The sequence below is a fragment of the Oryctolagus cuniculus genome, chromosome 7 (assembly GCF_051225735.1).
Source record: "Oryctolagus cuniculus isolate XC-2025 breed Fujian yellow rabbit chromosome 7, ASM5122573v1, whole genome shotgun sequence".
NCBI lineage: Eukaryota > Metazoa > Chordata > Mammalia > Lagomorpha > Leporidae > Oryctolagus > Oryctolagus cuniculus.
This window is the reverse complement of record NC_142873.1, coordinates 57,671,865-57,742,801: the sequence shown is the minus strand read 5'-3', so window position 1 is coordinate 57,742,801 and position 70,937 is coordinate 57,671,865. Positions and strand designations below refer to the sequence as shown.

The 70,937-nt window shown below is 50.3% G+C and overlaps 2 long non-coding RNA genes across 10 annotated transcripts in view; both read right to left on the bottom strand.

Annotated features, from left to right (window-relative positions):
* Window positions 1-12,609: 12,609 nt before the first annotated feature.
* Window positions 12,610-30,282, bottom strand: LOC149125582 (uncharacterized). Its single transcript, XR_016210744.1, has 2 exons — window positions 30,103-30,282; window positions 12,610-12,854 (listed from the first exon to the last, which is right to left on the bottom strand). It is a non-coding gene; the product is annotated as an uncharacterized LOC149125582 (long non-coding RNA).
* A 35,361-nt stretch (window positions 30,283-65,643) lies between these two features.
* The window catches only part of LOC103350093 (uncharacterized), a 12,318-nt gene continuing 7,024 nt past the window's right edge, over window positions 65,644-70,937 (bottom strand). For 6 of the 9 annotated variants that reach the window (XR_016210730.1, XR_016210731.1, XR_016210735.1 and 3 more), the window contains 2 exons: window positions 66,400-66,515; window positions 65,644-65,814 (listed from right to left, as the gene is read on the bottom strand). This is a non-coding gene — a long non-coding RNA (uncharacterized LOC103350093). Of the gene's footprint in view, window positions 65,815-66,399; window positions 66,516-66,973; window positions 67,143-70,937 lie in introns of those variants that run through there. The other 3 variants (XR_016210737.1, XR_016210736.1, XR_518147.5) reach the window with 2 other exon arrangements.

Genomic DNA, 70,937 nt, shown 5'->3' with positions numbered 1-70,937 from the left:
TGTCCTTCTACCATGTGAGGCTGAAGAAAAAAAAAAAAAAAAAGGACCAGAAAGTGAGCCCTCATCAGGCACCACATCTGCTATCTTCGGAATTCCTAGCTTCCAGAACTGTGCAGAGAGAGAGAGAGAGAGAGAGAGAGAGAGAGAGGTCTTCCATCTGATGGTTCACTCCCCAGTTGGCTGCAATGGCTGGAGCTGCACCAATCCAAAGCCAGGAGCTTCTTCCTGGTCTCCCACTCAGGTGCAGGGGTCCAAGGACTTGGGCCATCTTCTACTGCTTTCCCAGTCCTTAGCAGAGAGCAGGATTGGAAGTGGAGCAGCCAGGACTCGAACCAGCACCCATATATGATGCTGGCATTTCAGGCCAGGACATTAACCTACTGTGCCACAGCACCAGCCCCTGGAAGCCTCTTGAGTCCACAAACTCTGACCTTACTTATTTATTTGACAGGCAGAGTGGACAGTGAGAGAGAGAGACAGAGAGAAAGGTCTTCCTTTGCCATTAGTTCACCCTCCAATGGCCGCCGCGGCCAGCGCGCTGCGGCCAGCGACCGCGCTGATCTGATGGCAGGAGCCAGGTACTTATCCTGGTCTCCCATGGGGTGCAGGGCCCAAGTACTTGGGCCATCCTCCACTGCACTCCCTGGCCACAGCAGAGAGCTGGCCTGGAAGAGGGGCAACCGGGACAGAATCCGGCGCCCCGACCAGGACTAGAACCCGGTGTGCCAGTGCCACAAGGCGGAGGATTAGCCTAGTGAGCCGCGGCGCCAGCCTCTGACCTTATTTAGACAAGGCCATAATCAAAGTGGAAGTTCTCTCCTCCCTTCAGAGAAAGGTACTACCTTCTTTGATGACCCCTTCTTTTCACCTGGATCTCACTCACAGAGATCTTTCATTTAGGTCATTTTTTTGCCACAGTGTCTCGGCTTTCCATGCCTGAGATACTCTTATGGCTTTTTAGCCAAATCTGAATGCCTTATGGACTGATTCCAATGCCAGAGTATTGTTTAGGACATTTATCATTGCTGTGTATCTTGCTTCCCATGTTGGGTGGTTCTCTCCTTTTTAATTCTATCAATTATTATCAGCAGACACTTGTCTTATTTATGTGATCCCTTTGACACTTAATCCTATCTTTATGATCAGTTATGAACTTAAACTGATCACTTTAACTAGTAAGATAGCATTGGTACCAGCCAACTTAATGGGATTTGGACTCCTATGGCAAGTTTTTAGCTTTCCCCTTAAGGTTAAGTCTGAAGGAACATGTGCCATACTGCACATCTCCTCCCTCTCTTATTCCCAGTTTTATTTTAACAGGGATCAATTTTCATTTGGATTTAAACACCTAAGAATAATTCCGTGTTAAGTAAAGAGTTCAACCAGTGGTATTAATTAGAAAAAGAAAATACGAAAAAGAATAAAATAGTAAGCTGTTTCTCGACAGTCAGGATAAGGGCTGATCAATTCATTGCTTCTCAGTGTCAGTTTCACTTCTACAGTTTCCTTTTAGGTGCTCAGTTAGTTGTCACAGATCAGAGAGAGCATATCATATTTGTCCCTTTGGGACTGGCTTATTTCACTCAGCACGATGTTTTCCAGAGTCCTCCATCTTGTTGCAAATGTCCAGATTTCATTTTTTTTTTACTGCTGTGTAGTATTCCATGGAGTACATATCCCATAATTTCTTTATTCAGTCTTCTATTGATGGGATTTGTGTTGATTCCATGTCTTAGCTATTGTGAATTGAGCTGCAATAAACATTGAGGTGCAGATAGCTCTTTTATTTGCCAATTTAATTTCCCTTGGGTAAATTCCAAGGAGTGGGATGACTGGGTAGTGTGGTAGGGCTATATTAAGTTTTCTGAGGTATCTCCAAACTGTCTTCCATAGTGGCTTTACTGGTTTGCATTCCCATCAACAGTGGATTAGTGTCCCTTTTCCCCCACATCCTCACCAGCATCTGTTGTTTGTTGATTTCTGTATGTAGTGGCTCTAACTTTTAATATTTCTTTCCTTCCACTTCCTTTGGACTTATTTTGCTCTTCTTTCTCTAATTTCCTAAGATAGAAATTTAGATCATCATTTTTCATATTACTTCTTGTCTAATACATGCATTCAATGCTGTAAGTTTCCCATAAGTAGTGCTTTTGCTGTATTCCACAAATTTTGATAAGTTGTGTTTTCATTTAGTTTGAAAAATTTTTTAAATTTCTTTTAAAAAATTATTTTCAGATTTATTCTCTGGATTATATGTTATTTTGAAATGTGTTGTTTAATTTCCCAGTATTCTGGTATTTTCTAGCTTTGTTTCTGTAATTGATTTCTAGTTTAATTTCATTGTGATCCAAGAGTAGAAATCATATGATTCATGTTCTTTTAAATGTGTTAAATTGTATTTTATGGTCAATCTTGTTGAATGTTCTTTGTGAGCTTGAGAAGAATGTGTAATCTGCTGTTGATGGATGAAGTAGTTTATAGATGTCAATTACATCCATTTGGCTGATAGTGCTGTTGAGTTAACAGTGTCCTTACTGGTTTTTCTACCTGCTGAATCTGTCCATCTTGATAGAGGAGTAGTGAAATCTCCCACTATACTGGTGAATTCTATTTCTTCTTGCAGTCCTGTCAATTTTTGCCTCACATATTTTGACCCCTCATTTGTAGACAAATACACATTAAGGATCATTGTGTCTCCTTAAGGATTGGCCCCTTTATCTTTATGGAATGTCCTTCCTGATGCCTGATGCCTTCCTTGTTCTGAGTCGACTCTGTCTGAGCCATAGCCAGCACCAGCCCCTCGAGTACACTTTTAAATAACACTATACTACTTCATGGGCAGGGAAACTACCTTGTAATAAGGAAATGTTCACAAATCCTCCCTCCTGTCCTTGATACCATTGCTACCATTCAATTCCTTTATTCACAGGCATATATATCAAGTATATATGCCTTTATACATGCTATATATGAATCTTTATACAGGTATAGGTCATCAAATATATTATTGTTTCAAACAAACTTAAATCTGTTAGATCTACTAAAAATATTAAAAATGCAAGTTTTTATTTTTCACTTGTTCTCTGATGCTCTTTATGTATATTTCAGTTTGTCACTCATGTAATTTTCTCTCTGAACAACTCATTTTATTTTTTTTAAAGATTTTATTTATTTATTTGAGAAGTAGAGTTACAGACAGTGAGAGGGAGAGACAGAGAGAAAGGTCTTCCTTCCGTTGGTTCACTCCCCAAATGGCCGTAGTGGCCAGAGCTGTGCCAATCTGAAGCCAGGAGCCAGGTACTTCTTCCTGGTCTCCCATGCGGGTGCAGGGGCCCAAGCACTTGGGCCATCCTCCACTGCCTTCCCAGGCCACAGCAGAGAGCTGGACTGGAAGAGGAGCAGCTGTGACTAGAACTGTCACCCGTTTGGGATGCTGGTGCCGCAGGCGGAGGATTAACCTACTGTGCCACAGCACCGGCCCCTTCTTTTAATATTTCTTGCAAGGCAGGCCAACAGTCAAAAATTTTCTCAATTTTTGTTTCTCTGAAAAAGCTATTTCTCCTTCACTTCTGAAAAGCAATTTTCCAAAATACAGAATTCTAGGTTGGAGAGTTTCTTTCTCTCAGCCATAAATATTTCATTCTCCTTTCTTCACACTTGCATGATTTCTGAGAAGTTGGATATAATTCTTATCTTTGCTCCTCTGTGTGTAAGATATCTTTTCCCCTCTAGCTTCTTCAATTTTCTCTTTATCATAATTTTTTGAATTTTATTTTTTAATATATATGTTTATTTGAGAGGTAGAGTTATAGACAAAGAGAGGGAGAGACAGGTGTTCCATCCACTGGTTCACTCCCCAAATGGCAGCAATGGCAAGAGCTGTGCTGATCTGAAGCCAGGAGCCAGGAGTTTCTTCCTGGTCTCTCACATGGGTGCACGGGCCCAAGGAGTTGGGCCATCTTCTACTACTTTCTCAGTCATAGCAGAAAGCTGGATCAGAAGAGGAGCAGCTGGACTAGAACCGGCACCACAGGTGGAGGCTTAGTCCACCATGCCACAACACCAGCCCCAATTTTTTGAATTTTAAATATGATATTCTTAGGTATATACATTTTTGTCATTTATCGGGTTTGACATACTCTAGCTTCTTAGATATGTGATCTGGAGTCTGGCATTAATTTTGGGAAATACTGTTTATTATTGCTCCAAATATTGCTTCTGTTCCCTTTTCTTTTTCTTTTCCTTCTGGTATCCTCATTATACATATGCTATCCCTTTTATCGTTGTTCGAGGGGTCCTGTTGCCTTTTATTCCCCACTTTTTTTTTTTTTTTTTGCCATTGTTTTTCAGGCTAGGATGTTTCTTTTATCATATCCTCAAGCTCAGAAATTCTTTTCTCAACCACGTCCCATCCAGACATTTCAGTTTTGTTGCAGTGTTTTTGATCTCTAGCATGTTTTTCATTCTTCCTTAGAATTTTCATCTTTCTGTTTACATAACCCATCTGTTCTTTCACGTTGTCTACTTTTTCCATCAAAGTCTTTATCGTGTTAATCATAGTTCAAAAAAATTTCTTGGCCTAGTAATACCAGAATTCCTGCCATATGTGACTCTGGTTCTGATGTGTACTCTGTCTCTCCAAGCTGTGATTTTTTACCTTGTAGTGGGATTCGTCACTTTCTGCCGAAAGCTGGTCGTGGGGCAGTAGTTGAGAGGAGTTTCAAGGTCAGTGGACCTTTGGTAACGTGGTCACAGGGAGTGGGGAAGTGTTCTGTCGACACAGGGCTGCGTCTCTGTCTTTCAGTGAGACCCTGCCCCTGGACTGTGAACTGCATCAGCGGTTCTGGGGGTTTTCTGTCCCCTTAGGTGGGACACGAGGTCTACGGGGTGCTAGACGTGGGTGCGTGCCTCCTCCCGCGTGCGTAATTGGAGTTATAGGGAGTTGGCTATTTCCCTTCCCCCAGCATGGTCAGGTTTGATAAAATCCCAGCAGGGTAGGCTCTGGCAGATTAGTTTCTCCTGCAGACAGGCCTTGAGAAGTGGGTCGCACTGCTCTGACTCCCTCAGACATGGTGACCTCCCCTGCCCCTGCCAGAATCCCGAGGGGTGTGTGAGTACCCGTCAGAGGTTCTGAGGCCAGCCCTCTCTGACCCCTGGGGGCCGCCTCTCCCTGGGCCCCTGATGCGCGCTGGACCTCTAACATTTTGTCAAGCACAGCTCAGTCTTTCCTGTCCCAGGACGTTTCCCTCACGGCTCTGCCCCGGTGAGCTGCCCTCGGCCTGTCTCTCCACCTCTGGGGCAGGGACTCAGCCCGTCTTACAGACCCACGAAGGCTTGTTCAGCATCATACTTACCGCAGCAATGCAGGGAGACTCCATGCTCCTTACCCGCCACACTGGAAACTGCAGCCTTCCTTTTTTTGTTGTTTTTGGTCTTAATTTTTAAATTTTATTTATTGCAGAGAGAGAGAGAGGTGGAGGAAGGCAGTACTCCCATCCTCTGATCCACTGGTTCCCTCCCCCAATGTCTGCAGCAGCCCAGAGACCAACACCAGGAGTTGAGCGCCAAATCCTCCCTTGTGGGTGGCAGGGGCTCAGCTACTTGAGCCCTCACTGCTGCCTCCCAGAGTCTGCATTAGGAGGAAGCTGGATTCAGGAGCCGGAGCTGGGCGGCAAACTCAGCTCCTTCTTCTGTGGGATGCAGGCATCCTAGCCATCAGGCCAAATGCCCGTCCTGGCCTTCCTTTTTAAACATTGCACTATGGGCGTGTATTGCCTATTCAAAAAGTAAAATGAATGATGTTTTGGGATCATGTCTTGGGTCTGTTGCTTCCATAAGGGTCCGGAAGTAGTCATTTTTTTTTAATGTTTCCTTGTTTGGACAATGAACATAAAAAATGGGCCTCTCAAGACTGCTCAGAACATTAGATCATATGACACACACGCAAGTGTCGTCGGCATCAGATCATATAACACACACGCAAGTGTCGGCGCTTGTAAATGTTCAGTACATGGCAGCCAATTGGCTACGCTAAGAAGCTCTAGTCATGGGAACTACAGTGGATCAGCCGCTGTGTTTGTGCTGCAGGAAATCTATATGGATCATTTTATAATGTTTTGATTTTCAGCCTGAAGCAAGCATGGTGAGTCCACCATGAGAACAAACCACACATGAGGGGGTGGGGTGCGGATTCAGGCAGATCTGCCCACAGGACCTAAGGCTGAGCAGCCCTGAGGAGGGCATTCAGCTTCCCTGCCCGCAGCCCCAGGACGGCTGGACCCCCGCTGCCACCTCCGTTCCCTGTCAGAGGCCCACCTCCCAGCCAGCTCCAGCTCCACCCGCTGGGAATCAGCAAGCAGGAAGAAGAGCGGCACCACACAGCAGACGCCAGACCAAACCCCCAGCGCAGGCTTCTCCGTCTCCTGCCGCACGCTCCTCTTCCCTGCCAGCCACTTCTTTCCTCCTGGTTGCCTCTTCTTAAAGCCCCTCCGTTGTCGGGAGCAGTCCTCTGTGCCCTCAGCTCCCAGGCCCCAGCAGAGGGCCCCTCCCTGCGTCCTCACAGGCTGTGTCGGCGGCGGCATGGCCACGGGCAGCCTCCATCTTGTTTGGGTAAATCGGGTCATTCTCCTTATTTCACAAAGATGTATGTGTGTGGTCAGAGCTGGAAGTTAGGCTCAAGGCTTCTGACCTCGTTTAGTGCCTCCTCCCGCGGCTAACTCAAGACCATACAGTATCATAGAATCTTGCTTCCCATAAACCTGCTCAGCTCGAAACCTCCACTTGACTGCATGTTCTCTAATGGTGAACTTTATTTTTTTAAAAAAGAGAGGAATTCTTTTTTTTTTAATTTTTTACTTATTTACTTGAGAGGTAGAGTTGCAGCGAGAGAGGGAGAGAGAGAGAGAGGTCTTCCATCTGCTGGTTCACTCCTCAAATGGTAACAGCTGGTGCTGGACCGATCTGAAGCCAGGAGGCAGGAGCATCTTCCGGGTCTCCCACACAGGTGCAGGGGCCCAGGGACTTGGGCCATCTTCTACTGCTTTCCCAGGCCACAACAGAGAGTTGCCTACTATGCCGCAGCACCTAACAATGAAACTTCAGAGGTGACAAAGTATTAGTGGGGGATGTGACAATAAAAATCCAATTGCTAGAAGTTCTGGGAGTCAGTTCAAATTCATTCCAACATCTTCTTCTTGGTGTATCTGTGATGTTTCTCTGCAAGACTGAATTTAGAGCAATGACCCCTGAAGCAGGGTGACATTCTCCATCAGCTGAGAGAGATCTTATTATGTTCACTGACCTCTGCGAAGGCAACGGTGCACATTGAAGGAATCAGAAATCACTGGCAAGACTTGAGATGTGATGAGGTCTTCCACTTCCTCAGCCTAAGCTGGGATTTCATTGTCTTTGACCTTCCAGGGGCTCAGGGTGACTGAGCGTATCAAGAGGGTCTGCAGAGGGGGCAGGTGGCTGGGGCAGCCGGCGGGCGGCCAGGAGTAGAGGGTTCATTTGGGGCTGTGAAGGGACACAACCTTGGCTGGCAGTCTGAGACAGGTGTCAGCAGGCTCCCGCTCTTTCTGAAGTCTCTCAGGAGCCTCCCCCATTTCCTTGTCTCTTCCCAGCTTCCGGTGGCTGCTGACATTGGCATTCCCTGCTTGTGCATGCACTCCACCAACCTTGGCCTCCACTGCCGCCTGGTCATCTCCCCGTGAGTCTCTGCTGTCTCTTCTTTTGTTTTTGTTTTTTAAAGATTATGTATTTGGGCTGGCTCCACGGCTCACTAAGCTAATGCTCCGCTTTGCGGCGCCGGCACACCGGGTTCTAGTCCCGGTCGGGGCGCCGGATTCTGTCCTGGTTGTCCCTCTTCCAGGCCAGCTCTCTGCTATGTCCAGGGAGTTCAGTGGAGGATGGCCCAAGTGTTTGGGCCCTGCACCCGCATGGGAGACCAGGATAAGCACCTGGCTCCTGCCATCAGATCAGCACGGTGCGCTGGCCGCAGCGTGCTGGCCGCGGCGTCCATTGGAGGGTGAACCAACGGCAAAAGGAAGACCTTTCTCTCTGTCTCTCCCTCTCACTGCCCACTCTGCCTGTCAAAAAATAAATAAATAAATAAATAAATAAATAAATAAATAAATAAAGATTATGTATTTGAAATGCAGTGAGAGAGAGAAATCTTCCATCTGCTGGTTCATTCCCCAGAGGGCTGCAACAACAGGGCTAGTTGAAGCCAGGAGCCCAGAGCTCCATCTGGGGGCAGAGGCCAAGCACTTAGGCTGTCTTCCCCTGATTTCCCAGGTGCGTTAGCAGGAAGCTGGATTAGAAACAGAAAGCTGGGACTCTAACCAGTGCTCACATGGGTGCTGGCATCGCAGGAGGCAGCTTAACCACTGTGTCACAACACTGGTCCCCTGTCGTCTCCTTGTAAAGACCTGTCATTGGATCGGGGCCCCACCCACCTTAGCTACTTACATCTGCAAAGATCCTATTTCCCAGTAAACTCACATTCTTGGGTACTGGGGGTTAGGACTTCAAGGCGTCTTTCTGGGAGACGCAGACGAGCCCACTGCAGCATACTCTTCCTGTCTCCAGAGCTCGTTAGCAGAAGGTGCCTGCTGGAATGCTGTGACAGCGGGGACAGAATTGGCAGTGACTGCAGGCCGGGAGGTGAACTTGTCAGGTCAGCAACTTCCACACCTCTGGGAAAGGGGCAGTGGGAGCTTTGGGGACCAACTCAACTTGTCTCCCTCCCCCCATCCCTGGCAGAGGCCACTTTCCAAAGCCAGCCCCTGAAGGGCAGGGTACCTCTCTAGTCTTCATGTAACCCATCACTTCAAAATAAATGCTGCAAGTCGGCCCCGTGATCTTTTATAAGGGAGATTCAAAAAGTACATGGAAAAATGGAGCAAAAAGATAATGCAATCATAAAAAATAAATGTAAAACAAAAAATTGAGGTTTTTTTTAAATATTTATTTATTTGAAAGGCAGAGTTACAGAGAGAAGGAGAGGTCTGCCAACCACTGGTTCACTACCCAGATGGCCACAATGACCAGGGTGGGGCCAGGCTGAAGCCAGGAGCCAGGAGCTTCTCTCTGCTGCTTTTTCAGGCACTTTAGCAGGAAGCTAGATAGGAAGTGGAGCAGCTGGGACTTGAACCTGCACCCATGTAGGATGCTGGCGCTGCAGGCGGAGGCTTAACCCGCTATGCCACACTGCCAACCCAATACTTTTTCCATAAACTTTTCAAGTCCCTTCGTACGGTTTTACATGGAGGTTAACATCCCTTCCAAGGTAGGTACGTGTATAATTCATCCCAGTGTTTAAGAGCAACCCCCTGGAAATCTGCTCGGGTTTGTTACCCAATAGTAGTTTGGAAACATTGCGTCTGATGCTGACTCAGGCCTGGCGGGGAGAAGTCGCCACAGGCTCTGAGTTCTGGCATCGATTCCTGACTTCCCAGCGGGAGAAGCTCAGGGGTGGAAGCCCACAGGCCTGATTGCCTTTTTAGATTAATATTTAAAAGGATGGCCGCCTCCATCCAGCCTGCCAGCCCAGATCCGTGCCACAAGCCAAGGCTCAGCCTTGCTGTGCGCAAAGGCCGTGAGGAAGACTTGGTGAAATGTTAATTAACTGAAGATAAACATCCAGAGGGAGGCTGAGTCCATTAGCCGGCCCCACCACCCAGAGAGAAGGCCTCACTAATCACGCCCCGCAGCAGGCGGAGTGACCCACAGGCTGGCGGTGTCCACGTGCTTGCAAATTAGAAAGCATATTTTCAAAACAAATACGCGTGGGGTCCCTGTTCGTCATGTTGCTCCTCCTGAAAAGCAGGCGAGCTGGGATGTTAATGAGCAACTGTTTGCAATATTTCAGCTTGGGAAGGCTGAAAACACAAGTGCAGCAAAAACAAGGCTGGATTTGTCCTTCCCTTGGGAGAGGGAGGGGAGCTGGAAGGGAAGCCAAGCAAAAGCGATGAGACACCAAGGACCCCTCCCGCAGGAGGAATACACAGAACACAGCCGGCCTGGGGCTGACCGAATCCAGAAGGGGCTGGGAAAGCAGGTGTGGCCTCACAGTCAGAGTCAGCAGGGCTGGATCTTGGAAGAGGTGTCCAATTCGGCAACCTCTGGGTTGTAAGACGGCCGAGCAGCAGGGCTGCAGCTTGAGTTGACGCTGTTCCAGAAGGAAGGTTTTATGCAATTTGGTCAGCAAATAGCCACTTCGTTCAGCCGTTAGCCTGCGTGTTCATTGCTTCCGATGTAAGACGTTTGACTCCAGGTCTGGGCATACAGCAGAGAAGGAGATTTGACAAAACCTCGTCCTCATTCAGCTCACATTCTAGCTGCAGGGGGAGACAGACAACAAATACCCAGGAGAGCATCAGGTAGCCATGAGGATGGAAACCTGACTGGCGAGAAAGAGCCGGCCACATCGAGGTCTGCGGAGGGCGCTGCAGGGTTCAGCAGGTGCTAAGGCCCTGGCAGGCGGGAGCTGGGTGTACTGCAGGAATGGAGAAAAGCAGCAAGAAAAGGAGATGAGCCATGGAAAAAACGGCCAGGCAGGGGCAAGGTTAGGGAGACCGAATTTTATTCCAGGTGCAGCTATTTGTGACTTCGTGTGAAACCCAGCATTTCCCCTGGGTTACAAGCCTCCAAAGGGCAGAGACTACAGTGATCATGCTCACTCCGTACCCAGCTTGCATTCCCGGGCAGGTACTGAATGCTGTTTCTTTGTCTTTGAGTTCCATCTTCTGACTCTTTGTAGTGTGGTGGGCCGGCCTTCAAGCTGACCGCCACTGGCCCGTTCTTCTGTAGGTTGGCCCCGGGGCTGGCCTTTTGCAACCAGTGAACTCAGGCAGGAGTGATTGTGCGTGGCATTCGCGCCCAGGCCCTAAGAGTCCTTTCAGCATGCATCCTGTCCTCTGGGACTTCTTGCTCTGGAGGAGGCTGGCTGCCGTGTCACGAGGGTATGCAAGCAGCCATGTGCAAAGGCCCATGTGGAGAGGAACCGAGACCCTGGACAAGAACCAGCAACCAACCTTGTCGTGTGAACCGGTCACCTTGGAAGTGCATCTGCTTTCCTCCTTCAGACTCTTGGAGTCCGAGCTGACACATTGCAGCCACATGAGAGGCCCTGAGCCACAGCTGCCTGATGAGACCTTCCCAAACTCCTACCCAGCAGAAACCATGGAAGGGGACAGGTGTGTGGCATGGTTACACCGTAAGCCATGTTGGAGTGCTGGACCCAGCTCCTGGCTATTGCACCTGGGAAGGCAGCAGATGACGGCTTGAGTACTTGGATCCCTGCCACCACCCCTGGGGGAAACCCAGATGGAGTTCCCAGCCCCCAGCTTCAGTCTGACCCGGCCCCGGGATGAAGGCAGCATGCGGAGGGTGAACCAGTGGATGGCGATCTTCCTCTCTGTTTCTCTGCCTGTCAAAAAAATAATAGAAGTTGGATTTCATGCTTGTCTCTCAGCCTTGAGCTGAGAGTCTGCTCTCCAGACAGTCAACCCCTCTCCCGTCAGCCCCCACGGGTCCCCCTCCCCTCCACAGACACACTCGTTAAGGCCCTGCCTGGAGGACTCTGTCCTTGTGGCGCTCCCTCCCTAGCCTCAGGGACTTCTCGTCATCAGCATCCATTAGCAGACAGCATGTGCACCAGGTGTTGACCTTGAAAATGACCGTGGGTCAAAAGTCACAGACTCCTGAGGCTGGAGGGGGCCTAAGGTCTGGTCCAGACCACGCTCTTCTTAGGGGATGAGGAAACTGAAGCTCAGGAGTCCTTGTAACTCGCCCAAGATCACACAGTAACTTGCCCAAGGTCACACAGTAACTCGCTCAAGGTCACACAATAACTCACTCAAGGTCACACAGTCCATTAGTGCTGAAGTCAAGCCAAGTTCAGTTCTTTCAGCTGAGTTAACTATTCTAGGAGCTTCTAGAAGATAGACTGTGTTTGGACTTTCTTTGAGCTCCCTGTGCATAGTAGGTGTTCATTTAGTATTTGTGGAGTTGGTGATTGACTGCAGCAAAACACTCCCTCTCATATAAAAAGAATAATTATTTATTTGAGAGGCACAAATGCTCATGATGGTTCCTGGCTGGGACTGAAGCCCTGAGTTGGGAACTCAAACTGGGTCTCCCATGTGGGTGGCAGGAATTAGGGCTGCCTCCCAGCGTGTGCATGGATGAGGAAGCTGGAATCAGGAGCCAGAGTCAGACTTCTGTAACCTTCTGAGCTGTAAAACCAGCGTAACAGGAGGATTGGGAAAATGCAGGCAGAGCTAGGTACATCTTGACACCCAACAAATGCTATTTTTTTTTTAAATCAGCACTCTATTTTTTTCTGTTTTATTGTAAAAATTTTCAAACACAAGGTAGAAGAGAAAAATTTATGGGGGCTAGCTGTACACTAACTACCCAGGTTCTACCATTAATATTTTATTAAAATTTGTTTTTACTTTCCTCTCCATCTCTCCACCCCCCATCCTTTCAGAATCGATATGTAGTGATGCATTTCAAAGTGTCCTGTAAATTACAGACACAGCAATCTACATGATGCGTTCCTCTAAATACTTCAGTACATGTATTATTAACTAGAGTTCACGATTTATTTATTTTTATTTTTAAAGATTTATTTATTTATTTGAAAGTCAGAGTTACATAGAGAAGGAGAGGCAGGGTGGGGGGGAGAGGTCTTCCATCCACTGGTTCACTCCTCAATTGGCCACAATTGCTGAAGCCTCACCAATTCGAAGCCAGGAGCCAGGAGAGTCTTCCGGGTCTCCCATGTGGGTTCAGGGGCCCGAGGACTTGGGCCATCTTCTACTGCTTTCCCAGGCCACAGCAGAGAGCTGGATTGGAAACAGAGCAGCCAGGACTAGAACCAGCACCTATATAGGATGCCAGCATTGCAGGCGGCAGCTTTACCTGCTATGTCACAGTGTCAGCTCCAAGTTCACGATTTATTTAGATATTTCATTGCATATGGAATCTAGATACAATGAAATGTACAAATATTAAGTGTATATTTGCTGGGCTTAGGCAAATTCACCCATGTAATCTTTTTTTTTTAAGATGTCTTTATTTATTTGAAAGGCAGGATGACAGAGAGAGAGGGAGACACACATACACACAGAGAGAGAGAGAGAGATAGAGAGGGATCTTCCATTCACTGGTTCACTCCATAAATGGTTACAATGGCTGGGACTGGGTCAGGCTGAAGCCAGAGCCAGGAACTCCAACCAGGTCTCCTACATGGGTGGCAGGAGTGCTGGCACTTAGATCATCATCCAGTGCTCTCCCAGGTGCATTAGCAAGGAGCTGGATTGGGAGCGGAGCAGACGAGACTTGAACTGGTGCTCTGTCCAATATGGGCTGAAGGCAGTGCAGGTGGTGGTATACCCCACTGCACACAATGCTGGTCCCTAACCGTGTCATCTAATCCTCCATCAAGATGTGTAGAACTTTCCCATCACCTCATTCTTCTTCCTTGTCTGTCCCTGCCCCACCCCTAGAGTTGTCCCCAAGCACCATATGAGGGTTTTTTTCCCCATCGGTTACCTATTCTAGAACACAATATAAGTGGAATCATATGTAGCATAGTTTGATAGGTGGCCTTGGGCCCCCACAATTCTCCCCTCTTTCCCATTTGTAGTTCTCAAAAATAACCAGACTGTGCTGGGAATGAATGCAACTTCTTGAGATAAGAAGGAGCCGGCTGGACACGGGAGGGCCCTCCACACTTTGGCCCAGCAGGTCATACAACCCTGGAAGGCTTCTTCCAGGGGTTCTTCAGCTGCAAGTAGCGCATGCACTGTGGAGACCCCGTCCACTCCTGAGCTGTGGGACTGGCACGCCACGAATCCTAGCCTTTCTGGTCCTTTGCTGCCTATCGGTAGTAAACCTGCTTCGTGTAACGTGAGTATGCGGATGGCCTATCTTGCTGGACTTGGATAAGTTGGCAAGCAGTGCAGCCTGTGTGACAACACACAGTGCACACCTGTTCTGTAAGGCTGCGTCCGCTGGGCACCGCATCGTGAAGGTCATCGATGGTGTTGTGTGACCAGTGCTCCATCTTTTTTACTGCTTGATAGTTTTCCATTACATGAGTACACCACCATTTCTAACCTGTTATCTCGCTACCCATTTTTTTTTTTTTTTTGACAGGCAGAGTGGACAGTGAGAGAGAGAGACAGAGAGAGAAAGGTCTTCCTTTGCCGTTGGTTCACCCTCCAATGGCCGCCGCTGCAGCCGGCACACCGCGCTGATCCGATGGCAGGAGCCAGGATCCAGGTGCTTTTTCCTGGTCTCCCATGGGGTGCAGGGCCCAAGCACCTGGGCCATCCTCCACTGCACTCCCTGGCCATCTCGCTACCCATTTTAAAAAATTTTTTTTATTTTTTTATTTTTGACAGGCAGAGTGGACAGTGAGAGAGAGAGACAGAGAGAAAGGTCTTCCTTTTGCTGTTGGTTCACCCTCCAATGGCCACCGCGGCCGGCGTGCTGCGGCCAGCACACCGCGCTGATCCGATGGCAGGAGCCAGGTGCTTCTCCTGGTCTCCCATGGGGTGCCGGGCCCAAGCACTTGGGCCATCCTCCACTGCACTCCCTGGCCACAGCAGAGGGCTGGCCTGGAAGAGGGGCAACCGGGACAAAATCCGGCGCCCCAACCGGGACTAGAACCCAGTGTGCCGGCGCCGCAAGGCAGAGGATTAGCCTATTGAGCCGCGGTGCCGGCCTCGCTACCAATTTTTAATAAATGCTGATTACCTCTCTTCTTTCCTTACGGTAGATGATCACCAACCACATCAACCACGGCCAACATCAGCCGGAAGGGAATTGCATCTCTGAGACAGAAGAAGTCCCGAGCCCGAGGGAGAAGGGGCTGCTTCTCACAAGTGAGTTCTTCCTGGTCTTACATCAGTGCGTGGACACAGCAGCATCGTGGACAGAAGATGAGATTGAATTTCCTCCAGGGAGATCCCTCACCCTGTCTTATTCTCATTCCGTACATTTCTTCCAGCTTCCTCCACCATGAAATGACTTGGAGCCAATTAGGAGCCTTCTGCTTCCTCATCAGTGATATTTATGACTATGGAAATATTTATGGTGCATGGCGAGGGCTTGGGTCAGGCAAGAGACAGAGCTTTCGCTGTGCGTGTAAATGAGATTTGTCTCCTGCTTATTTTTTGCCAGGGTTGTAAAAAGGAAGAATGGAACTCCTCCCTGCACCCCCATCTAATCTTTGCATTCAGGCTGCGAATTAATCGGTGGTATGCCTCCCCACCCCTTTTTTATTACTGGCCTCCGTGCTTGGAATGAAGGAGGCATTTTGGCTTTCTGGACAATTTGCTAGTGTCACCTCCAATGCCCTGTCCAGCTAGAGCTATAAAATAATATGAGAAGATATTAAAAAAAACTTGTTAAAAATTTATCTGAGGGGTAGAGGGAGGAGGGGCGTGGAGAGAGTGGGCGAGCTTCTATCCATCCACTGTTTCACTCCCCCGGTGCCCACAATGGCCAGAACTCAATCCACAGCTCTCAAGAGGGGTGACAGGAACCCAGTCACTTGAGCTATCACCCCTGCTTCCCAGAAACCACATTAGCAGGAAGCTGGAGTCAGGAGCTGGACTCGGGTATTGAACTGACTCTGATGTGTGACGTGAGTGTCTTAAACACTGGGCTAAATGCCCAGCCCCAGAAAAGCACTTTTAGTACAATGACAGGAATTTCTTATTTCTATAAGAGTCTTGAGAACTGCTTGTGTTGTGGTGTAGTAGGTCAACCTGTAGTTCAGGCATCCCATATGAACACAGATTTGAGTCCTGGCTGCTCCACTTCGCATGCAGCTCCCTGCTAACGCACCTAGGAAAGCAATGGAAGATGGCCCGAGTCCTTGGGCCCCTGCTGCTTTCACAGGAGACCAAGCTGGATCTCCTGGCTTCAATCTGGCTCTACCCCGGCTGTTGCGGCCATTTGGAAATGAACAAGTGGATGGGAGACTGATCTCTCTCTTTCAAATAAATCTTTAGGGAAAACAAACAAACAAACAAAAAAGAACTGCTGGAGCAGCAGCATAGAGGAGGGACTTGGAGCCGGCACTGTGGCACAGCAGGTTAATGCCCTGGCCTGAAGCACCAGCATCCCATACGGGCGCCAGTTCGAATCCTGGCTGCTCCTCTTCTGATCCAGCTCCCTGCTATGGCCTGGGAAAGCAGCAGCAGATGGCCCAAGTCCTTGGGCCCCTGCATCCATGTGAGAGACCCGGAAGAAGCTCCTGGCTCCTGGCTTCGGATTGGCGCAGCTCCGGCCAATTGGGGAGTGAACCATTGGATGGACGACCTCTCTTTCTCTCTCTCTCTGCCTCTCCTCTCTATGTGTAACTCTGACTTTCAAATAAATAAATACATCATTCAAAAAAAAAAAAAAAAAAAAAAAGAGAGAGAGAAAAACCAGACCCGTCCCTGAGTTTGGTGGAATTCCCAGGGTAGGCAGCTTTTTAGCTCAAATGTCCATTTTCCTTTACCCTCCCTGCACACCCTCACTCCTGGCTCCCAGGAACCTCCTTTCTCCTCACCACATCCGTGGCCCCTGCCTGCACCTGGGATCCCATCCTCTGCCCCCAGACCCGGCACACTGCCATCTTCAGACACTCCCCTTGCAGATTCTGCACCCCCCTTGGCCCACAAACACTGCTTATGGCCCTATCGACTTGGAAGTTGTTTCTCCAAATAGATGCAGGTGTCCACCCGACGTGTGTGACGAATGCCTCCCACGTGCCCAGCTGCCCTCTCCCGCCCCTCCTCTCCTGGATGCTTGAAATCCGCACTGTCTGCCTTGGCGTCCTCCCTCTTATCCCTGTGCAGTCCCGGCCAGCCTCGGTGCTGCCCTGCGAGGGCTCCCAGGGCCCCAGTGCACTTCCCCGTGGCGGAGGCCAGAGCAGTCCTGCCTTCTGCTCCCAATGGCCGGTGCCCTCGGCCAGTGCCCTCCCCATCTGCTTCTGAGACTCATTCTGCCCAGCCCTGGACTGGGCTTGAGTTCCCTCCTGTGTCCTAAAGATGGCCACTCCTCAAAATGGTGTTCTCAGACCCTTGGCATCCCCCACCACAGTCAGCTCTCCCTTCAGGCAGCATCTCCCCCACCCACCTGTGACGCACAGGCCCTTGTTCCAAGGTGCCATGTACCTGAGTCACCCTATACCTACCGCCAGCCTTCCCCCCAAGCCTAGGGGTGGGAGCCAGAGCCTGTGCTCACTGGGAGCTTATCATGGAGGCAGAGACACACATGCAGATTTTGCAGTGCACTGCAGCACACCCTGGGGTAGGCCATGAGACTCATGCCCTCTGGTGGCACAAGAGATGAGCGGGATTAATAACACAGGTGCTAACTCAGAATGCAGAGGAGCTGTGGGCTCTGTCACCCAGGGCAGGGCCTGTACAGGGTGTGTGTGTGTGTGGGGGGGGAATTCAGTAGGGATGGACAGAAAGAGGTGTCTGTTCCAGGCCTCGGAACTGGGGCAGGAAGGACTTTTCAAGGAGCGTTCTTTCTACCATCATCCAGCCGCTCAGGTCATAATGTTTGTCCTGTCTTTTTTTTTTTTTTTAATTTATTTGAAAGGTGGAGTTACAGATTGGGGTGGGGGGGAGAGAAAGAGAAATTGAGATCAAGATCTTCCATCCACTGGGTCACTCCCCAAATGGCCACAACGACAGGGCTGTGCCAGGCTGAAGCCAGGAGCCCAGAGCTTCATCCAGGTCTCCCCTGTGGGTGCAGGGTCCCAAGCACGTAGGCCATGTTCCATTGCTTTCCCAGGCATATTAGCAGGGAGCTGGATCAGAAGTAGAGCAGCTAGGTCTTGGACTGGCACTCATGTGGGATGCTGGCATTACAGGTGGCGGCTTAACCCACTATGCCACAATGCTGGCTCCCTTTTTGTTTTCATTTTCATTTTATTTCAAAGGCAGAGATAGAGAGATCTTCCATCTGCTGTCTCACTCCCCAAATGCCTGCAACAGCCAGGGCTGGGCCAAGCTGAAGCCAGGAACCTGGAACTCAATCTGGGTCTCCCATGGGGGTGACAGGGACCCAAGCACTTGAGCCACCACCTGCTGCCTCCCAGGGTGCGCATCAGCAGGGGGCTGGACCAGATGCAGAATAGCCAGGACCGGAAGCAGGTACTCCAATACGGGACGCAGCCACGGGGCCACAACACCTGCCCTCAGGGTGCTTCCTGCCCTGAGTAGTGCTGCTTCCTGGGGGGCTCCTGGAGCCCGCCCTTGTTTTTCCCCCAATGCTCACAATGACCAGGCGGTGCTAGTAGCTTTCAATGCCTGGGAAGGAGAAACGGCCAAGTCACACTGAGAAGGTTGGTCCCATGTCCTGTAGTGGTTCCTAGGCTGAGAAGCACCATATGCAGGGGTGGGGGGGAATTGACTGTCCCATGCCATTTCCATGCCTCCAAAAAGCCCTACCTTGGTTTGTAAAACCCTGGTCAAATCCAGAGTGAACAGCACTCACTGTGCGCCGTGGGCAGAGCAAACTCCTGGCTGCGCTCGGGACGCAGAAGCGGCCCAGTGACAGGAGGCAGGGCTGGGAGAGGGCGTCATCAGGGAATCCCAGGCCTCAAAGCGGTGTTTGATCTTGTCTGCGGCGAGACGGTGAGGCCAAACCCCTCAATGCAAAGGCAGGACCCGGCCTCGCCTCTGTCTTCCCGACTCCCTGACTCCCCAGCTCCCCAGGCCAAGGCGTCCTTGCCTGTGGCTCAGCAGAAGCACTTCACTGAACTGAGCAGGGACGCAGCTGGCCTGACAGGTTCTAGTCACGGACTCAAGGAGTCCTTTGCTCCTCCGATAGATAGGAGCCTCCATGGCCAGTGCTGTCTGCAGGGGTTTGTTCAGGGGATTCCAGGTCCAGGCAGGGGCATTCCAAGTACAAGGCGGAGGGTAACTACCACTCACAGGTAACCCCCACTCCACCTGAAGCCCACCTGGCCATCATGAGCCTTCCCCACTGAGCAGGGCAAGGCTGACCAAATCAAAGTCAAGTCACGAACACCACTGCCCAACCAGGAGCCTGGACACGCGCTGATCACGCACCTCTCGGCCCCAGTGTCGATCTGTAAGAACCTCCACCCCTAACTCCTCAGGGGAGCCCGGGAATCAAGCAACGGCTGCCCGGCTCCTTGCTATGCACTGTACAGGCAATAAACACTTGTTTTCTTCCGCTACCCCAGTTTTAGTGATCGGCTTTCTGCGTGTCTGGCGAGCAGACCCAGTTTGGGGGCTCTCTACAACACCTCCAATGGTTTGGGTGTTGCTGAGCAACCCCTGCAAGCAGATGGTGCGCGCCAGTCACCAACAAACACCTGCCCACCCGGTGAACACCAGGGTCCCAGCCAACAGGGCAAGTCCCTGCCCTCGAGGTGTTTACCTCCTCGGGGCGGAGAAGGGGGACAGAAAAAACACCACCAACAGAGACCTAGCACCACCACCACCACCACACACACACACACACACACACACACACCAGACTGACCGGTGGGTGATCACAAGTTGCCAAAAGCCTACAGAAAAATGAGTGACAATATTAGCCCGGCAGGTGTACGGAGCCCTGTCAGGGGAGGCGGGGACTCTGGTCACTTGTCCCTGATGACTGGCTCCTCAGGTCTCTGCAATCTTGATGCTACCCACTGCCTGCACCAGGGCCCTGTCTCTGCAGACCCAGTCTTGGCCTGAGGGGCTGAAGCAGTTAGCGACATCCCGGCTGGAGAAGGAGCCAGGGCTGAATGCCAGGAAAAACCCTAGGGTCAGAGCCAGGGACTCTGAGCCAAATTACAGCCTCTCTGGCCAGAGGGAGGCGCTGACCAGGGTTGACGGGTGCAGGAAGTTCCTGATTGGTCATCAAGCAAAGGGCTGGGGGCATGGTCTTTGTCTTATTGGCTGTTGGGCCTTGCGGGGGCGTGGTCTGATTTAAAGGAACATGGTGTTATTTCGGGAGCAATTCAGCTTGGGGTCTGAAGCGGATGTGTAGCTCAGTCAGGGTCCTGGCGGCAAGCAGGTGTCGCAGTCATTAGACTAGTTCAAGGAGGGTGAACTGACGAAGGTGTAAGGAGGTGAGGGGGAACAAGAAAGGGGCCCAGATCCTAAGAGAAGGGAAGGGAAAGGAAGGGGGTGGTGAACCCAGCGAGGAGAAAGGGGCAGGGTGAGCCGGTTGTCTTCAGACAGACAGGGGGCACGGCCAACCCGGGGGGAGCACCTCGGCCCCTACACTCCCTGCTCTGTTCCCCGTTGGCCAAACCAGAGAAGTCCGGGGCCAGAGAGCCAGGTGGGAAGAGGGAAGAGAAGCTAAAGGCCTCCCAGGACGCGGGCAGGGCTGCCCTGTGCTGTGAACCAGGACCCCGGCCCCCATGAAGTTGGCGGGCTTCGGGAAGGACAAGCTCCCCCTCGGAGCCTGGCGCCTCCCCGGCGTGATGCTTTCCACTTGCATCGCGGGCGTGGTGATCCTCCCTGGACCTGTCTGCTGCTTCCAGGCCACCACCCTCTCTTGCTGCGTTTCTCCAACAGCTCCCTAGAGGTCTCTGGCCTTGCCTCTCACCTAGTCCTCTCTTGACTGTGCAACCAGATCTTGCCAATGCCCCCACACTCCCTCCCGCAGCACCTAACATGAAGCTCGGATGTCTTACCCTGGCTGCTGAGCCCTGGCCTGGCCTGGCCCTGGTTTACATTTCCACCCTTATCCTGGCTACTTCTGTCCCAATGCACATCCCTTTCTGTTACCTCCTCCCTCGAGCTGGCTCAGCTTGGTCCAGCCACACAGAACTGCTCGCGCTCTCCCTGACCCCAGGGCCTTTGCCCGGGCTGTTTCTCCTCTTGAAAGTAGGGAAGTCAATGCTAATCTGTTTCTCATTTCTCATTCCTTTGTTGCTAGGTGCTTCAGTGCCTCCTATATTCTCCCAAAGCACCCTGGCCCTGCCCCAATAATATTTATTTTTAAAGCAATTCAATAGATATTTTACTGAGTACTTGTACTGCACCAAGCCCTTCCCAACTCACGCTGTCTCTGCTTAGCCTGTTCTTCCCTTCACTCTCCGTCTGGCTCATTCTTACTTCTCATTTGAGTCTCAGCTTAAGTATTCCTCCTGCAAGAGGTTCTTAGTCTCTCCCAGTGTTCTTGTGATTCCGCTGACTTGCTGACTTCTCCCCCTCTCCACAAGGGAGGGGCTGGTTCTGTTCCATCTGTCGCTGTGTGCCTAGCCCTAGTTCAGAGCCTGGCATGTGGTGGGCCCTGGTCACAGGTGTGTGTGTGTGTGTGTGTGTGGAGGCATAGGGCTCGCTCACGACAGAGGGAGGAGGGCTCTATGTTCCAGGAGTGAACTCAGCTTCTGTAGGGCCTGAAACTCCAACAATTTGGAGAGTTCTTGTTCAGAAAGCCACACTACCAGGAACACAAAAGTAAAATGAGAGTGAGCCTTAGGTTGGGGAATAAAATGACAACAAATTGTAACACGTTCAAAGTGCAGAACTACCACAAATGTCACAAAGTATAGAAAAACAATATGCGTTTTTGTTCATTAACTGCCTTGCTCGTTGCTATAATTCTTTCTTCCTTTCTATTTTTTTGGCTGAGTACTGTTACACACCTCTTCATAGGCAGCAATTTGATAATATTTTCTTGATAGAGAAAGGAAAGAGAATTAAGTCCATCGTCCAGCATCATGAATAATTATATGTATTATTGATGCTTGGGACGCATAAAACACGTGACTTCACAACCAGATGTGCTTGCTGTTTGTAGGACTGCTACACTTTGTCCCCTACAAACACAGGGATTCTAACGAATCCTGTTTGACATAATCCTCATCCAAAGTAAACAAACATAGCATGCAATTGCATTGCTGCATTGCTAGTGCGGGTTGAATGTCCTTACCCAGAGTGCCTGGAACTGGAAGCGTTTTGGACTTTGAATATTTTTAGAATTTGAAATAGTTGCATCTACCTAATGAGATATCTTGGCGATGGATGGGACCCAAGTCCAAACATGAAATTTATTTATTTTTCATAGACACCTTCTACATATAGCCCAGAGGTAGTTTTAAACCATTTTTAAAATAAAATACTTTTTTTAAAGGTTTATTTATTTATTTGAAAGTCAGAGTTACACAGAGAGAGAAAGAGAGGCAGAGAGAGACAGGGGTTTTCCATCCACTGGTTCACTCCCCAAATGGCCATAACAGCCAAAGCTGGGCCGATCCAAAGCCAGGAGCCAGGAGCTTCTTCTGGGTCTCCCACATGGGTGCAGGGGCCCAAGGACTTGGGCCATCTTCTACTGCTTTCACAGGCCATAGCAGAGAGCTGGGTCAGAAGTGGAACTTGAACCGGTGCCCATATGGGATGCCGGCACTGCAGGTGGTGGCTTTACTAGCTATGCCACAGCGCCAACCCCCAAATAAAATACTTTTGTGCATGAAATGAAGTTCAGGTACATTGAACCATCAGACTTGTGGTATCCTGCCAGCACTCAACGAGTTTCAGATTTGGAAGCATTTTGGATTTTTTGGGAGTTTTGAATTAGGGTTGCTCAACCAGTATCAGGGAGAACTGAACACTTAGCTATCTGGTGACTAAGCGGGAGAATTCACCGTGGAGTAACTCTGGGTGCTACACAACTCAAATCTTATTTCTCCTCCTCTGCCTCTCAAATCTGACATGCTCTTTGACCTAGCACCTTAGTGCCACGGTGTGACAGACGCTGGCACCAGGGACAAGAAGTGTTCCCGGAAGCCATGTCTGCTCTGATGTGGCTAAGAAAAACTACCTGTGCACGAAGTGACTGCAAGCCACCTAAATATCATCCACGAGAGCCCAGACCCAGTTGTATCCCCAGTTGAACTTCCCTTTGCCCACATGGCAAAAATGCCCTCAGCCACTTCAGCGCCAGCCAGCGGGAGGACAAGCGTGACCCAGGAAAAGGCTGACTTCAAGGAGAGCGCCGTCCAAGAGCTGATCTCTGTAAATTTTACAAAAACTCGTGACCGCATGGATGCATGGCCAGGGCTTCTTCCAGAACTCGTTCCCTAATGACAAAGCCTCTTTAACTTCCCGGTAAACTTGCACCTGATCTCCCCTCTGTCCTGAGCTGCCCTTGGCGCCGCGCCTGGCACACAGTAGTTGCTTTGCAAACACACGTGGAGTAAGGGAAAGTGCTGGCCGGGCTCCTCACCCAGGGACCATCTCCTCCTCCGGTCGACCTCCTCGTGTGTTTGAAAGCTGGCAATCATGGAAGAGTGGAGTGGAGTTCCTGGGGGCGATCCGGGTGGGGGAGAAGGGGACCCCTGGGGGGGATGAGCTGTCCCATTCCCTTATCACCAGGCAAATAAGCCCAAGCGGGCACCGCGGCTGCCCTCATTAGCAGCGTGACTGTCCTGGCAACCCACTCAGGGTGATTCTAATTGGCCCCAATCAGGGCAAGCCGGGTCTGGTTTTATTAGAGGTGACAGCAGCTCCGCCGGCTGCTCATGGGAAGAGCAGGTGGAAAGGTCGCATGGAAAAGGCCATTTCCAGCGCAGAGCAGTCGCACACGGGGCTCCAGACTCCCCCAGCTCTGCGCAGGATCTTGCTTGATGCAGCCCGGCCCCGGGGGCCCATTCCTATCTTTCTCTCTTTGCTGTGAGAGGGTCGACTGCAGGCCCCAACCCCCAGTTTTCTCTGCGGCCTTGGGTGTAGCAAGCATAAAAAGTCTGGGAGCCCCCAGGGCTGACTCTGGGGGTCTGCAACGCTGAGGAACAGTGTCTCAGAGCAGGCTGCAATTCCAGATGAGAGGGAGGCCTGGGAGGCGCCGCTGTAGGTGCTGGGGGATGAGAACCAAGCACCCTGGGGCTTTCTCTCTCGGCCGCCCACTCTGTGAATCCAGCGCTGATCTCCCGCACACAGCGAGTCCCTGCCCTGCCCGCACTGCCCGGCACCGGGCTCGTGACTCCTCCATCCCAGGACTCAGGGTACTGCCTGTATTTGCTCCGCCATCTGTCTCCCCAGATGTCTGCCCGCCTCTCCGTGGCGCTGACCAAGTCTTCCTGGGGTTCACAGTCTTGATTTGTTCCCCAGCACGGAGTCCGGTGCGGGAGCTGTATTTCCTGACCAACTCTCCGGAGGAGAGGAGAGGAAGACATTGGTCATGAAGAGATGAACCAATGCGGGCGCAGCGTTTTACAGCAGAAGCAGGACAGCAGGGGCAAGTGTTGGGCCAGCAGTGCGGGTGCTGCATCCCACACCGATGTTGCTGGGTTTGATCGCTAAACCTCCTCCCCATTCCAGCTTCAGGACACAGGGCGATAAATCAAGTAATGGGGGCCCTGCACCCACCTGGGAGAACTGGCTCCCAGCTTTGGCCTTGTCCCGTCTCTGGCCATTTTCAGTATTTGGGAATTGAACCAGTGAATGAGAGCTCAGTCTCTCTCTGTCTAGTCTCTCTCTCTCTCTTTGCCTCTCAAACTTTTTTAGAAAATAGCAAAGTGCTTTTAAGTTGGGCCTCTGGAGTCAGACCAGTTCAAATTCCAGCTCTACTCTGTTGTTGGTGGGGGTTAGGTTTGGCTGCAAATGCCAGAGATGCCCCCCCCCCCCCAACAGCGGCTTAGACAAGTGAACCCTCTGTTTCTCTTTCATGTCCAAGTCGAAGGATAAGGTCTCAGGACTGCAAGTCGATTGAGCTCTGTGGTGTCGTCTGGGACCCAGGCTTCTGCTACCTGTGACCCTGCCATTCATGGCCTTGGTCATGTCCTGGCTCTGGCCTGTCTGGCTCCTGCTGTCATGCCCTCATTCCACCAGCAGGGAGGAAAGGCGAGAAGGCTGACAATTCCAGGAAGTCGCCGGTACCACGTTTGCTCCCCTCCAGTTACCCCCAGCTGTGCACACCCAGCTTCAACAGGGTCTTAACACTAGAAGGTCACAGACTCAGCTAACGGTGGGGTCTGTTACTCTACAGGAGATCCGGTTGCAGGGGAGAGTCTCCGCTATCCTCGCTAGAGCTGTGTGACGTTGGGGAGGTGAGTTTGTCTCCTTGATGCCCAGTTTCCTCATCCAAGATAGAGGAATTCAAGGAAACACCTCAGCCAAGGGCCTGCGTCCACTAAGGGCTCCCTTACTGTTTTCCTCGGTTTGTGGCAAGGCTGGCAGGGGGCGGTCTCCTGAGAGGAGCCTGTGGACTCCGTGCAGCCTGGGAGCATCTGCATCTTTTAAAATTTTTTTAAATTAAATTTCCTTTTCTAAAAAATGATTTATTTTATTTGTTTGAAGGGCAGAGTTACAGAGAGGCAGAGGGCGAGGGTGAGGGCAAGGGAGAGGCCGGCACTGTGGCTCAGTGGGTTAATGCCCTGGCCTGAAGTGCCGGCATCCCATATGGGCGCCGGTTCTGGTCCCAGCTGCTCCTCTTCTGATCCAGCTCTCTACTGTGGCCTGGGAAAACAGTGGAGGATGACCCAAGTCCTTGGGCGCCTGCACCCGCATGGGAGACCTGGAGGAAGCTCCTGATTCCTGGTTTCGGATCGGCGCAGCTCTGGCCGTTGTGGCCATCTGGGGAGTGAACCAACGGATGGAAGACCTCTCTCTGTGTCTCTACCTCTCTCTATAACTCTGCCTGTCAAATAAAATAAATCTTTAAAAAAGAGAGAGAGAGGGGTCTTCCATCCACTGGTTCACTCCCCAATTGGCCGGAGCTGAGCTGATCTGAAGCCAAGAGCTGGGAGCCTCTTCCGGGTCTCCCACGTGGGTACAGGGGCCCAAGGACTTGGGGGCCATCTTCTACTGCTTTCCTAGGCCATATCAGAGAGCTGGATTTGAAGTAGAGCAGCCGGGACTCCAACTGGTGCCCTTATGGGATACTGGTACCACAGGCGGCAGCTTTACCCACTAGGCTATAGTGCTTAAGAGTACCACTTACTGGGGCTGGCGCCATAGCTCACTTGGTTAATCCTCCGCCTGCGGCGCCGGCATCCTATGTGGGCGCTGGTTTGAGTCCCAGATGCTCCTCTTCCAGTCCAGCTCTCTGCTATGGCCCAGAAGGGCAGTGGAGCATGGCCCAGGTGGTTGGGCCTCTGCACCGACATGGGAGACCAGGAGGAGGTACAGTGCCAACCGTGACGGCCATTTGGGGAATGAACCAAATGGAGGGAAGAATCATCGGAGGGAAGACCTTTCTCTCTGTCTCTCTCTCTCACTGTCTATAACTCTACCTGTCAAATAAATTAAAAAAAAAAAAAGATTACCACTTACTAGCCCTGTGACTCGATTAGTTACATTTATTTATTTATTTATTTTTGACAGGCAGAGTTAGACAGTGAGAGAAAGAGACAGAGAGAAAGGTCTTCCTTTTCTGTTGGTTCACCCCCGAAATGTCCACCACAGCCGGTGCGCTGCGCCGATCCGAAGCCAGGAGCCAGGTGCGGGTGCAGGGCCCAAGCACTTGGGCCATCCTCCACTGCCTTTCCGGGCCACAGCAGAGAGCTGGACTGGAAGAGGAGCAACTGGGACAGAATCCAGTGCCCCGACCAGGACCAGAACCCCGGGTGCTGGCGCCGCAGGCGGAGGATTAGCCAAGTGAGCCGCCGCTGGCCTCGATTAGTTACTTGACCTTTCTGTGCCTCAGTTTTCTTTTCTGCAGAATGGGGATAACAAGAACCCCTTCTTCCTAGGGCTGTTTGGAGGACTGTTGAGACATTGTTTAAAGAGCTTAGCTTAGGGGACCTGTGTTGTTGTGTAGCAGGTAAAGCCGCTGCCTGCAGTGCCAGCATCCCATATTGGCACCAGTTCCAGTCCCAGCTGCTCCACTTCTGATCCAGCTCTTTGCTGTGGCCTGGGAAAGCAGAAGATGGCCATGTCCTTGGGCCCCTACACCTACATGGGAGACCCGGAAGAAGCTCCTGACTCCTGGCTTTGGATTGGCGCAGCTCTGGCCGCTGTGGCCAATTGGGGAGTGGACCAGTGGATCGAAGACCTCTCTCTCTCTCTCTCTCTCCCCCACCCCCTCTCTCTGCCTCTCAAATAATAAACAAATAAATCTATTTTTTAAAAAAGAAAAACTTAGCTTAGGACCTAACAATACATATTTGATCAGTATGGGCTTCTTTTGTTACCAGTGAGGATAAGTCCTGAGCAACCTTGAGATGAACCATAAAGAGGATGACAGAGAAGTTTCCGTAAGATCCTGCTCAGCAACCAGACTTCAAAATTCAACCCGTTCCAGGGGGCGGGACTGAGGCTGTAACCAGGAGGCAATAAATGAACTTGGCCTACAGTGACTGCATTAGTATGCTTGCATTTTGAATTCTCTCCAAATAGAACTGACCTTAAAAGCAACGGGAACATCCTCTGCCTTCCTGCTTGTGTTTGCTTCTCAAAGCTGTTAGCAATTCTCATCTCCAGGGTGCTCTTCCTGAGGGGATGGGGCAAGAAGCTCCAGGGTGAGGGCTCCCACTTGGCCCCCAGCAGGAGCTGGGCTGGGGGCTCTGCCCAGGCTGTGCCCTGCCTGTCTCCTCAGGCAAAGGTGCAGAGAAGCAGAAGATAAGCCAGGGTCCGGTCTGCCAGACTGCAGCTTGAAGAAACAAGCACGACACATACTTTCTCCTGGGATTGGTGCTTAGGGCTCCAGTGGATCCTGGTTTCTTTCCGAAGACCCAGGCTTCTAGGAGGAGAGCGGGTTGGAGGCGCCGAACCTCCCCAGGTAGCACATTGTTGGTTCTGTTTCTTACAGGAGCCAAACGTGAACCCTCTGCCATTTACCCTTGGTGTTCCCAGGCTACTCCCACTTCGGCACCAGCTGAGCCACTGCCAGGGGTCCTTGAGAGAGGGGAAAGCCAGGGTGGGACAATGGTGGCCCCCAGGGTGCCCTTCCCGCCTAGGCTTTCTACCCTGTTGACCGTCGCCTGCCGTGGGCTGTCTTGGGCAACCCACCCGTAAATGGAACCCCTGTATGATACCAGAAAACCTCCAGCTAAATCAAGAATCTGCTGCACTTCTGCAGTTTGCAAGAGGATGGCTCACTTGAAGCGAGAAATTGGAAGCAACCTAAATGACTAAGGAAAGGAGAATGGATGTGCAAATGATGGTTTCATTGCCCCAAGTGATATTATGCTGCCATTAAAAAATATCATCAGGAAGATTAGGTGGTGACTTGGAAAAATGCTTATATCCTGGTGCTAAATGAAAACATAAAATCTCATCTTTGCCATAACTGCAAGAGTTATATGTGCATGTGGACAAGGACGGAAAGGAACACCACAAAAGGGGGAAAAAAAGAATCCCTGGAATTTGCTAGTCTGCTTTCTTATGTTGATATCAACTTTTCCATCAAAATTCTCAGGAAAAGACAGGACAATTTTAAATTGAAAAGCAAGCCTGGGAGGAACCCTGTTCCTTGGTCAGTTCTCCTCCCAGCAGGCAGAGACAGATGAAAGTGGCCGCTGAGGGATGGACTCACTCCCTCCCCCTGCGGAGAGGCCTGGAAACAACTTAGAATTCTTCAGGAGTGCAGGCTCAATGGAGTGGGCTTTAGAGGTGGGGCCACTTCCTATTCTGTACCAGGAAGGAAGCCGCCAGGAAGGCCTTAACTCTGGGTGTACGAAATCATCAGTTAACAACTACCTGGAATTTCAGGAGCCATTTCAATATCATCCCTCCCCCACTGTGTAAGCCTGGATGTATCAGATTAGGGGACCCCCATCGTAATCTACCTCTAAATGGCTGATGGTAGGTGGGCGTGGCAGCACAGTGGGTTAAACAGCCACCTGGGACCCAGCACCCCACGTTGGAGTCCCTGGGATCAAGTCTCACCTCCACTTTTTTTTTTTTTTTTTTTGACAGGCAGAGTGGACAGTGAGAGAGAGAGACAGAGAGAAAGGTCTTCCTTTGCCGTTGGTTCACCCTCCAATGGCTGCCGCGGCCGGCGCGCTGCGGCTGGCGCACCGCGCTGATCTGATGGCAGGAGCCAGGAGCCAGGTGCTTTTCCTGGTCTCCCATGGGGTGCAGGGCCCAAGCACCTGGGCCATCCTCCACTGCACTCCCTGGCCACAGCAGAGGGCTGGCCTGGAAGAGGGGCAACCGGGACAGAATCCGGCGCCCCAACTGGGACTAGAACCCGGTGTGCCGGCGCCGCTAGGCGGAGGATTAGCCTAGTGAGCCGCGGCGCCGGCCTCACCTCCACTTCTATCCAGCTTCCTGCCAATGTGCACTCAGGGAGGTGGCAGGTGATAGCTCAAGTACTTGGGTCCCTGCCACCCATGTGGGTGATGGGCAAGGAGTTCCTGGCTCCTGGCTTCAGCCTGGGAGAGCCCCAACTGATGTGGGCATCTGGGGAGTGAACCAGCAGATCAAAGAGCTCTCACTCTCTATCTTTCTCTCTTTGTTGCTCTGCCTTTCAAATACATTTAAAAAAATAAAATATAGGGGCCAGCACTGTGGCATAGTGGGTTAAAGCCCTGGCCTGCAATGCCGGCATCCCATATGGGCACTGGTTTGAATCCTGGTTACTCCACTTCCAATCCAGCTCTCTTCTGATGCACCTGGGAAAGCCCTAGAAGATGGCCCGAGCACTTGGGCCCCTGCACCCGTGTGGGAGACCTGGAAGAAGCTCCTGGCTCCTGGCTTCAGATCGGCCCATCTCTGGCTGTTGCAGTTATTTGGGGGAGTGAACCAGCAGATAGAGGACCTCTCTTTCTGTCTCTCCTTCTGTCTATAACTCTGCCTCTCAAGTAAATAAATAGATCTTTAAAAAGGAAAGAGAGAAAGAGAGAGAGAGAAGGAAGGAAGGAAGGAAGGAAGGAAGGAAGGAAGGAAGGAAGGAAGATAAATGGCTGATGGACAGCCAGACATGAAAACAATGGTGCTGGGCAGTTTGCAAATAGGAATGAGGGTCCGTGGGAAAGAAGGTGGGAGGTAGGATTGGGAAGTATGGTTCAAGCCAAGGCTCTGCCCCTCGGGAGCAGCATGACTTTAGGCTACAGAGCTTCTTCGTCTCCGTTTTCTTATCGGTAAAACAGGGACCACCTGCTACTGGATTGTTGTGGACACTGTTTATGTGAGAGCATGAGAGAAAGCTCTGTGATCTGTCAAGCACCTGTATTTGTCTGCTGGGCCATCATCACCAAAGTCCCCAGATGGGCCGACTAGAACAGCGGGAGTTCATTTTCTCACAACTCCAGAAGCCGGAAGTCTGGGACTAAGGTGTCAGTGGGGCTGGCGGCTTCTGAGTCCACCCTGCCTGAGTCTTCACACGGTTTCTCCTCCATGTCTGTGTCTTCGAAAAAAAAAAGACTGATTAATTTATTTGAATGGCAGAGAGAGAGAGAGAAAGGAAGAGAGAGGAAGAGAGGGAGGGAGAGCGGTCCTCCATCTATTGTTTCACACCCCAAAGGGCTGCCATGGCCAGGGCTGGGGCAGGCTGAAGCCAGGAGCTTGGAATTGTATTCTGGTCTCCCACGTGAGTGGCGGTGGGTCCAGCACTGTGTCCATCTTCCACTGCCTCCTTGGTACATTAGCAGGGAGCAGGATGGAAAGGAGGCTAGCCAGGACCCCAAAAGCATTCCCGTGTGGCTGCCGGCAGCACAAGCCACGGCTTAACCTGCTGTGCTACAACGCTGGCCCCTGTGTCTGCGTCCATGTCCATCTTTAGGGGACACTAATTAGTGTGCTGGACTTGGGCCCACTCTGCTGACCTCACTTAACTTTGTTGCCTGTCTTCGAGACCCTGTCTCCACATATGGTCCGTCACATTCTGCAGGAGCAGGGTGCGGGACTTCAACACGCGAATCTGCGGGGGACACAACTCAACAGAAGACACTACAGTATAAATATCATCCGGGACTTGGCCAGAGAGGCCCGAGATGGGCGTGTGAACACCGTGGGAAACGCCCTTGCTGCTTCCAGGTCTGCACGGGGACACAGGCGGGAGAGCTCCCCGCCAGCACTGTGGGGTCGCGCTGCCTCCGGCCTCGTTCAGCAGATCCGCGGGCTGCCTCCCCCTGGGGTGTGCTCTGCTTTCTATGGAGGAGACAAGTGTCAGCTCTCAGCAGCTGCTAACTCAGGGAGCGGCAGCGGCGGCTGGTGGGCATTTGTCTTGGTTGAAGTGTGTGAGTGTCTTCAGGAACAGCCATCCGGGTCCTTCAAGCAGCTCTTAACAGATAAGGATAAACTGATAGGGAAGCCAAGACACTTTGCCTCCCAATTGTGCACTCCAGCTCTGCCGAGCACTGATCACGGCCTCCTGGGTGCCTGGGCGCCGGAAGGAACCCACAGCTTCCCTGGTGCGGCTCGGAGCAGCTCAGCTGAAGGAAGCGAGGCTGTCTGGGCTGTGATGTTATCTGGGCTCTTTCCAGCAATAAGGAAGAGACGGGCCCAGCTTACCTGCAGGCTGTCCTCAAGTGGCACAGACACCTGTTGTCTCAATCACGCAGTCACCCTGGGTTCCCAGTGCGTGGTGGGAGTGGGGGGAGGGCTCATTGTTTTTCTTGGAAACTCAGATTCCGGCTTAAGGCCAACAGGTTGATCCACTTTCTGTAATCTCGATCTAGTTTGTGTCAGTGTGCCGCCTTCCACAATGGAGCTCTCCCAGTGACTAGAAGTATTTTCTGGAAATAAAACCCCACTTTCCTTTGGTAAAGCCATTCCATGTGGTTCCCCTGGCTCAAGGCCCACTGAGGGACATGGCTTCTCCTCTACCCTCCGCTTTTGTTCGGACTTGCAAAACGAGAGCCTGTCCCCATGCCAAGGTCTTAATGATGCCTTTCTCACTCCCTCTCCAAGGTAATAACAGAGTCACCTCTGAACATTTGATCCGCGGTATCCTCTGCTTCCTTCTGCACACCGGGCACTTGTCTTGTTTCTCCTCTGTGTGTCGGCCCCGCAGGTTGGGCTTCTCCCCCTGCCACGTGAGGCAGCAGGAGGATTTGGACAGGAGCCCAACCAGTATCCTTTCCTTAATATTTTTGTTTGTGCTACTGTCAAATAGCATTTTCTTAAAGGTTGCTTCCTGTCCTATCTTGGGAGCAGATAAAAAAAAATGACTCTGTGTCTTCTGCCCTATCTGTATAAAATGCCTTTTATAATTGATGAAGATGTACCATGCACCTGCTTATCCAGGTCAAGAGCTGGGAACCTTTCTCCAGGCTGTGTTCAGCCTCTGGCCCCACAGTGATGCGAATACAAAGTAGTCTTCAGTGCAGGTGCTCAGCACACAGGCTGCAACCCCAGTGCCGCGCGTGTCGTGTAGCGAGACTCTTCACTTTGTGCTGCGGCTCCTGGGAGTCCGGCTACCAAGGACAGGACCTGGATGAGGATGCCTGCGCTCTGCCCTTCGGTTTTCCCTAAGAGTTAGCAACACTTACCGCTTGCTAAGGGTCTGTTCATGTGCCAGAGACTGTAAGTGCTTGACACACGTTCCATCTGCCAAAGTTCGGGCGAGTTTTATGGGGTGGAGAATATTATTTCTGTCTATAAGTGAACAAGTTCAGAGATGTTGAGGGAATAACTGAAGAAATTACAAGGCTCGCATGAAGCCAGGCGTGGCTCTGGGCTTTTGAGGGCTGGCAGGGAGCTGCTGCGTGGCTTCAGACCCCTGGAAGTTAGGAAACAGAGACCCTGATTGGGGCTCCAGGAAGGGGGCCGGTGTGAGAGCCTCCTGAAATCCCAGCTGTCCAGAGGGAGGCAGCTCACCTCCCAGGGCAGACACACCCCAGTGTGGTGGCAGGGAAGGGATGCATCACCTTCTTTAACAGCCGCTGTGCTAATCTAATGATTTTGTTGACTCCATTGGTTTATGTAACTTGGTCCCCATGGGTCTTACAAGATGGGGGCCTGGGGTAAAACTATCGTTTTATTCTTTTTTTTCCCCCCAGGCATTAGCTATACTACCCAAAGCAAAGACATCCATAAAACACAGCCCGAGCCCCTGCGGACAGTAAGCAGAGGTTCCAATCCTTCCCCAGTCCCACGGGTGAGTTAAATTCTGGAATGGCTCTGAGTCATCGACATGTCAGTAAAATGTCAGTGGTGGGGTAGACAAGCGTTGCAGTGCAGACACTGAGATCTGAAGCCAAAGCCTGGTTTAATTGTTTTGCTGAGTATAGGGAAGCCAGCAAGCAGATGCCGGGCCCAGGAGGGGTTAGGAACTGTCAACGATCTTGATTTTTCAACTTTGAGAGTCTTGTAGCATTGCAGACTCCATGTCAGAGACGGAAGCAGAAATGTGCCAAGGGGAATATCTAGGGAGCACTGGGGTCCAGGCTTTCCTGGGGGAGGTGAGCTGCAGGGCAGGACCGAGCCCCGCTAGCATCACTGGCCAGTGGAAATTCCTTCTGGTGAATTAGTGCTGATGGCTCTCATCAAGATCCATTTTATTTATTTGAAAGGCAGAGTAACAGAGAGGGGAGACACAGAGAGAGATCTTCCACCTGCTGATTCACTCCCCAGAAGGCCACCATAGCCAAGGTTGGGCCAGGCCACATCGGAGAGCCCAGAACTCCAGCCAGGTCTCCCACACGGGTGCAGAGGACCAAGCAGTTAGGCCATCCTCTGCTGCCTTCCCAGGGAGCTGGGAAGTAGGGAGCTGGATTGAAAATGGAGCAACCAGGACTCAAACAGGTGCCTGCATGGGATGCCAGCATTGCAGGCAGTGGCTTAACTCACTATACCACAGCACAGGCCCTCCACCCCACTTTTAATTCTTATCCTGGCCCGCACACGACTTGATGCAAACTGGAAAAAGAAGTGTCCCTGGGCAGGCGCAGTAGGCGGTAGGCCACATGGCCTGCTGAGCAGGCCCCGGAAAATGCCAGACCCAACCGCCAGAGCCCATGAATCCAGCCCAGCCATGGATGTGAGGATTTCGGAGCAGGGACAGTGATGTGACCTGATGCTGGCAGGGCAGCAGAATAGATGGCAGAAACTGTCAGGAACTCCTAGAGCCGAGGCCTTGGGAATGGCAGGCAGGAGGAAGGGAGGGAGGGGCGGGAGTAGAGGATAATAATGGTGTATGTCCGAGATCTGGGAGATCAGCTTTACCTATGTTCACTCCATGACAGTTCGCTCCGTCCTCCATTCAGAACACATATATCGAGCTGCTTCTGAATGCCAGACACATGGCAGGGCGATGAGAAGACAACATGGAAGCACCGGCTACCACTTGTCGCGCTGGGGTAGACGGGGTCCCGGCTGTGTGCGGGAGGGCTCAGGAGCTAATAGCGGGGAGAAGTGAGGATGGCCCCGCGTTACTGCGTGGGGAGAAGAGGGCTCTCTGCCACGACACGGAACGCAGGTGCCGCAGACTGAGCTGAAGATTACAAAAGAAGCGGGTGTGGCGGAGGGGAGATAGGAATTCAGCACTGGACACGGAAGGCGGGCCTGGAGGACAGGGCTTCCTGCTCACTCTGTCCAGCTCTGCATCCCCAGATTCCACAAGAGCGCTTAGCCCATGTGAGGTGCTCAGTGAAGGTAGCTGGAATGCGCGTGCAGCCAGATGAGGAGGTTCCCCCACGGGAGCCCTGGCGCATTGCTCCACTTCGCGCTGATGCTGCACTTAGTACTTACTGCATCCTGTGCCCTCCACACCCCAACACAGAGCAGAGCGTTCATGAACTGCACCTGTCACATGGCATGTGCCCAGTCAATATTTATTATTGCAGATAGACATATTATATTACTAATAATACTAATCAAGATAGTATCAATAGCATAGATATTAGAGATGGATGGGCCGGTAATAGGTAATACGCCAAAGTTCTCATGGGGAGGTGGGATTAATAATGACATTGCCTATCAGACAGCAGAAATCCACATACTCCTTCACTCCCGCCTGCCACCTCGGCCCTCCTCTCTTTCCCCATGAGACCTGTGATCTCCTGCACTACCCGAACTGCTCACCTGTAGTGCTCAGCCCGCGCACCCTGGAAACAAGACGAAAGCCTGGCAGCTCCCCGGCGGTGGTCTTCGAGCCCCGCCTTTGTGGGACCAGTTAATTCTGCCACAGATGGAGCTGAAGCCCAGGCAGGGTCTGGAACCACAGGTTTGGAGGCCACGGGAGTGCAGTAGGGGGTATAGAGAGAGAGAGGGAGGAGGAGAAAGGTATTTTTGAGAAAGATGGGAACGAACACATCCTGCTTCCAGAGGGCCGTGCATTCCAGTTTCCTGGGCTGTGTGTCCTGCCAGTCATGGCGATGTCGGAGAGAAGTCAGAGCTTCAGGAACAAAGCACGCAACAGAAGAAAGTTCCTGCCATGCCCCTCAAATGGGCCCTCTGCTCTATTGATTATAAAATAATTTCAGTTCCCAGAATGGACCATGTTCCTTATTAACTATTTTCATCCATCTATCCTTCCTTCCTCCCATCCACCCACCCACCCATTCATCCATCCATCTATCCATCCATCCACCCATCCATCTTTCCTTCTGTCCATCCATCCACCAATCCATTAATCCATCCACTCACCCCTCCACCCATTCACCCATCCACCTGTCCTTCCTTCTATCCATCCATGCACCACCCAACAGGCCCAGTTCCATAGCCATGTCCACACTGATGGGTTTTGTTATGGCAGCACCGACTTGCAGACACCAAAACCATTGTTAAGACATCACTTGCCCCCATCAGACTAAGGTCCTTGAAGGCAGGGACAGAGTGTTGGCCTCTGTCTCACCTTGAAGGCCCCAGCGAGACTCGGCTGGGCCTCCTGAGGCTGAGTCGCCGGCCTACACCAGCACTGCAGACACCCCTGACCCTGCACTGTTTGCACACATCGGAGCCACATATGCTGGGGCAGCGCTGCAGGGACACAAGGCTCAGAGACAGGAGAAGCAATGGCTTCACGCAAGCCCAGAGGGAGCCACGAGGAAACAGGGCAAGGCCTCTGGGAAGACCGCTCCAGCGGCCACCAAAGCAAGGCCGGATCCCCGCCCACGTGCTGCCTTTCCTCTGTTGGCGACTGCCCCGCCAAATGCACTTCAAGGTCGTCCTCGCTCGTCCCTCACATTCCCTGACCTGCAGCTCCGGCTATTGCAGCCATCTGGGGAGTGAACCAGTGGATGGAAGACCTCTCTCTCCCTCTCTCTCTCTGTCTCTGTCTGTCTGTCTCTCTCTGAAACTCTGCCTTTCAAATAAATAAATATTAAAAAAAGAAGAAGAACAAATGAGAAAACCTTCATAATATGCCTGATGCAGCATCTGGAAGGCTCTAGGTGCTCAAGTCAGCTGTCCCCCCCCCACCCCTCCCGGCTCTCTGACTTCTTGCATTTCATGGTCAAATCCTTGAGGTTTTCTTCGAACATCCATGGCTGCAAACCATCCACTGCTGAAAGCCCTCAAGGAGGAGTACAATGCATCGTGAGGAATTTCTGGGGACATGAAAGTGCTGTCACTTTTGTATACTCATGTGTAACCATCAATCAGCCTTCGAGAAAAGCGGGCTTGCAGAGCTGAGCAGGCGCCGCCAGCTTCCTTCCGCTTCCCCAGATTGAATTTTATTATATTAAAAGCAGAACAATGAGCCTGATTTTCCTCCTAGGACACTAAAGAAGACAAATTAGCCAAAAGGAAACTCTGTTGAAATGTATTTAGTCCTTGAGATCCTGAACCCCAAGATGGAGCCTGGCGTGTGACCTTGAGACGCCACGGACGTGCTCATGGCTGGATCCCCGCCTGCTGTGGTCACAGCTGGGTCAGCAGCACGGGAGCCCCAGGCCAGTGCGGGCCTGAGCAGCAGAGCAGCACATGTAAAATTAGAGTGACCCTGGACACGCTGCCTCCTGGACCGCACACGCTGCTGCAGGACTCGCTGCCGCCTGGGCTGTGAGGTCTGTCACCCAGTGTGGCCCGGTTCAACTCAACAAACTCAGCTGGACAAGGCCGTGGTGGGGAGGGGGCGCCCCAAGACCACTACAGCATGGTCCCCACCCTCTTGAGTCATGAAGCATGGCCAGATGGGAGGTTCTTTTTCTTTTGTTTTCCTCTTCTTTCTTTTCCTTCTTGGGATTTTTATTTGAAAGATAGAGTGACAGAGAGGGGGGGGGAGCCAGAGAGAGAGAGGTATCGTCCCTCTGCTGATTCACTCCCCAGTGGCCACAATGGATGGTGCTCAGCTGGTCCAAAGCCCGAGCCAGGAGCTCCATCCCAGTCTCTCACATGGGTGGTAGGAGCCCAGGTACTTTCCCCACTGCTTTCTCAGGTGCATTAGTAGGGATCTGGGTCAAAAATGGAGCAACTGGGACTAGAACCAGTACTCATACGGGGTGCTGGTGTCACAGGTGGTAGCTTAACCCCCTGCACCATTGTGCCAGCCCCTAGATGAAAGGGTTAATTTTTTGGTGCCAGTGGAAGTCAGGGAAGTATGGGCCACTGAACAGAAGGTTTCCACACACGAGAAACAAAATAAGGTGACAGAGGAAGCCAGTTCCATCCAGCCGTGTGAGGTCTCACACACTCAGGGATGTGTTCCTGCTCATATGGCGTAGAGCAGATCCTAGTGGTGGTGGCCGGGGGTCTGGAAACTCTATGACATTGCTGATGACTCCCAGGCAGAGCTGGGGGTCAGGCATTCCAGGCGCAGGGTACAGCAGGAGTAAACGCCTGGTGACAGAGTGTGTAGGTGTGCCAGGGAACAGAAGAAGCAAGGAAGGGCAGGGCTTGGTGGCAAGCAGTATGCACTTGTAGCTGGGTCCCTGCTGGCTTGCAGCGGCTTGCCTGTCCTCTCAGACAGGCCCCTGGCACTGGGAAGGGAGCCCTTGGCATTGATGGAGGCCCTTAGCAGCAGCGAAGTGAGTGGGCTGAGGGCAGCAGGAAAGAGCCTGGAAAAGGGGTGCTTGCAGCAGCTCCATTGCGTGTCAAGAGGACAGCGTGGGGGGAGTTCAGGCTGCAGAAAGGAGCCCACCTGTGGCAGCTGGTGCTCCTGGATGAGGCCACTTCACCTGCCAGCCACTCCGTTACTCTGATGGAACAAGTTTCTGGCACAATTGTCAGCAAGAAAAAATTAATGCTCAGAGATGCCCTAAGGGCTCATGGATATGTTCCAGACATACTCTTCCTTGCTCCATGGTGGGGCAGTCGGCTACTTTCCCCTTGGTGGTCCCCATCAGATGTCCACAGGAAAACCATAACTTGACATTGATGACCTGAGTGTGCCAGCTCTGTGTTAGTTTAGGTCCCAAGGGGAGACCCAGCTTCATCCCCAGATTAGGTTTAGGTCAAAATTGGGGCCATCGTGGAATCTAGGTGAGCCCAGAATGATCACAGGCCCGGTACCAGATGAGCCTGCCAGGGTTCCTGGAACTGGCTATGGAAAATATGCCCCAGAGGCAGGAGCCCAGCCTCCCAGTTTGGGTCAGACACAATAGCCTAGTCAGCGGCGAAGGGTGATTGAGGTTTGCTACTATGCAGGCCTCTGAGACAAGGTTTCAGGATTGAGATCAGATGAGCAGAAGAGGGGTGGGCGTGTAACCTACTGGTTAAGACATCAGTTAAAATGCCTGCATCCCATGTTCAAGTGCCTGGGTTCAAGTCCTGGCTCTGGCTCCTGACTCCAGCTTCCTGCTAATGCAGACCTTGGGAGGCAGCAGTGATGGTTTAAGTGATTGGCTGTTTCCCACCTCTGACTTCATCCCAGCCTAGTCCTGGCCACCGTGGGCATCTGGGGAGTAAATCAGTGGATGGGAGTTCTCTCTGTGTCTCTGCCTCTGAAATAGATAAATAATTAAAAAAAAAAAAAAACCACAAAACTAGCCAGCAAGAGTAACAGCAGCCAGATTTATGGAAGACTGGGTGTGGGAGCGAGGCCATGCCCGGGCACCTGATCCAGGGTGGGCGTGGGGAGGCATCCAGAGGATCATTTAACCACTGAGTCTGTTCTCACCTATAAGGTGGCCAGGGTAGTGCTGACTCCACCATAGGCGTCAAATAAATGCCCATTTTTCTCCCTTCTCCTTTAGAAGAATTTTCAGTGGCTGTGTGGATTTTCTGAAGCTTTATGTAAATTTGTGTGAAGTGACATTCACTGAAATCACTCACCTGGATGATCCCTCTAATTCCACCTGCAGCTTCAGTAAAATTGAAATTTAAATCGTGCATTTTATTTAATGGTACAACGTAGTTGTCAGGAAAAAAGAAGAGATAGTGAGAGAGAGAGAAACCTTGTGTTAAGAAAAAAAGACACTGACACTGAAAATAACTATTTGAAGGGTTAAAGGGTTTTGTTAAATGGGCTCTTATCCTTACCAAAAAAGACAAATTTTAAGCCAAAGATTTGGATTCAAATCAAGTTTTGGAAGAACAAATGCCAGATTCTATATTGAAATATTTTTATCCTATGATTTTTCCCAGCTATTTCTTTTTTTTTTAAAGATTTATTTATTTATTTGAAATACAGTAATAGAGACAATGGGGAGAGAGAGAGAGAGAGAGAGAGAGAGAGAGAGAGAGAGACAGGCGCCGTGGCTCACTAGGCTATTGGGCCATCTTCCACTGCTTTTCCAGGCCACAGCAGAGAGCTGGATCAGAAGTGGAGCAGCCTGGACTCAAACTGGTGCTGTGATGTGGGATACCTGCATTGCCAGGCCCAAGTCAGGAACCTGGAACTCAATCTAGGTCTCTTGTGTGGGTAGCAGGGACCCAAAACTTGAACCATCATCTGCTGCCTCCCAGGGTGTACATTAGCAGGAAGCTGGGATCAGGAGTGGAGCCAGGACTCAAAGGCAGGACTCCAGTAAGAACCATGGATATCCTGGCTAGTGTCACCCACTGCACCAAATACCTACCCCAAGATCAGATTTTGGTGTAGCAAAATCTACCGACGCTTTCTGAATTTTGAACATCATAAATATCTCTCCATGCCTAAATTATTAAAAAGTCCACCTATTTTTTCTACTTTTATGATTCAGTTCTTATATGAAATTTTGATGACATTTCTGGATTTTATTTTTATATAAAAATTAAGTTTGAATCAGGTATACTTTTCCCAAATGGCTAACCAGTGTTTTTCACCACTGTTTCTTGAATAATCCATCTCTTCTCTATTGACTTGAAATGATACTTTTATAATGTACTTAATTCCCATATATACTGGGAATTATATATAAAGTTTTTTTCTTTTTTTAAATATTTATTTATTTATTTGAGAGGCATAGATATGGAGAGAGAGGAGAGGGAGAGAGATCTCCAGTTCACTCCTGAAATGGCTGCAACTGCTGGGGCTGGGCTAGGCTGAAACCAAGAGCTTCTTCCGGGTCACCTATGTGGGTTCAGGGGCCCAAGCACTTGGGCCATCCTCCATTGCCTTCTCAGGTGCATTTAACAGGGAACTGGATCAGAATTGGAACAGCCAGGACTCAAACTGGTGCCCATGCGGGATGCCTGCACTGCAGGTGGAAGCTTAAACTTTTACATCACAATGCCCGCCCCAGTGTCTAGAAGTTTGATCATTTTTTCCATGATCTGTCCATCACAGCTTTAGTGATTGGAACTTTTAAAGACATTTTAATATTTAGTAAGTCAATTTTGCATACTAATTTTGGGGAAAATAGAATTATATCTTTTCTGAACAAAGCACTTTGTAAAATAATATTTAAAAGTCAACAGCTGGGACAGATGTTTGCTGCAGTGGCTAAGACTCTGTGTCGCTGTATTCCATGTGAGAGTACCTGGGTTTGAGTCTCAGCTCTGCATCCGAATCCAGCTTTCTTCTAATGGGCACTCTGCGAAGCAGCAGGTGACAGCTCAAGTACTCGGGTCTCGCTGCACACATGGGAGACCTGGATTGAGCCTGGCCAAGCCTTGGCTGTTGCAGGCATTTGGGGAGTGAACAGGCAGATGGAAGATCTGTCTCAGTCTCCATCTCTGCCTTTCAAGTAAAATGAAAATAAATAAAGTATTAAAAATTAAAATTCAAAAATCAAATGTTGTATAGAGTGAGGGAGGAAGAGAAAGAAGAGAGAAGGAGGGATAGGAAGAGGAACAGAGGGAGGGGTGCTTAGGGTAGTGTTAAGATGTCAGTGGGGTTGCCCGTGCCCCATACTGGATGCCTGGGTTCAATTCCTGGCTCCACAGCCAATTCCAGCTTCCTGCGAATGCACACCCTGGACGGCAGCAGATGATGGCTCAAGTGCCTGGGTCCCTGACATGCACGTGGGAGTTCCTTGCTCCTGGCCTCAGCCTGGCCCAGGCTTCAGGAGAGTGAACGAGCAGATGGGAGCTTTCTATGTCTGTTGTCTGTCTCCTGTCTCCCTCTCCCCACCTCTCTCTGTGCCTTGTAAATAAATAAAACAATCTTTTTTAAAAAAGCAATCAATAAACTTTTTTCTTTAAAGAAGAAAGCGAGCAGAAAAGGAGAAGGGATTTGTTCTATGATTAAAGCCACGGGACTGCCTCTGCTCTTCTGGATCACAAGTAGACCTGAAACTGGCTTGAGGCAAACTCGGCCCAGAAGGAAGAAGGCACGTGTGCTTCAAGTGGAACTGTAACGTTGACCATTGGTGCGATCCCTCCCCTAAGAGAACCATCCCCTCTGAAAGTGAGGGAGTCAGGTCCACATGAGAGTGAGAAGTAAATAACTAAAAAAGATGATTCCACAGAAGAGAGTGCTTCGGAGATCAGCCCTCTGCCCAGAGGCCCAGAGTCACTCAGGCCGAGGGCAAGTCCATGACTGCTCACCCAGCCTCTCACGCTGACCCAGAGGTCATTCTGCACACAACTGGCTGGGCCCGCACCCAGGGCCTCACCTCCAGCTGATACCGCCGAGACCGGCACCTGCCAGGGCCCCTGCAGGCTAATTGTGTGCAGCCCTGAGCCTGGGCTGGGGAGAGGGCCAAATAAAAGAGGCCCACAGGTGGGCTAGCACAGCCGGCCCGACCGAACAGCTCCACATTTGAACGATTCCCTCAGGAAGCAAGCTCCCGAGTGCGTCCCGAACGCTGACCCTCTTGAGATAATGAATGGTAAGCTTTCCTCTCTCCTCTCTAACACACTGGCTTCTCAAAACTGAACATGGCACCCCCCACCTTGCGGAAAGGAGAGGCCCAGTGCCGGCAATCTGGGTACGAGCTAGGCCTCTGGCTGGGGATGGGGTCGTGACGCCCGGCAATCATTGAGAGTTTAGGGGCCAGTGCTGTAGCACAGTGGGTTAAGCTGCTGCTTGCAATGCCAGCACCCCATATGGGAGCACGGGTTTGAGTCCTGCTGTTCCACTTCCAATCCAGCTTCCTGCTAATGCACCTGGGAAAGCTGCCACCCATGTGGGAGACCCAGATGGAGCCCCAGGCTCCTGGCTTTGACCTGGCCCAGCCCTGACCATTGCAGCCATTTCGGGAGTGAACCAGTAGCTGGAAGATCTCTCTCTCTCTCTCTCTCTCTGTCATTCTGTCTTTCAAATAAAAAAAGTCTTTAAAAATATGTGTATTTAAAAAGTGTACAGGTTCATATCAATCCAAAGAATGAAAATTCCATAAAATACAACAAACCAACTGAGCTAGAATGACAAAGGGCTTTAACTTTCTGAAATATGCATTTATTTATTATTTCAGTATTTTGCAACTAGACTACATAAGGGGACTTCAAAAAGTTTTTGCACAAATATATTTACAAAATGTTTATTTTGATGCACAAGCATTTTTGAAATTCACGGTTTTCCTGATATACACATTTCCCACCAACTTTTTGAAGACCCTTCCTGCACCTCTTGTACTTATTTTTTTTTAAAGACATGAACATTAAATTGGTTTCCAAAAGCCTTTACAGAGTCTTATGAAGATGAAAGGCCTCGCTCCAGGGCCTGTGCGTTCACGCTGGGCTGTGTTTTTGGCTGCGGTGACTTGAGGAAGGTCAGACGAAATCACAAGAGGCAGCCCTCAGTTTAAGATCTGCCGGACCACAGCCCAGACCTGAGCATTCCTTGGGCAGCAGGGGTAGCCCCTGAACTAAAGGTAGTGACCTCTGAGGACCACCAGCAATGTTCCCATATAGCCCCTGAACCAAGCCTGGGGGTGTTCTGACACGCAAGGATAGCAAGGAGCCACACACCAGCAGTAGAGCAGTGTCACCGAGCAAACGAATCGCACACCCCAAACCAGAGTCCAGATCCCACGGCCTCTTTCCCTTTCCCTTCTTCCCTGCTTGGAATTACAGTTTCTTTAATTCTAAATTAAAATTATTGTTTGAAAGGCATGGAGAAAAGAGAACAAGAGAGCGAGAGAGCGAGAGATCATTCATCTGCTGGTTCACTCCCCCAAATGCCTGTAACAATAACACCCTGGGCTGGGGCAGATGAAAGCCAGGAGCCAAGAACACAATCCTGGGTCTCCCATGTAGGTGGCAGGGACCCGGGTTTTTGCGTCATCACCTGCTGTCTCCCAGGACACACATTTGCTGGAATGGAGAGCAGACCCAGACTCGAACCCATTGGCTCTGAGGTTGCTGGCATCCCGATCAGCGTCTTAAGCACTGCACCCAGCACCCACCCCTGGAGTCGAGGCTGTATTGGCAGCCAAGTTTGCAAGGTCACCGTGCACAGGGCAGAACCCACAGCCCCGTGCTGGGTCAGCGCCCGCCGCCCGCCGCCCGCGATTGTGCGGGCGCTTTGCCGTAGGATGAGTAAGCCAGGGCCGGCCCCCTCCTTCACGTTCTTTTTCTGGCTCGGAACAGGGCCGTGCGTACACGGCAGATGGCATTCTGACGAAGCCCAAATTCATCCAGTCTTTGGGGGAAAAAACTACAGCAAGAAGGACTGTTATTCCAATCTGATAAGGTTTTCTATTTTCAGCAAGAAAAATGAGTGTCTGTTAGTAGAAAAGGAAAAAAAAAAAAAAAAAAAGAAACAGGGACGTGAAAGGAACAGAAGCAGCCAATGCTCCCAGACTAGACGATTCATTAGGGGAGCTGTGGACCCCTCTCCACCTGCAGAACTGTTCCCACCTGTGGCTCTGAAGCCTCGGGAAGAACCCCAGGGGTGGGGGTGGGGCAGTGGGGACACAGCTGCTTAGAGGAAAGCTGAAAGGGATCAGAATGGGGAAAGGCGGTGGGGAGTGGGCTTCAATGGTTCCAAGTTCAAAAAACACTTTTTTCCCTTAAATTTTTATTTTGTTTTCTTTAAAAAGTAAATGCAGGTAGTGGGTGTGTGGGCATTGTTGTTAAAAGCAAAGCTATAGAACCAGAATACTGAAGTACCAGCTCTTCCACTTAGAAGCTATGTAACCTTAGCAAGTTACCCAGCTGTTCTGTGCCTTAGTCTTCTCATCTTTAAAATGGGGATGGTAGCAGAATATATGGTATAGAGCTGAGATGAAGGTTAAATGACTGCACTCATTTAACAATTATTGAGGGTCCACTGTGTGTCAGGGATACAGAAATGACCATACACACACACAAATCTGTGGCCACAGGGAGTATATGTTCTAGACAGAGAGTAATTAAAAAAAAAAAAAACCTGTCTAATGAAAAATGTGGTATGTAGACGTGGACGAACACAGAGGAGCAGAAGAGATGGGACAGATCAAGGAGGCTGAGCTTTTAGCAAGGGCGGCTGGGGAGCAAGCCCCGCCCCCCAGAAGGTGACAGCTGAGGAAAGCCCAAGGAGGTGATGACTGCGAGTCCCTGGCACTCAATAAATGTTAGATGTTATTTTAATTACCTATGTTTGAAACATACCTTATTTTTATGTTAATAACAAAACTCCTGGCTGGCCCAGCGGCTCAATAGGCTAATCCTCCACCTGTGGCGCCGGCACACGGAGTTCTAGTCCCGGTCAGGGCGCTGGATTCTGTCCCGGTTGCCCCTCTTCCAGGCCAGCTCTCTGCTATGGCCCAGGAGTGCAGTGGAGGATGGCCCAAGTGCTTGGGCCCTGCACCCCATGGGAGACCAGGAGAGGCACCTGGCTCCTGGCTTCGGATCAGTGTGGTGCGCCGGCCGCAGCGGCCATTGGAGGGTGAACCAACAGTAAAGGGAGACCTTTCTCTCTGTCTCTCTCTCTCACTGTCCACTCTGCCTGTCCAAGAAAAAAAAAAAAAAGCAAAACTCTTTAAATGACGAAGAGGAAGGATATACGAAAACTGCTCAGCATTTTTATTTTAATTCACTTATTTTATCTACTTAGAGTGCAGAGAAAGAGAAAGAGAGATCTTCCATCTGCTGGCTCGCTCCCCAAACACCTGTAATGAGCCAGGACAAAGCCAGGAGCCAGGAACCCAATCTGGGTCTCCTAAGCAGGTGGCAAGGACCCAACTAATTGGGCCGTCATCTGCACTGACAGGGTCAGGAGCAGAGCGAGGACTTGGACTCAGGCACCCTAATATCCCCAACAGCATCTTTTTAAAGATTTATTTATTTATTTGAAAGTCAGATTTACACACAGAGAGGAGAGGGAGAGAGAGAGAGAGAGAGAGAGAGAGGTCTTCCATCCAACAGTTTACTCCCCAATTGGCCGCAACGGCTGGAGCTGTGCCGATCTGAAGCCAGGAGCCAGGAGCTTCTTCCGGGTCTTCCATGCAGGTGCAGGGGCCCAAGGACTTGGGTCACCCTCCAACTGCTTTCCCAGGCCATAGCAGAGAGCTGAATCGGAAGTGGAGCAGCCAGGTCTCAAACTGGCGCCCATATGGGATGCCGGTGCTTCAGGCCAGGGCATTAAACCGCTGTTGCACAGCGCACCCCCCCCCCCAACAGCATCTTAACCACTCTGCTAAACACCCACCCCCAGAGCATTTCAGAAACATGGCCAAGGAGTGCTGAGTTGTGTCAAAGAACTTGGCTTCCAGCTGACTCTGACCCACAGAGGGGACACAAACCCAGCCAGGAGACAAACAACTCAAAAGCCATTGATAGTTTCAAGGCAAAGACACATAGAAGGGCGTCAGTCATCTCCCTTTACGACTGAGAGCAGGTATCTACCAGATGCACAGAACTCGGGAATGCAAACCTGTTCAACATACAGAGCTGAATGTAAAAGGCAGAAGGACCCTGGATCAGAGGGAGGATGGGGCAGCTAGTGAGAGGGGAGAGGAGAGAGACCTGCAGGGCACGGTAGAAATGGGCAGGTGGGCGCATACCCAAAACAGGCTCAGGGAGAGAAGGAACGGGCTGGCCGCTCACATGGACATGCAGCCAGACAAAGGCAGAGAGCGAATTTCCAGGAGTCCCATCCTGTCCTTTGGTTATTTTTACCATCTTATCCTTAAGCCTCCACTTAGTGCTCTGGCTTGTAACTTCAGGCATTGGGGGGGGGGGGGCAGTACTGTGGTGCTTTCTTCCCTGGAAGAATAAGTAGAATTAGGAGTCAAGAGCCCGTGTCTCCATGGAAGGCTCCCAGGCACTTATTTAGATCAGGGCTTGGGAGTATTCTAGAATGTTCTCGGGGATTCTTCTTCATGCTGTCTGGAATTAGGAGAGGGTGAGCCAAACTGTGCACTGCTCAAGGACTTTTTCGCCCATCCCCAAAATGCACTGCTGCCAACCAATTTAGACAGTGACCGATTCAGTAGCTTGAAAAACAAGAACATTTTCCCTTGCAAAAAATTACACAGCCCTTGTCTCATTTCTGAGCTCGTCAAGTTCTTTTTATCAAGAGGAGACCCACAAAATCACAGGCAGCTTTAGTCATGTAGTTGCCCAAGAGATTCTGAGAGTCAGACTAATAAGATCAAAGCACAAATCTTCATTCCGCCAACAAGTAGGTAAACAGAGAAAATATCATAGCGTAAGCTGCAGAGGTAACGGGCTGAAAAACAAAGGACCCGCACCCTGGTGAAGGCGCCAACAGGGAAGAGCTGGAATGGAAATGCAGGCTAAAGGCAAAGTGCATGACGTGATTGGCAAGGGGCCTGCCCTGGGGCTCCTGGAGGACATTCTGAGCCCAGCCAGGGGAGCTCTGAGCCAGGCGCTGTCCTCACACGTCCAGATCTGAGTGGAGGGAAAGCATTCACAGAGAAGTCAAATCAAACCGAACCGGGGACCAAGACCATCTTGGACAAAGCAGAGCATCAGGGTGAGGGCAGGCTCATGGGGGAGCGGCAGGTACACTCCCATAACCCTCTCTGGCAGATGAGGTGGATAATCTTTCCGTGGTCCAAGCACCTGCAAAGTGCCTTTAGATCACTCAGATTCTTAGGACTAATGAGTCTGTATTTAGTATGTGAGCATAAGGAAATAAATAATATAGGCAAAAATATACCTATTAGGTAAGGTTAAATAAATCATGGCTCATCTATATGCAAATGATGTTATACAATCATTAAAGCTTTGTAAAATATTTCCAACAGCATACGGACACTCCTGATTAAAGATGGCAAGCTAGGGGCTGGTGCTGTGGCGTAGCAGGTAAAGATGGCAAGCTGAATGCAAATAGGAGAATGTCCCTCTTCCTGCTTGGAAAACCCTACACAATGCTATTAACAGGATCAAAAAGGCGAACACTCACAAGGCTTAAAGAACAGGAGAGGAGACAATGGCACCTTGGATTTGTCAACAAAATTCTAGAAGCTTGAAAGCAAACAAGAGCGCATGAATGACTCAACACACCAAAAAAGATGAGAGCCAGGCGCCCAGGGCAGAGGGTGGTGGTGAGGTGTGTGGGTGGGGAGCAAGCCAATTTGCTCAGAAGGCCAGAAAATTCAGGAGGATGGAGGTGGGCCTGCTGGGGCTGAGAAACTGGATTGCTTCAGAGACTGCGAGAGGCACCGCGAAGGCTCCCTTCATCTCCCCCACACACCTCCTTGTCCCCCCACCCCAGCGCTGGAGCGCCCCAGTCTGGAGGCGCTGAGTGTAGCCATTCTATAAAGGAGCTCTCCTGGGCACAGCAGAGGGCGGGAGTTGCCTTTGGAGTTTTTCCTTCATTTCACAAATTATGTACAATAAACACACATGGCTTCTAATTGGGAAAAATACTTGAAAGTTTTATAAGTAATGTGTGCTTACAGTAAAGCAAAATTCTAAGATTGCTGAAGAGAGGGAAGGTAAGTCAGCTCTTGCCATTCCTACCTCCGCAGAGATAACTTCCACCTGGAGCTGCTGAGTCTACACGCACAGAAAAGAGAGTCTTAAAAAGTGAAATGAAAGCAAGTCAGAAAGAAAAATAAGTGGCACGAGCTGCAAGAGATCACCGTTTTGTTAGAACTCAGAAAGAAGGGCAGGTGTGGGCAGCTAGCCCCGCAGTCAAGATGCCACATCCCACGTCAGTTACCTGTTTTAAGTCCCAATTCTGGCTCCTGACTTCAGTTTCCCACCAGTGCACACCCTGGGAAGCCGCAGATGATGGCTCAAGTACTTGGGTCCTTGACTTCCACGTAGGGGACCCAGACTGAGTTCCTAGGTCCTGGCTTCAATTGGGCGCAGCCATGGCTGTTGTGGGCATTTGTAGAATGAACCAGCAGGTGGGAAATCTCTCTCTCTCTCTGTCTTTCTCTGTCTCTCCCTCTCTCTGCCTGTCAAATAAATACAGAAAATAAAGAAAGAACGGACAGGTGTTTGGCACAGTGGTGAAATGTTGCTTGAGATACCTGCATCCTCATATCAGTGTGCCTGGTTAGAGTCCCAGTTACTCCACGTCTGATCCAGCAGGTGACAGCTCAGGTAGCTGGGCCCCCTGCCACCCATGTGGGAAACTTGGGTGGAGTTCTGGGCCCCTGGCTTCAACCTGGCCCAAGCCCCATCTGTTGCAGGCATTTGAAGAAAGAACCAATAGATGGAAGATCTCTGTCTCTGTTTCTTTGCCTTTCAAATAAAAAAATAAAAATATAAAACTAAAATAAAGAAAGGATGAAGGAAAGGAAGGAGGGAGGGAGGAGGCAGGGAAGAAAGACGAGCAGAGGTGACCACTTCCCTGGAGAGTGGGAGAGGCTCCTGAGCGGGGTGGGAGAGAAGGCAGAGGAGGGAAGGGAGAGAGGAAATGGATTCTGGGTTATCTCTAAAGATGTTGGCTAACATGCGGAGGCCTAAGGTCTCTTCATTTAGCAACATTGTTCCGTCATTAAAGAAACAACTGTTGGCACAAAAACACAATTAAGGAAATAATGAATAGCTAGTCTCTTCCCTGTGATTCATGCGCTTGCTCATTAGGCTCCGACTTCCGGGGATTTTTAATAAAAATGCTGAGTGTTTCAGCAGAACAATCTTTCCCGCTAATAATTTGTGGACACAAGTGGCTAAATGCAAAAAGAGGGAGAGGCCCTGACACAGAGACTTCTCACAAAGCTCCCAATTTGTGGAGAATACTTGCTGTCTCTGCTTCTGATCATTAGATGCGGGGCGGGGGGTGGGGGGTTGCGGGGGGGATGGCCCGGCCCCTGCTCTGCCTCCACCGGAGCAGCCCCGCTCTGCTTGTCTTCATGCAGATACGCAGATTGCTCGCATCTGTCACTGCTGCCTCTCTGTGCCAGGGTGTCTTGCCAAGGTGAATGATCTTGATGAAATTAAGAATTTCCAAGGTCTTTCATGCACCCCTTACATAGTAAGTGAAGCTTTGATATGTTTTCTGCGTAGGTTACCCGGGCTATTTCCTGAATCAAATTAGCAAATTCAGAACACTTTCATTTGCCAAGGGATTCCCAGGGACTCCTGCACTTAAATCAATGACATTTTGTTAAGAGGAACTACAGGATGGAAAGGGGGGTGGGGAATCCTGTTATATGGTGAGCAGTACTTTAGAAGATCGTTTTTTCTTATAATGTCCCTGAGAAGTGTTTAATATACTCAAGGACCTTGAAAGATTACAGAACATAAAGAAGGAGAGATCTGCCTGAGATATCGTTAATGGCTTTGCTCTTGAACGTCAAACAAATCCAGCTGGGATACTGGGGGGCGGGGGGGAGGGCGTTAAACATGTTTTTTGTTTTACCAGGAGGTGGCAAATTTCCCAGCAAATCTGCAACTGAAAATCACTGAGACTGCTCTATGGCTTGGCAAGGTTTATCTCGGCATTTCCAAGGTGACAAGGATTATTTCCACCCGATGTGCTGGATTGAAAGCTCTTCTCTGTAGGATTGGTTGCACACACACCTGCTTCCGAGAGATCCCACACATCCGACAAGAGCCCGCCAAGAGGGCGCGTGCATCCTGCAGGTGGAGCTGTGCCCTTTCCCGCATCCCCTGGGCCACACGGGGTGAGGTGGGGGTGGGGGCAAGCGCGGTCAGGCTTTATCTTGGGGCGGGGGGGGGGGTGTGCAGCCGACTTCCCCCTTCTGCAATTCCACATGCCTGCTCCCCTCCACACTCACCCACTTCTTTGCTCCATTTTACCCAAGTTCAGTGGCATTGCCTCTCCTTTGCTTTTTCTGGTATTCAGGAGAGCCCGCTTTTTGGACAATAATCCACGTCTGGGAAGGAGATAAAGAGACCCTTTGGTCTAATAAAGTGTGAAAGAATCAGATGGAGGTTAGGGCAAGCACGGAGCTGGGGCTGCTTGTCCTTCAAACGCTGCAGTCTGGGTTCAGCCGTCTGGGATGGCCAACACTCTGCAGCCGCCTTCCCCGCCCTCCCATCCAGCTGTAGGCTCAGTGGTGGCAGGAAAACCCCCAGGAACTGGGACCAGGGGCTGAGTGGAGATGGGAGAGAAAGGGGCTAAAGATACCTAAGGGAGTTGGGAGAGGGATGCAGTGATGGCATGATGCAGTAATGACAGTGACTGTCCCAGAACTGGAAAATCCAGGTAATCACAAGGGAAAGTGACATATACTGAAATCACAGGACCTCCCCACCCCCACCTCAAAACAAAAACAATTTAAGGAGGTATTTTGCACATTTTGCACTATGTGGGTTGGATACTCGGCTTTCGATCCTGATTCCAGCTTTTTGTTAATGCAGACTCTGGGAGGCAACAGTGATGGTTCAAATAGCTGGGTCCCTGTCACTCACATGGGAGACCTGGATTGGGTTCCCAGCTCCTGGCTCAGGCCCCAGCCTTCTCCAGCTGTTGTGGGTATTTGCCAAATGAACCAGCAGATGGGTGTCTCAGTCTCTCTCTCTCCCCCTCTCTCTCCCTCTCCCTCCCTCCCTCCCTCTCTCTCCCTCTACCTCCCTCCCTCTCTCCCTCTCTCTCTCTCACAAATAAAATAAACATGTTTTTTAAAACCACAATGTAAGATTGTATAGGTTGTATAGATGTATAGATTGTCAGCTGCTTTCTGATGCATAAGGACACAGAATCAGCTCAGAGCCCAGCAAATCCAGCAGGGATTGGAGGGTGGAGCTCCAGGAGGGATGCCACTAATTAAAAATGGGACCAATAGATTTCTCAGTGCATTCAGCCTCAATGAGGATGATTTTGCAGTTCCGACATTATTAGGAAAGAATCGGTATCATGGAAATAGCAACAAAGCAAATAAAATATGAGGCAATTCTTAAATCTAGGGGTAGAATGTCCCACAAGCTAGGACATGTAGGCATAGTGCACTATGTAACTTAGCTACGTACTGGCTTTTGGCTTTAGTGTATAAATACAAGAGAAATATATTTTACTGTTTACTTTGCAATAATTAGAGATTCACAGGAAGCTACAAGGAGAGGACAGGGGGTCTCCTATACCCTCCCCCGTGCCTGTATTTTATACACCTGTGATACAGTATCATAGTTCTCCCCTGCATCCCATGCCACACATGGTCACATGATCACTGCCACTGCCACATTCAAGAGACAGAATTGCTTCTGCCCACACCCAGGTCCCTGAGGTGCACTTTCCTCCTGCCAGCCCCAACGTTACCCTGGTAACCACTAATCTGTCCTCCATCTCTATAATTTCGTCATTTCAAGAATGTTACATGTGGGGCTGGTGTTGTGGTATAGAGGGTAAAGCTGCTGCCTGCAGTGCTGGCATCCTATATGAGCACCAGTTCCAGTCCCTGCTGCTCCACTTCCAATTCAGCTCCCTGCTGATGCACCTGGGAAAGCAGCAGAGAACGGCCAAGTGCTTGGGTCCTTGCACCCATATGGGAGTCCCAGATGAAGCTCCTGGCTCCTGGCTTTGGCCTGGCTCAGCTCTGGCAGTTGTGGCCATTTGGGAAGTGAACCAGCAGATGGAAGACCTCTCTCTCTCTCTGAATCTCTGTCTCTCTGTAGATTTTTCAAATAAATAAATAAGTCTTTACAGAAAAAAGTGTTACATAAATGGATCCATAAATGATATGGCACTTTGAGATTGACTTATTTTTTTTTAAAGATTTTATTTATTTGCTTGAGGGGCAGAGCTACAGACAGAGGCAGAGACAGAGAGAGAGGTTTTCCATTCGCTGGTTCACTCCCCAAATGGCTGCAACAGCTGGATACGTGCCGATCTGAAGCCAGGAGCCAGGAGCTTCCGGGTATCCCACGCAGGTGCAGGGGCCCAAGCACTTGGGCCATCTTCTACTGCTTTCCCAGGCCACAGCAGAGAGCTGGATCGGAAGAGGAGCAGCCGGGTCTCACACCGGTGCCCATATGGGATGCTGGTGCTGCAGGCAGTGGCTTTACCCGCTAGGCCACAACGCTGGCCCCTGAGGCTGACTTTTCAACTTGGGTGCTCGAGATCCATCTAGCTGTTGCTTGTATCAAAGGTGTGTTCCTCCCTTTTATAAATTAAAAAAAATTATATATATAAAAAAAAAACCAAAGGTGTGTTCCTTGTGTTGCTGAGTACCACTCCAAGTAGAAGTTGCTTTGACCAAGATTTGATGTAACATTCAGCCAGCAAGGACCAGAGTCTGGGGATAAGTGCCATAGTGATAATAGCCAACAATGGCTGAGTTCCTAAAAGACTGCATGCAGTTCTTCAAACAATGACTTGCATCATCCCATTTAACAGACTGGGAAACTGATGCTCCCAGAGGCTAAGTAGCTTTTGCAGCCTTAAGCAGTTGATGGGTTTATTCTGACGCCAGTGCAAGCTCTAGACACGAGCATGTACGGGCTATGAATGGGGTCCCCCTCCGGCTGCCCTGGCTTCTGCGCCCCTCCTCTCCTTCAGGGCTGGGGGTGCCCAGCCTCTGACAGCCAGGCCACCCAACTTCTGGAGGGAAAGCCACTGCAGTAAGATTTGCTTTTATAACAAAGTGAGATTGACTCACAAATGGTTTCTTAGTTTTATAACTTCCACTAAAAACTCCAGGATGGTCTGCAAAGTGGAGACCATTAAGAGGATGTAAGTGACAATATAAAGATTTAATATGCACAGAAATACAGAAATCAGACCCCGAGCCAATTGTGAGATGAATGCCTTTAGGCCCTAAACATGCCTGAGTGGTTTTTACGAAGTGTCATAAAATTCTTATCGTTGTAAGTGCGCAACCAACTGTTCAGACGGTCGGTTTGTATTAACCAAAACCAGACACAGAGTAAATATTTTCCCCATTGGAGTTCCCGAGAAAGGCCTCTTGGACTAGGAGACACCCCTCGAAGGGCACCGTCCCCCCTTTCTGCTCCCTGGAGTTCTTTCCTGGGAGATGCAGGACTGCCCTGGCCACAGATGACCCTGGCACGCACCCGTGGTCGACCCCCAGCGCTGACGCCTCTGCCCCTCAGTGGCACCAGACGCAAGCGCCATGCGGGGGGTTGGCTCTTCTGGCAGGGATAAGAACGGGTGCTTAAAAAGCCAGACTCTGCTCAGCGTCCTTGTGGGGCATTCCCTGGGTTCTTGTTACAAAACCCGTGCTCTGACGACAACCACGAGGCTGGCGGTTCCCACGCGTGACATGCTGGCATGTCGGGAACGCTCCGTGCAGCCTTTCCTTGACCCTCTCCCACACTTCTACGTGAGGGATCACGATTGTTCCCGCCATGCCCACGGGCGTCTGGGGAGAGCAGCGGCATTGCTCCCAGTGCACAGCTGCCAGCCGTGCTGGGGTGAACCAGGCAGGCTGACTCCCCATGTGAGCCATACTCAGAGCCACCACGTCGCTGAGGAACGCCACTGAGGAAGAGGTGCGGTAGCGACTCCCTGCTGAACGAGTGACATTCATCATTGGGCACTGATCAATGGTTGCTAATATGCAAGGCTCAGCCTTAACATTAGCTGCTTCTGATGCAGCCTATGAAGAGTTGGCAAAAAGTAGAGAACCCAAACCTAAGCAAACCTCTACATATAATCACCGGTGAACAGAAAATATAAGGGACAGATAACATGCTAAAGAAACCACAGATAAAATAAAAATATTTATACTGTGAAAAATCCCATGAGATAAACCATCTAATTTCTTTATCAGAAAAATCGCAAGAAGAGGGCCGGCGCCTCGGCTCAACAGGCTAATCCTCCGCCTAGCGGCGCCGGCACACCAGGTTCTAGTCCCGGTTGGGGCGCCAGATTCTGTCCTGGTTGCCTCTCTTCCAGGCCAGCTCTCTGCTGTGGCCCGGGAGTGTAGTGGAGGATGGCCCAAGTGCTTGGGCCCTGCACCCCATGGGAGACCAGGAGAAGCACCTGGCTCCCATTGGATGGTGAACCAACGGCAAAAAGGAAGACCTTTCTCTCTGTCTCTCTCACTGTCCACTCTGCCTGTCCAAAAAAAAAAAAAAAAAAAATTGCAAGAAGGAAAAAAAAGATGTAGAAGGGAAATCTATAAGTTAAAAGACACTTAGGAGATCTGTTGAGGAAAAGCAATGCATGAACTTCATTTATATCCGTATTCAAACAAATAAATCATTTTTAAACAGACTGTTTATTGGACAATGGGGTAAACATGTACACTGACTAGGTAGTTGATGCTATCAATGAGTTATTGTTGGTTTTAGAGGGAGTGTGGGTGATGGAACTGAAGTTATGCCTTTAAAAAACGATCCTTGGAGGAGCTGGCATGGTGGCACAGCAGGTTAAGGTAGCATCCCATATCGGAGCACCAGTTTGAGTCCTGACTGCTCCACTTCCAATCCAGCTCCCTGCTAATGTGCCTGGGAAGGCAGTGGAAGATGGCCCAAGTGCTTGGCCCCTGCCGCCCATGTGGGAGACTCAGATGGAGTTCCTGGCTCCTGGCTTCAGCCTGCACCAGCCCCAGCCATTGTAGCTACTTGGGGAGTGAACCAGGGGATGGAAGATTTCTCTCTCTCTCTTTCTCCCTCTCTCTCTCTTTCTCTCCTGCCACTCGTAGCTCTTTCAAATAAACAAGTAAATCTTTAAAAATAAATAAATAAAAAAGAATCATTGGAGATGCAGATTGAAATGCTTACAGTGGATAGGATGACTGGGGTTTAATTCAAAATACCCTGGAGAGGGCAGGAAAGTGTGTGTGTGGGGGGGTGTTCAGGGTTAAGGGTGACAGGCCACAGGATGAGCTTTGCTGCAGCGTGACGATGTGACGATGGCCGCATGGGGCTTCCTTGTACTGATTACTTCCTGAACATTTCCTTAACAGAACTCTGAAGGTAAAATCACTGCAAGACAGAGCAGCCGTGAAAGAAGGCGGAAGAGGAGAAAGCGCAGGGCGAGGGTGGTCTCCTGGGATCCAGGGAAAGCACTGCTTCAAGGAGAAGGGTGTGGTCTGGGGGCTCCTGCACACTGAGGACGATGCTTGCATCTCTGGGCAAGGACTCACACAGCCGCAGCCCCGCCCCCTCTCCCTTCTGGCTGTGTTCCTGGCCATCAGGGCAGCGTCGGGGCCACTGGCCCTGCAGCCTCGCCTTCATCCCTAGTGCAGCTGGCAGGCCTCCCACAAGCGACCTCTCAGAGCCCCTGCCTCTCCAGTTTATGCTGGGCCAGCTTTCGGTTTTGCAAGATCTGCTGACCCAGGGGGAGGGGGATTAGCAATACCCTGAGCCATGCAGACTTGATTCCCAGAATCTAGACCACGGGTTACCCTTGACATTAATTGTGATCTGAATCCCTCGTGCTGCGTGAGGATAACCGCAATTATTCTCTTGGTTTTGGTGGTGACTGTGTTGTTGTCATACAGAAGGACGTGTTCTGGGATGGAGATTAGCTGCTCGGGCCCCATCTTGTCAACTCTAGTTGCACCCCCTTAAATGACCCATCTCCCCCACTTCTCTTCCTCCTTCCCCTTCCATCTCTCTCTCCCCCTGCACCACCTAAGCAGGGAGAAGACAGGTGCCCGGAAGTTCCTGGTTTTCAGCAGGGCCGGGCCCGGCTGCTCTAGGGGAAGCAGGATGCAGCCTCCCAGCCCGGCTTTTGTTCCCTGGGCGCTGCCCTGAACAACCCTGCCCCGGAGAGCGGGCCCTCGTGAGTGATCCTCAGCTCCTCCGGCCGTCAGACCTGCCACTCATTTCTGTTTGTCATCTTGCCCGGCCCTTTTGATCTGATCCGTTTTCTTTGCTGCCAGTGGTAACCCTGGCTTCCTTCCTGTCTGGCCTCTGTCTCTCTGCTCTGCTCCAGCAATACACCCTTGAGCGCGGCTGGAAGCCCTGTTTGCTTCTCCCCAGCTTTTTTTTTTTTTTTTTTTTTTTTAATTTTATTTATGTATTTGAAAGACAGAGAGAGAGAGAGAGACAAAGATAGATCGCCCCTCCATAGGTTAACTTTCCAAATGCCTGCAACAGCCAGAGCTAAGCCAGGCTGAAGCTGGGATCCAAGAACCCAATCCAGGTCTCCCACTGGGTGGCAGTGACCCAGGTAGCCACCCCCTGTAGCATCCCTGCTTGTACATTAGCAGGAAGCTGGAAGCAGAAGCAGAGGCAGCACTTGAACCCAGGCACTCCACTATGGGATGCAGGTGTCTCCGATGGGGTCTTCACTGCTGTGCCAAAGGTCCATCTTGAGGCTGCGACAGTTGCTGAGAAATCACTGGAGGCCAGAGGCTTTGTGTAAACTGCGGTGCTTAGGGAATCCGTGTGTCCACTCATTCCTGACCTCAGCTCAACTTCCCACTGGGCTAGGAACAGCATTGACTGGGCCTCACCCACCTTGCTGCAGGAAACAAGGCATCAGCTGAGCCACTTTCTCCAGAGGCACCAAGAAGCGGGGAGGAAAGGGCCTGGACCTCTTGTTTGGCTCATTTCTGTAACCGTCTGCCTTTCGTCTGCTTTCCTCCCAGTGGGGCTCCCATGGGAGCACCTGCCTGGCTCTGCCTCTTCACACAGCCTGCTGCAGGGCCACATGGGAATGGCCACACCCTCCCCCTCCCCAGTAAGATGCCCCCAACACACACACACAGGTAGCAGGTGTTGTATGCAGATTGTAACTGCTTAATTAAAGAAGCAGCTTCAAAAGACTCAAGGGTTTTTTTCCTGAGTGTTTTACATTTTGATTGTGTAGATTCTTAATCTTTGTTTCTATTTTGATGGGCTGATTGTTCAAGCTATAATAGGATGCTGGTCCTGTTTTCACATAACTATTAGCTACTGTCTTTTTCTTTGTATCCACTTGTGTTAATTCTGGCTGGTTCTATTTCAGATTCTGCTATATCTCTCGTATAAATTGTGGGTTTTTTTTTTTTTTTTTGCTTGCACGGGGTCTAGAAAATATAGCAAGTCATGCTAACAACTCAGCTCTCAAGAAATTCATTTTTTAAAAGCTGGCATCTTTTGCATGGAAGACATGGGGACTCACTCAGGTTATCTCTAGAAAAAAAGCAGTGCTTGGAGTAAGGATACCCAGGGACAAAAATCTCACCATTCTCCCTCAGTCTCTGTCTGTCTCTGCCTGTGGAACATCTCTGTCTTTCTTCTCCTTCCTCCAGCTGGCCTTTGCAGAGAGGCCACTGCTTCATGTCCTCAGGTGGCCCATGACACCTGTGTGCTCCTGGGACACAACTCCACATGGGAACATTCTATTTCAAATCCATTGCCAGCTAGCTTGCCTTACCTCCCAACTCAAATTCTGCATAGTTAGGGTTGCCTAAGTGTGGCTTCTATCTGTGTCATGGTCATTGGCCAGTCTGTGGTCTGGGTGTTCTTGGGTCAGGTGCTCCACTCCTCCAATCATAGGTATTGTGCTGGTGTCGGGGGATCATGGTTAAGTAAAGCAAAACATTGCCACCTAAGAAGCAGGGGCCATGCTGAGTGGACAGCTTCCCTGAAAAGGGGTTGTGGGAAGGCAGGGACTGAGGGATATTGCTGGTACCTTGATCAACTGACAATCTCATCAACTACTGATGCAGACAACCAGAAAGTTAAAGTAGATGTTATAAATTCCACTTGCTTTAATCCATGCTCCCTTCTGACATGAAATCTAAGCCACTCCCTGAGTATTTCATTTTTGTTCATGCAAAATATGCCTAAGTACCTGGGTTTCCCATCTACCACCAGGCTAAGGAGCAGAACCAAGAGGGCAGAGGATTAACACTGGTGGGTACCAGCAGCACCGAGAGTCAGTGACCAAGCGGCTGACAGCATGGCAGAAAATCTATGAAAAGCAGACACAAGAGCTTAAATAGCACAGCAGTCTGGGACCACTTAAAATGTAGGTTAAAAACAGCCCTATGTGCTTCAACAGCCCTCGAGGGCTTGGCTGTCTTACAGGCTCGTTAACTGTAGCTAATGTTCACATTGGCAAACCTTGAGTATATAAGGAAAGGCTAAAGGCTAAATTATGTTTAGGATATCTAGCTTAAGAAGCAAAGAAATTACATAATACACTTAAGAAAAACTTTCATGCACATTTAAAAATTGGTTTTTCAATGAGCACATCCTCAATTTTCCAAAGCAAGTCACTTGCTAAGTGTTGCAGAAGAGGCATAGGCATAAACACAGGTTCTGTTTCTAATGCGGGCTATCAGGAACCAAGGTGGGAAAATGCCTTTGCTCTTTCAAGCTGCCCAGGGAGGATTATCCCAGCACAGCTCTCAAAGCCCAGAAATCTAACAGGAGGCAGAGAGGCTTGGCAGTTAAGAACATGTGCTTTGGGGATGGCGTTGTGGCTCAGTGGGTTAAGCTGCTGCCAACGATGCCAGCATCCCATATGTGCACCAGTTCAAGTCCCAGGTGCTCCACTTGCAATCTAGTTCCCTGCTAGTGTACCTGGGAAAACAGCAGAATGGCCCATGTTCTTGGGCCCCTGCCACTCAGTGGGAGACCCAGATGGAGTTCCAAGCTGCTTGGTTTTAGCCTGGCCCAGCCCTGGCCATTGCAGCCATCTGGGGAGTGAACAGTGAATAAAAGATATCTCTCTCTCTCTGTAACTCTGCCTTTCAAATAAATAAAGCTTTAAAAAGGAGAAAAGAAAGAGCATGTACTTTGTAGTCAATGATAAGGATTTGAATCTTGAGACCTTGAGAAATCCCTTGACATGTATGTCTAAGCCTTTGTTTCCACATCAGGAAAATGGGCACAACAATATGTAGCTCACTGACTTGTGAGAATTTACCGTCTTCTGAAGTGTTTTACCTTATTTGGAATTGTTAATTTAAAAAAAAAAAGGTTTACTTAGTTGAGAGCATGTTTGGAGGTTCTAGCATGGGAGCGCAGCTGTTCCTATACCCTTGACCGAAGACCGGTCCTCCTCTAGCGGGGAAGGTTGTCCTCTTCAGGCAAGCACGCAGCTCTAGGAGGGACGCACATGGAGCACATGCAGAGGTGAGGGAGGAAGGGGACACCCGCCCAGCCAGCCAGATCAGCGAATCAACCCTGGCCATCAATGGGGTGACAGAGGTCGCAGCCAGATCGCCCTCACATCCAGGGTTTATTTATTTGAAAGACAGAGTTACAGAGAGAGAGAGAGAGAGAGAGAGAGAGAGCTTCCTTCTGCTGGTTCACTCCCCCAACAGCCATCCAAAGCCAGGAACCGGGAGCTTCTTACGGATCTCCCGTGTGGGTGCAGGGGCCCAAGGACTTGGGTCATCTTCCGCCGCTTTAGCAGGGAACTGGATTGGAAGTGGAACAGCCGAGACTTGAACCAGTGCCCATATGGATGCCAGCACTGTAGATGACAACTTTACCTGCTATGCCACAGCACTAGCCCAGGAATTGTTAATTTTTATGTAATTTTCTATATAAATTTTTTAAAATCTCTTTGCTTTTAGTAATTTATATAGTTCTCAATGTTTTTTTTTCTCCTGTGGGACAGTAGTACTTCATAAGGAAAGACCACAAGAACAGTTCAGCGTGAATCAACTTATCAGATTAACCAAGGAGTCACATATGAGGATCTTCAAAAAGTTCATGGAAATGTATAATATGAAAAAATTATACATTAATTTGAAGATTCTTTTGCATGAAAATGAACTTATTTTTTAATTCCATTTTTTCCATTAACATTTTTTTGAGGAAGAGAGAGTAATAGAGAAAGAGAGAGAGAGAAACAGATAAAAAGAGAGCTCCACCTTCTAGTTTATTTCCTAAATGCCCACAATGGCCGGGGCTGGGCCAGGCTGAAGCCAGAATCTGGGAACTCAACCGGATCTCCCATGTCGGTGTCAGGGACCCAACTACCTGAGCCCTCACCGGTTGCCTCCCAGGCTGTGCATTGCGGGAAGCTGGAATGACAAGTGAGACCAGGCTTTGAACACAGGCACTCAGTAGGGCACATGGGCAGGGCAACCAGCAAAGTGACCCCTGTGTCCTGGGCCCACCCCTTGCCACAAACTTTCCCAAGGACCCCTGCAGAGTTTTTCCAGAAGGGTGAGACAGAGAATGAGAGGCGCTAAAAGGGGCTGGGGAGGAAAAGGACAGCTCCAGGGTCTGAACATGAAGACCCGGGGTTGGTGGGTCCAGTGGTGGGCCGGTGGTTGGTTTGCATAAAGGGGTAGACGGAGGGCAGACAGAGGGTTTGAAAGTGAGAAGGAGACAGGAAAGCAGGCAGAGAGTTGCAGAGGACAATTTCTAGTTATCTCTAAACCACTCCCAGAGTTATTGCCTTGATTAAATTATGGTCTAAAAAAATGTTCTTGGAATGACAATTAAAGAATTTCAGCCACTGTGATTTCTCTCTCTCTCTCTCTCTCTCTGCTCCTCCCCTCTTCTCGATTCCGACTTCAAAAAGCCACCATGAAAGAATAAGGTGACTGTGATGTCTGCAGAATCCTTGAAATCTGGAGTTAAAAAGTCCTCCGTCATGTGGCCTGCCTGCCTGCCCGGGAATTCAGTCACCTCGGTCATTTTCTTCAAATACCCGTTATTACATTTCTTTTAAAAATAAACAACTTCATGCTTCCCAGCATCTCTGATAGATGAGAGAGAGGGAGAGAGAGCTTTAGCTGTCAGATGCAGGGTGAAGACATCAACTTCACAAACAGAAAATTAAAAAAGAGAGGGCAGATTCACTCCGTGCTCTTTCCCAGACCTGCTACAATAATGTGCACTGAGCAAACATCAAAATAACACGTGGACCAGTGACCTCCTTCTCCACCCGCTCACCTCATCAGACTCCAATCAAAGATTCCACTTCTGAATTACGCCACGAGGTGGACGACCTTCCATCACTGACTAGACACAGGGGGCTATCTCATCCTAGTAATCTTTTCTCTGCTTTTAGAGATTCTTCCACTTGTGTAAAGGGGTTAAACATTTTTCTGATGTACCAGGGATTTGGGTTTATTTGTTTTTAATAAAAGTAGCTCTTGGCATCAACAGACTACATTGTTGTTTGATGGCCAACTTCTCAAAAATCATGATAAAAGGATGCCCACTGTTTTCCTCGACTAAACTAATACCGCAGAATTTTTGCACACAGGTGCTGCAAAGCCATACATCCTTTGTGTGCACCTGATTACACAATAGCTAAATCCTTCTGTCTGGAGATAAGCCTGTGGAAATCGGCCTGCATTCTTACAAAAAACACTGGGGATGGCAAAGAGGCTTCCAAGTGTGTGCGTGTGTGCCAGCCCCATGAAGTGGTCTGCTGGAGAGCCTTGTTGAGAGGCATTCTAAGACTGGCTCCTGTCCATCAAGAAAGACTTGTGTGACTCATTAGTGCTACCTGCCTTAGGGATAGAGGAGGAGGCTGATGTTAGTCTGCCACTTAGTTACCATCTTGGTGTAAGCTCTCTGACCTTGGAAAATTTGGAATTTGTGGCTTTGACCATGCGGCTTTCCTGATGTAGGGTGATTTGGAAGTTTTGTTGCAGGAGAAATTTAAATGTATTTGAGAGAGAATTACTATTCCATGTGTATCTTTTACATGGCAATTGCTCCACAACACTGTGCCTTAAAACAATGATTTCCTTATACTTAAAGATTTTGTGGATCTGGAATTTGGAAGGAACACAAATGTAGAAAATAGACAGCTTGTCTCTGCTCCACCAAGACTGAGGCCTTAGCTGGAAAGACTCAAAGATGGTGAGTGACTCAATGGCTAAGGGCAGAAACCATGTACAGATCTGCACTTGGTGATGAATGCTGAGACCTGGGCTCCCCAGAACACTTACCTTGTGGCTTGCCGCACTTTCTCCCAGCAGTGGGCCTCGGTTCAATGGGAATGGGGGGCAAGCCATGGTCCTTCTCTGATGCTGCCCCAGGGTAACTCATGTCATGGTCTTAGAAGTTCCTGGATTCAACTGGAGGGAGGAGAGGCCCCACGTGTTGAAGGGGTGGGAGAGAGGGCTGCAGTCATTGTCAGGAAATACCATCTTCCGTGGCTGGCTGGTGAGTGAGCCAGCCACAGCTTCTCAATACACTGTCATTTCTTCTGCCCCCTTAATAGTTACTTATGCAAAGAAAGAAAAACTTGACTTACTGGTGAAAAATGGTTAACTGGGAGATCAAACTAGGAAAAGCTAAACATTCTTAAGTCATGAAATCATGAAAATCAGTGATAAGGAAATAAAATTCAGAAGAAAGTCACTTGCCTTTATATGTTTGTTAATCTTCACAAATAGGAGGTTTGTTAGTGGTTTGGGGATGTTTTTTCCCTAGATACTATTGTAATGGAGGCAGACCAGAGAGAAGATGGACTCATCTAACTTAGGGTAACTAGACTCCATCATGGGGGGCTGCTCTATGCATGATCCGACGTTTGTCAGCACCTCTGAATTCTACCTCTCCCCAAAGTCATAAATATCAAAAACATCTCCAAATATTTCCAAGCATCCCCTGGGGAGCAAACTGGTCCCCAGCTGAGAGCTGCTCATCTAACTCTAATGTATGCGACTACAAATAATATACTGCAGGATTCCATTCCCAGGCTCATCTCAAAGGGTAGCCAGATGCTGTAGGAACCTCAGCAGTTCTGCTCGGTCTCTAGTCAATTGTGTTTTTTTCTCTGTTAACAGCATTCATTCTAAAGGGCAGAAACCCCTGCTGTACCCTTAAGACTAGGGGCTGAAGCCAGGCAGAACAATTTCAGTGAAAGGGGAGAAGCGATGTTAATGTCCTGGCTCCACCTACTTGAGAACAAGTGGGTGTGCTGGGGGAGGGGCACTGCTGTGAGCACAACTGTACTCACTCTTCCCCATCAGCCACCCTGCACAGCCCTCCCCTGCCACCTTCCAGAGAGGAGGCATGTGTGGAAAGTGAGTCTCACCTAAGAATTGCTGTGTTGAGCATTCTATTTTTTGCATTCACCATTTTCCGGGGGCTGAGAGTGTACATTGAGGAGAAGGTGTGGAAACAAGGAACAATTTCTGCCTTGGAGTGTTACGGCATCTACGCTGCAAGGCGCAGCATGGGGTGCAGAGTCAGTGTGCACGTGGGCTGGGCGGAAAGAGCTGAACCCTTTCTCGCCTCCTCACCAGGGTACAGACTTGTTAGAGTCTAGGGATTGGGTGGCAATGGGGGTGGCACACACAGGCAGCTCTCGATGGATAAGTGGATTCTGAAAGTAGATTATTTGAAATTAGCAATGCATTTCCCATAGAAAAATAATGTTAAATATGCTACCTGTGCCCCAGATCAGTTGACAAAGCCAATTTCACTCCTCTCGTGCAGTGCTGCAGCACCAAAGACCAGTGATACCGTGTATAACAATGCTTTTAGGGAAAGTTGCATTCAGATTTCCAACCTGTGGGGGCAGAAGTGAGTCTCCTCTCATTGCACACCCATCAGCAGGTTCTTTCTGCTGCTCCTCAACGCAGCCGACTTTCCCTGAGCACCTATGATGTGCCAGGCAAGATGGAGGTGCTGGGGTGTTCAAGAAAATGTTTTATTTTTAAAATTATTTAATTATTTATATTTATTTATTTGGAGAGAGAGAGAGCGAGCTACCTTTCATTTGCTGGTTTACTCCCCCAAATGCCTGCAACAGCTGGAACTGAGCCAGATTAAGGCTGGGAGCTGGGAACACAATTCAGGTCTCCCCTGTGGGTGGCAGAACTGCAACTACTTTTTTTTTTTTTTTTTTTTACAGGCAGAGTTAGACAGTGAGAGAGAGAGACAGAGAGAAAGGTCTTCCTTTTCGTTGGTTTAACCCCCAAATGGCCACTACGGCCGGTGTGCTGCACCAATTCAAAGCCAGGAGGCAGGTGCTTCCTCTTGGTCTCCCATGCAGGTGCAGGGCCCAAGCACTTGGGCCATCCTCCACTGCCTTCCCGGGCCACAGCAGAAAGCTGGACTGGAAGAGGAGCAACTGGGACAGAATCCGGCGCCCCAACCGGGACTAGAACCCAGGGTGCTGGCGCCGCAGGTGGAGGATTAGCCAAGTGAGCTGCGGCGCTGGCCAAAATGCAACTACTTGAGCCATCCCCTGCTGCCTCCTAGGGTACCCATTAGCAGGAAGCTGGATCAGAGGTAGAGCCAGGTCTTGAACCCAGGCAGTCCGATATGGGATGTGGGCATCTTAACTGCTAGAATAAATATCCACCCTGGTTTCTGCTGTGCAGGAGATTGGCTCCCAATCTGTGCCACCTGCCTTCCTGTACACAGCCTGCATATATGGGGAGAACAAAGACTCCCATCCCAGCCTGGATGTAACCTCCCTGATGGCTGAGATTGTGGCTCCAGAGGGAGGAAGTGAGAGGGAGATAGACATGGGGACTTCTGCTTCCATGTTCTGATTTTCTCTGTCCTCCCTGACAGCCAACTACCACTAAACAGAAGGTAATTCCACAGTTTCTCCCTGTCCTCAGTCTCTAAAACACAAATATCAGGGTACTTCAAAAAGTTTGTGGAAAATGGAATTAAAAGAAGTTTATTTTAGTGCAAAAAAATGTTGAAATCCATGTGTACCAAGGGATCTTTGAAAAGTAAGGAAAATGAAAACTATGGGGTCGGAACTGTGGTGTAGTAGGTTAAGCATCTGCCTGCAGCGCCAGCATCCCATATGGGCACTGGTGCAAGTCCAATACAGCTCCCTGCTAATATACCTGGGAAAGCAGAGGAAGATGGCCCAAGTGTTTGGACCCCTGCACCCTAGTGGGAGACCTGGAAGAAGCTCCTGGCTCCTGGCTTTGTATCAGCTCAACTCTGACCATTGGAGCTGTTAGTGGAGTGAACTAGCAGATGGAAGACCTTTCTCTCTCTCCCCCTCTCTGTCTGTAACTGTGTCTCTCAAGTAAATAGATAAATCTTTTAAAAAGAAGAAAAAGAAAAAAAATGAAAACTATGGGAAAACTGCATGGATTTCAAAAACATTTTGCACGACAATAAACTCATCTTTTCATTCCATCTTCCACACCCTCTTCGAGCTCCCTTCATAATTTATGGAAAGCTGCTTTAGCTAGAAGATGGAAACCCGTGGACCCCGTGATGGAGCAGGGAGAGGGCTTGGATCCTCTTTGCCCCCACCCCTAAATGCCTCAGATGCAGAAAAGCCACGGCAGAGCTGACGTCAGGTCTTTGGCCACTGTTGTGTGGGAAATGAACTTATGCCATGGTCCTCTCCAAGTACACGACCAGGTGAGCTACCAGACAGAAAGACTCATGGACAAAATTAACATGCTTCCATAACATGGTTTATTAAATCCATGTACAACTCATGGCAAGAAGCCAGTGGGAAGAAATTAGGTAGGTTACCAGCCCTAGGGAAGGGCTAATGCGGGGTGGAAAGTCCACACTTCCTGGTTCTGGACTGCACATTGCTCTCACCTCCTGGCTCTTGCACCTGTATTAAGAAGGGGGAGTTAGGGAAGCAGAGCAGAAGCTTGTGACAGCTTGTGTCAGCTGGCTTTGGCACCCAGATAATTGGCTAAATAGTATTCCAGAACTTTCTGTGAAAGTGCATTTTGGGTGGGATTCTGATTTAAGTCAGTCAACTTTGATCGCAGCAGTTTGCCCGCCCTATTGTGGGTGGGCCTCACTCCACCAGGTGGACTGAGGTCAAAGTCAGTTTGCGGACAGAACGCCCTCCTGATCCCTTGCTCAGAGCGTAATTAAGGAAAGACAAACTGGGTGGGGCTGGGAGGCATTTAGCACAGACATAAGACTGGGCGGCCCCTCCCTCCAGCCGAGCTGCCCTAAGTGCTGTCTCAGGTGCCCCAGGCCCCCCCAGGTCCCCGCCCCATGCTTGTTCCCTGTGCTGGGATTGCCCAATTCCCATGCGCCGCCCTCACTGCACTATGCTTTACTTGAGGTCAAGGGGCAGGCTTAACACCCCCACCACAACACAATGCTTAGAACATAGTCAGGACTCAAAAAAAAAAAAAAAAATTGTTGAATGAATAAATAAATGACTCAGCACAGGACTAACCCGGAATGAGACGAGGAGCAGGATCTATGGATGAGGGCCCCAGGCGGAGTGAGAGGCAGCTGTGGGGCAAGCATGCACCAAGACAGCTGAACCCCTCCGACTGGACAATTATTTCCCTATGAACACAACAGGCAAATGCATGAGGCTGGGGGCCACCTCTATTAGAAAATAAACATTTCTGACTGGTACTCAGAAAGGCAGACAATCTTATCAGACAACCAAATGTCAGATCACAAATATTTACACACTATCTTGCCATGGAACATGTTTTTCCACCAAGCAAACGAGCGAAACGCCATGCTGTCACATACACACTGCCAGAGCAGCGCTTCTGGGCCTGCCGCAGCGTCTGCTTCCTGTTTGTGGCCACAACATTCCTAAGAATCTGATGAAAGCTGTGGACTTCTTCCTAGGAAAACGCTCTGGACCGTGCCACAACTGTAGGAGGTAGTGTTTGCAGACTTCCCCTCCGGGGTCTCATGTTACCCCACCTGCCCCGCACCCCCTCTCCATTCGCTCTGCCCCGTCACTCTGCTCTCTTTCCCACGCCCCAAAACAGCGTGTGCTTTCCCACCTTTGAACTTGGAGTTGCAGATCCTGAAGTTCCTTTAAGGTGCCCTGGGGACAGGAGCTGGGCTCCCACAGCCCACGCACACCCAGGGTAATAAAGGTTGAGGGATCAGTCACAGCCTGTTCTGTGGCACTGGTGCAGCCCCACCCACCTGTTGCCACTCTGGGCAGCACTGGGTTCTGTCTGCAGGCCCTTCCTGCTCAGAGTTGTCCCTCAGCTTGCAAATCCTGCTGTCCCCTAACCCCCTCAGGGCTCAGATGCCTGGAAACTCCTAACAGCCAGCCAGATTTGACTCAAAGATGCACCCTCTTCTACCCATCCATACAATGCAAAATAAACCGGGTACCTAGGCTGTGTCACAGAGTGGTGTTGGGAGGGGTGGAGGGTACTCCGGCAGCCATAAGCGGACCCAGGCCCTGCCTGGGGAGCTCAGTTTTGGAGGGGCAGCTGGCAGGTACTCGCAGAAGTGCCTCCAACACGGGGGAGGGGGGGATCCCAGCCAGCCAGCGACTCTGGCATTTGGAGGTGCAAGTGACTGCCAGGATGAGACCTGATGAGCTCTCAAGGAGAGACATGTCTTCGTGTCTGCGGCCAGAATGATGGCAGCCTGGCAGGCCGGGAACTGCAAGTCACTGAGCGTGTCGACCCGGAGTCCCCCAGGAGGGGCTGATGAGGCTGGAGAAGCATAGAGGGCCGGGCAGAGGGTGGCCTTGGCCTTGGGAGCCAGGTTCAGGAGACCCACTACACCTGGGCCAGAAGAAGCTCTTGGAGGATAGGCGGGGCTGGGTCACCTGGCCCCTTTCTCCGCCCGGGGGCAGCCTCTTGCAGCAATTGTCTTGGTCTTGTCAAGGCTGCTGCTTCCCGCTTTTTCGACCCCCAGGGCCTTCTCTGAGTCTGAATGTCACATACCTTTTCATCTCTTCCCTCTTTCCTTGCCACTCAACGTCAGCCAGCACCTCAAAAACTCATCCAGGACTCAGCTCGGGCTCCTGCCAGCCTCCCTCCCTGCACCTGCTCCCTCCCTGTTCTGACCACAAGCACATGTGCCTTTATTGATTCAGGGGCTGGTATTTGTTTATTGAGCCACTAACTCCTAAAAAGAGCCTGGGAAGCATACTTTGATAACCTGAGGAGAAAGTGGGGCTTGTGTTGCAGTGAGGAAGCTTCCAGCACTTTGACCTCATAGCCCTGCTCCCCACAGCCCCCCCTTCACAGAAGCTCTCCCCACACCCCACTCTCCCACACACTTTTTGGATTGCTAACCATAGAAGCATTTTCTAGCACGATCCAACACACATACGCGTGTGTGCGTGTGCAAAACAAATTTCCCGAAACAATATTACACAGGCCCTGAATGAATAGAGAAGACATTTTCTATTCTAGTCCAGTCTACTTCTTTCCTTCTTTGCAAGCTGGTCACAGAACACGAAATTGGTTTCCATATCCGCTAATGGGCTGCAACCTGCAGTTTGAAAACACAGCTTATCAGAGAGCCTTCCCTAACAGCATTGAAGCCAGAAGGGACCCCTCGAAAGGTGGCTTTGAGGGTTGAGCTGCTTCCTGGGCCACACCTGACTTGGAAATTTCCCCTTGATCTTTGCCTCAGCCAGTATGGGTCCTACAAAGGGGTAAGGTGGGTCTCCTTCAGCCCACAGTCGGCCGGGGACCGGGAAGGCGGGGAGAGAACAGGCAGCCAGGCTGTCAGCCACTGACGCTGAGAATAGTAACAACTGCAACCGTACCAATGGTCACTGGACTGGACCAGAACTGCCTGTGCTGGCCTTTCTCCCACTCGGTCTCCACCACAACCTTTAAGTTCAATGCCATCCCCCTTTCACAGAGTGCCAAAGGGAGCCACAGAGGACCCGCCCACGGCTCTGTAAGCAAGAGACCAAGCCAGGATTGGCTTCAGTCTGCTGGCCACCAGAGCCTGGGGCTTCAGGAATTTACACACTGTGGCTAAAGGCACTGGGGAGACCTGGCGCCTCTGATTTCATGTAGGACGGGTGTTCTACCTGTCACCCTGTCTCCAGGATTCCCCACTGCAGCCCACATTTCATTTTCAGAGAGCCTGAAAGTGGTGAAACAAGACTTTGCATATTTTTCTGACTGATTTCCCAGAGCTGTCCTTGACCTGCTGACCTATCTGGCTAAAGGACCTCCACATAAATAAACTCCCATGGCCTTGAGGAGCTCAAAGCATCTGTGCAGTGGGGCGGGGCATGCAGGCAGATGGAGATCAGAACAATAGGAGAGATCCTCCTATGATGGCGATCCCTTTGGGACAGGAAATTCACATGGGAAGGAGCTGCTAGCCACTGCTGCCGGTGGGGAAGGGAGAAGATCTCGCCCAGGAAAGGGAGTGGAGGCTGGGAGAGCAGCTCCCTGGGCTGTGAATGGGGCATTGTGGTAGCGCTGCACCAGAGCACTGTCCAGGGCTGCAGAGATGCCTCAAGGCTCTCCGTGCAGCACCTCAGCCCGTCCCCCTGCTGTTTGCTCTGTCACTTTAAAAGGAGGAAGGTGTAGACATCAGTCAAATCCCAGCCAGAAGGCTTCTGCAAAACCCCTGACCAGCTCTCCTCCGAACCCGCCAAGGCCATCCAAAGCAAGCCAAGTCTGAAGATCGTCACAGTCTGGAGGGGTCAAAAGGGACACAACGAGGAGATGTATGGGCCTGAATTCATAATGATGTGTCAACACTGGCTCATCAAATGTGACAAACAGAATCAAGTAAGAGGGCAGTAAGAGAGAGGCTGGGTGTGGGGGACATGGGGACTGGCCTGATATTCAGAGGGGACCTGCTCCCGGACCACCCTCCTCGCCCCGAATGTCCAAGGATGCTCAAATTCCTTGTATAGAACGTGCGTACAACCTACAAACATCTTCCCATATGCTTTACATTATCTCCAGGTGAGTCATAATACCTAATACAATGAAAATGCCATGGACATAGTTGTTACGATACTGACGAGCAAAAAAGTCTGCAAATGTCCAGGACAGATGCAAATGTTTTCCCCAGTATTTTAAACCCGAGATTGGTTGGGTTCTGTGACTGCAGACCCCACGGAGGCTGACTGTGCTATTTCTGCATGTCTCTGGAAATCTAAATCAACGTTACATTTACAAGTTTGTAAAAAGGAAGAGAAGTGCTTCTACCCAGCTGATCTGCAAGGTCCTTCCCTGCTCCAGCAATTCCTCAACGTTTGTGCAATCAACCCGGGCTGGGGGCCTCCCAGGTCCTGGTTGTGAAGTCAGAGGTGCAGGCCAGATGCAGGCATGAAGACACTGCCTGGAACAGGACTCCACCTGATCCTGGGCCCTGCCCTGATGACCAGCTAGGAGGGGCATCCTTTCGGAACTGAGGCTGGGCATTACTGAGCTGTAGATGTGACTCGCTCTTCCATCCCCCCTCCCACCTTTGGCTATTTACCAGCCTGTATCTCAAATACATGATTTGTCCAAAACTGAGCCCAAGGTACCTTCCCACCCTGACTCCCCCAGGTCTACCCCTCTGCGGCTCAGTCATGCACCACCCTTCTCCAGTTCCTGGGTAGTGGCCAACAAGCCATGCTAAATGCCTTCCCAGTCTCACCTCCTGCACGCAGTCAGTCCTGACATTCTGCACGGCTGTATCGACACACCCTCTCCAACCTCACTCAACTGTCTTAGCTCAGCCCTTGCACACTGTACCCAGCTGGAATCCAGCCATCAACCGTTCTAATGCACAATTAAAAAAAAAACACTTATGGTAAAATATTTTACGCAAACCAAAAGCTACAGATAATATTGCAGTGAGCCATAAATCATAGGAGACAAACTTTACTGATAAAATTAAAGCTATCTGTGTCGCCTTTGTTGACTTACTCCCTACCTCCAACTTCTTCCCTTCCAATTCTCTTATGTCTTATTCTTCCCTCTTGGTTTAGCCTACCCTCACCACTCAACCTAACATTGTATTCCAGAACTT